Source organism: Periplaneta americana, chromosome 2, assembly GCF_040183065.1.
Source record: "Periplaneta americana isolate PAMFEO1 chromosome 2, P.americana_PAMFEO1_priV1, whole genome shotgun sequence".
Taxonomy (NCBI): domain Eukaryota; kingdom Metazoa; phylum Arthropoda; class Insecta; order Blattodea; family Blattidae; genus Periplaneta; species Periplaneta americana.
The window spans coordinates 90,671,163-90,743,251 of NC_091118.1; the positions used below are offsets into that span (position 1 = coordinate 90,671,163).

The window sequence follows — 72,089 nt, forward strand, 5'->3', positions numbered from 1 at the left end:
CAGTTCTTAGCATAGCTTGTGCTAATACAGTTTCTCCAAATCTTGAGAAATTGAGTAATATGAATTAATGTGTAACAGACATGTTTTGTTTTGTGTTTAAGGAAGTGAGTGTATCATTACTTTGTGTTCTTATTTAGTTCGGTAGAATAACATTTTATTTTGAAACATACAGTACATACCACAACATGAATAAACCGGTTTTCGTGCACTCTAGAATCACACTTCTCTCGTAGTACACCGAGAAAGCACAAAGTGCATAATTCTGCCCAACCCTGATCTAAAGACTACCCCAAAGAATATTTTATTGTATATCTCTTGGGCAAAAGATCTTGGACAGCCGAAGATGCGATGGATCTACCAGTCTGAGCTATTAATCTCAAAGATTAGAAAATTTCAGATTAAATTTTAGGAATTGCGAATATAGAAAATCATGTTGATATGACCCTTAAGTTCTTGTTTGAAACCTTATCTTACAATGCGGAGGACAGATGTTTGTCTTTTCAGAACTTGCCATATTCACTATAAGTTATTTTTAAGGAAAAGCGAAAAACACATAATTCATATAATATTGTGACGTTATATAAACGAAATAGTCTTTAATATTTTCAATAATAATATCGTGTGGAAGAGGTATAATTGTAGGTTAAAACCTAAAACCGCCTCACTTATAACTTAATGTTTTATATAATTTCTCTGTTATTGTTCCTATTACCGTACTCTCCCAATTGTTACTCCATTATCTAACTGATTGAAGATTAAGCATGAAGCACAAAAGGAAATATTAAATCCGCAGAAAGATCATATTTAATTAAACCATCCTAAAACCTCAATGAGTTTCAGAAGCTTTCTCATAATCCCTCTCGATTATATTTTTATGTCCAGTTTGTTACGGCATACGAGCTAAAAACCTGGTTGACAATGTTATCTACATATTAGAAATAACACTACGTCAATAACCCATGTTCATGGGAATGTACTCCGATTTCCCTTGAAAAGTAGACGAAGACATTGTCAGGGGAGCACATTCTGTACATTTTTATTACAAAAGGGTATAATAATGACATTGATTTTAGCTAAGTAATACTGATCTTTAGAGAAATAAACAACCTTCGTCTGTGAATATTATATGAAGACTCTAATTCAAAAGTATTTAATAGCTCTTCGCACATTTGATAGACACCAGACCAGGGCGTAAATAACTCGATTGAATCACTGCAGACCACCCCCTTAACTTCCTACTTCACTTTTCCGGCTGAGATAGTAATGTTCTGGTGCGGTACGAGCAGGCAGGAAGGTCACTGACGAATTGTATCAGAGAAGCATCATAGCTTTCATGAACCTTCGGCTCTTGCTGGTCGCATAAATTTCACCACTGCACTGGTGCACAGAGCCTCACTCTGCGTTTGTTTATAAGGCGGGGTAAGCGAAAAGGACACGGCCGGGACTTTTTCTGCGTCCCTTTCACTTCTTCTGTTATGCCCAGGGCTGATATACACAAATATAAATTTTATCTAATTAATAGTTACAATATAGTGTTTTGAAGTTCAAATTAATGCCTTTCTTATCTATAGGAATATTACTATTGCTGTTTCTGTTTACTTTCAATCGAGTTTTGTCCGTCTGTTCGAAGGGACAAATATATAATAAAGGGATGTAATGTATGTTATTTTGTAATATCACTCTCTTTATTTTAGCTTTTTTTTAGTTGGTTATTTAAGATGCTGTATCAACTACTGTGTTATTTAGCGTCGATGGGATTGGTGATAGCGAGATGGTATTTGGCAAGATGAGGCCGAGGTTTCGCCATAGATTGTTTGGCATACACCTTACGGTTGGGGAAAACCAAACCAGGTAATCAGCCCAAGCGGGGATCGAACCCACGCCCGAGCGCAACTTGAAACCTGCAGGCAAGCACCTTAACCGACTGAGCCACGCCGTTGGCGTTTTTATTTTAGTTGATCATGACTTAAAATTAAATACTTTCCGAATATTGGTGTCCTAATGTAATTTATCATCATCACCATCCACAACAAATTGGACCAGAGGTCCGTTTCGGTCACACAAGAATATACCTGCATCTTCTTCTAGGACGCCCCACATCACTCTTCCAGAATAACCTATACGACATAACTTGTTTCGTTAATCGCTCTGGACCCATTCGTAAAATGTAATCTTTTCATTTTTTTCTTTCTGTCACTAATAATTTCTTCTAAATTAAAAATGTTAATTTCTTCCCTTATTGTGAGGTTGCTAATTTCATCTCGTCGTGTGAATCTCATTTCTGTCGACTCTTTCTTTTTCCTGAGCCATTTAATGTCCAATTCTGTGACCCGTAAATCGGCATTGTTACTTCCATAGTTATGGAATTTGTAAAAGGTAAATAAGAATAGTAGATTGTTATCATTCTCTTAACGGTTGCCCTGACCTAATCTAATATCTCTGTTTATCAATTTAATCCTTACATTCAAAAGTTTTCTTATACATAAAGGGCACAAATGAAGGGTTCAGAGCCATAGTGGGCCAAGTTCCATTTATTAAAAACGGAGAAAGCAAGGTTTAAAGTCAAGTGAATACCATAGTTTAATGAAGATTGATGTCATATAGTTTTAATATGCATAGGCTACTTTATATTACTTGCTATATGTTTCGTTAAATTATAATAATCACTTAATTTTAACCCTTGTTTTCTTCGCTTTTTATTTATGGCGCTTGGCCCACTATGGCTCTGAACCCTTCAAATGTTTTCGTGCAAGAAAGATTATGAATCTAAAATAAAACCAGATTCGTTATTTGTTTCCGTAATTCATGTCCTATGTTGTGGATATCAATATGAAATTGAGATCATTATTATTTGAGAAATTCCTCACTGTACTACAGGTAGCTGTAATAAAAAATGAGAAATAAATTTTTCTTAAAGTACTTTAATAATATTTCGTAATAATTAATTATCCATGTCATATTCACATTTAATAATTATTTACTAATCTTTATTCTTCGGACCTGTTGTAATTAAAATTATAAATATGTACCCTATATCTAGTCATACTCACCGTATAGAAAGAGATTATGTCTCCTTTCAATTAGAGATTATAAGTATGTAATAACTACTCGTGGTATTTTTTTACAAGATTATGGTTTATTATCAATAATTATTGTACAAGTATTATGTGTGACAAAATATCCCCTTTTGTCTAGGATTTTTTTTAGACTTTCGTCTCAGTTGTACTGTTAAGTCGCTCAAATAAAAAAGAACCTAAAAGTACATTTCTGTTGCAGTCTTCTGGCACAAATTTCCCATTTTTGGGTTTCCACATTAATCTCAATATTGCTCGTCATACTGTAGATCTATTATACAAGGAATTCTACACATTCAGTTTACTCGTATTTCACACACACAAGAAAGAACAACAAGTGACAATCATTGAGAATATTTCAATAATGATATCTTCTTATATGCAACAATTGAATAATTTATGCGTTTATTTATCCATTTAATAATATTTTTGTGAGACGACTGTTTATAGATTTTTTTTGCAAGGAAACAGACATCTGTAAGAAATAATATTTTTTATGTATTTCATGCAAATGTTTTTATGTTAACAACTCTGAAAGTGTTGAACAAGTAATTTTATTATCATATTAGGAACTTTACTCGACTGTAATGATTGCACGCACTTGTTGGTCTTAACAATACTCTTATCATTAAATTCACTGGAATGATAATATCGGTCACAGATTTTTCATGTCTTCGTATAAATATGTCCCATTTGTTAATAATTAAAAATACTAAATATCTCACTGCCTAAATCTGTTGGGGTAATTTTCTTCTCCTGCGAAGTTAGATTCTTCTGGTTTCTGAAACTTTGGATCTCTTGCTTCTTGTTCCTGTAAAGAATTAAAATTGTCATTATCGAATTTGAGAAAATTATAACGGAGTTGATTAATAACTTAATATCGTTGCAAATGTGGGACCAATTGTAATGATATTACTAGTCTTAAAATCTAACCTTTATAATATTCGTGTTGAGTTCAAAGTAATTTGAGAAATCAACTATTAAGTTTACTATGTACTAGTCTCCCATATGTTTTGTGAACTTCCTTTCGGATTCTTCTAGTGATTAAATTTGTAAAGTTATTGACAATCATTAGTTATCCCTGCAGGTTATATGGAGGAGAAATATTTAAGAAGCTGATACATTTTGCTGGTAACTTCATTCATTTTTCAAAAAGTTAAATTGAACTGTTTGGCGCTAGATTATTATAAAGAAAATAAATAGAATAAATCTAACGATGAAAATGATATCAAAAGCTTAAGAAATAAAGTAAAAGTAAGACAAAGAATGAGACTATGTGAATAAGAATAAAAGTATAAAACTGATAACAAGAACTATAATATAGAATGAGAAAAGTGTTATTAACTAATACTGAGTTCTTGACAATAAATTCATTAACTTTCTTGCTCTCCAAAATTTCTCACACCCAGTGGGTTTCAAAGAAAGAACTGACATCGCTGAAGATGATTCTGATCCATTTATTTCTGAAGACTGCATAATGGACAAAGTATTAAAGAAATAATTCTAATTTTGTTCGAGGGTTTTGACAATCATGCCCTGTAAGTACTCGAAAAGTTGCAATTGCACTTCTTCTCAGGAATTAAATTTTATTGTATATTGAGTCATTTGATTTTGCAAAAGAAAGCCTTTAGAATTTTATGTAAATAAAACTATCTTGAACATGGTCAACCACTTTTCATACAATTAAAGATATTAACAGCTATAAATTTATACATATACGATGTAGTCCTTTACACTCGACATAATATTGATAATTACTCATTAGTGGCCAATATTCATAGCCACGAAATTAGAAATAGAGAACAAATTAATATTCCATACTGTAGATTACAAAAGACTAACACAATTTTTCTGTCATGTGGATGAAATTATATAATAGGCTTACCAGTCAGTATTACAATATATCAATCAAAAGCTTTAAAATTAGATTTTAGAATTGATTATGAAAAAAATACTTTTTACTCTGTTGGTGAGTTTTAAAGACAAATTCTAATGAAATTGTTTTTTTTTTAATAAATAAATTTAGACACATTTTGCTAGTATTAATATTCATTAATTCATAGTGTTCTCCCCAAGGTCTTGTCTTTCACTGCAAATCCAGCCTTCTCCAATCTTTTCTATTTCCTGCCTTCCTCAGTATTAATATATCATGTGTGAATTGTTTTAATTAATTTTATTTATATTTTGCATTTTTAAAGCCTATTACTTGTAAGTTTAATGGCCTAATGGATTGAATTATCTCCCTTCTTAGGAAGAAGGCAAGCAGCTTCAATACCAGATAATCTACAGTGTGCCGGTACCTATGGAAAAAGTTATCATTTTGTTACGCTTCACCAGATGGTGAATTTTCCAACAATCAGTTATTATTTTTTTCAATTTAGTGAATAAAACAGCTTGTTTAAAATAAGAGATCCGGTACAACACATTAGAAGTGTCGAATACATGGCTTCAACTTTTCCATCAAAATGTATAGCTCCATAATCCAAGGATTTATAAAACGAGAAAAGTAGAGGACATAATATAGCACCAGCAGTTGCTGCATTTTGGTTGGACTGTAAAAATATGAAGCTATTCTTTGTTAAGGAATCTACTATGAATAGTTTTCAATGCTAGCAATTTAGGACATATTTTTGAGTATCACTTTTCTTGGTATCTTGAACCAGGTTCAGATTTAAAGTTAACAGCGAAGTTTCTTAGCTTCAAATTTCTAAATGGAAGTCTGAACAATTTTTTGTATTAAATAATAGCGAATGAGAAAATATAAATACCGATAATATTAACAATAGGGAACAATAAGAAGAATAGAAAGAACGGCTATCAAAATAAACTGAAAAATAAAACATGATGAAACTAAAAAGTAGATAAAGATAAGATGGAAAATAAGCATAATAATGTAGAGAATGAGAATATCAAGAATGGGGTTACGAATAAATGTAATCGCAATGAGGTCACCAGGAATGAAATAATCGGTTAGTTACAACAACAATACTAATAATAATAATAATAATAATAATAATAATAATAATAATAATAATAATAATAAAGAATGCAAGCATACAAATAAAATCGAAAGAAAACAAAATCATGAACCATCATTTTTAAAGAATACAACCGTGAAGAATGAGATATATAAGAACATTTCTAATCAAAATTGTATAAGATAAATTAATAAGCTTAATAATAATAATAATAATAATAATAATAATAATAATAATAACAATAATAATATAGTATAATAATATAAAAATAAGTGCATAAAATGTGAGATTATTTCATTGAAATTAATCAGGATAGAACTAGTAGAAGTGTGTATAAAACGAAGAGGAATAGAATAAAAATATAGTATACAAAGGAAGGTAAAGTTAAGTAAAGTCAATCCCATGACAGATCAAATCGGCCCGGAGGGTGGCGAGAGGTTAAGGCACCAACCTTTACACACAATCGGCAATTTAATGGTTGTAGGAATATCAGTCCTATGTGCCCGCCGCCTTTACCCCCAAGGGAATGTCCCTGGTACTCATTTCTGTTAGAGGCTGATTAGACTTGATGGTCATAGTGGGGCTGGAGTAGATCAATGGAAAAATCCATGACTCCATCGGAAATCTAACCCTGGACCTTCTGGCTTGCAGCGTTAGCTTTAACCGCGACGCGCGTTCTATACAAAGGAATAAGATCGAAATAATAACAATAATAACATAACATGAGTATACAAAGAAAGATATTAATAAAATAATTTAATAAAGTAACCGGAGAACCGTTACCATCAGCCCAAAAGTAAGTAACGAGTGGCTGAGTATTGGGAGGAAAAAAAAAATCACGTTAATGGAAAAGGAATTACATTGCCCCAGACAGTAAAAGAAACAATGTAATGCTATAAGAATAGAGAAAGAATGAACAGGAAAGATAGGCCCAAAAATATCAGTAAAATAGTATAACCATTAGAAGTGTTAAATTCAGATTTATTTATTTATTTATTTATCTATTTATTTATCTATTTTATTTAGTTATGTATTGAGTTATTTATTTACTAATTTAAATCAGTATGTGTATATAGTGAAGATATTATGACCAATGTGTAACACCACAAATTTTTACGAATAAAAATGCATTTGTTACTAAATATAATAAGAGGTTTATGGCAAATAAAACAATCGTGGGAGAGTACTTTTCCCAATACAGTGATTTTATCTGCTAATCTCATTTCATCATTACTGAATTATCTACATATCATATAATTTGTGCATTCAAGCGTTGGTATGCGAGATGAGACATAAGTAATACCTGCCTCCTAATTATTTACACGTTAGTTTAGTGAAAGCTAAACAAATAGTTATTTGCACTCCACTTCACTGTTACATAAGGATTTCATATTGTTGAAGCCTACATATTATGCAGACAGTCTTAGAGAACTGATGTTTCCTTGAACTTACGTGATAGCCATCCATCTCTTTCAGATATTTTTCATTTTATGATTCCCACCAGAATTTGTTTTAATAATTTCTCGTGAAGTTATGAAAATATCATCGCTTCTAATTAGAAGTATTACTTAAATGAGTCATGACTGACAAGTGAGTATCGTGAGAACCGTGACTAGCGCTAATTCACTCGATAGAGATATTGGATGTTGGGTGCTACACGTTGAAGTCACGACTAGTTACCGGAGGCCTTTGTTTGGGAACTACAGAAAAAGGAACCTGTTGCAGGAAATACATACATTCGGATAATTCACATAAAGTCCGTTATATTCGATTTATATTTACTTTCATACATTATCTAACGGACATACTTGTTCAACTAACTTATTATTTAGGCCTATAACATCTTCCATAATCCACATATCTTTATTTCGGACATAAAAGTGGGATACAGTTCCTTCTAGTTATTTTAACAATAACTTAATTTTAAATTACACATACGAGTTAATAATGGTATTACACTTTGGAATGCCCTTCATAGTGTACCATAATATTCGGACAACATGCGATTGCGCAACTAACTAACAAGGCCGGATATCAAGTTAACGTACTTTTGCCTCCCACTTTCATTCGTTATTTCCTTTCAATGTTTTGTTATCTATTTCTTCAGTCTTTGATGTTAGTCCAGGATGAATTCATAAAATGTATGACTGGTTTTAACTTATGCTTTGCTGACTAGGCTTAGTGATTAAATTTATGCTGTAGGGGGTTTGAATGATATCTCACTATATCAATAATAAAATACTGCGACTGTAGTACCCCAATGATCGTTAATGCCTGTCCTCTACGGTACTATTGCACATTATGTGGTGCATATTGTATAGATTGTGTTTTCCAAATTTCATTACGAGCTATAATGTTCATTAAATATATAACATTTAATTCAATGTGAAACTGGAAATTTTCTACATTTTTAAGATACAGCTTCCATGTTTAGTACGCATATGTGACTTAGCAACCTAATACAATTACCAAATAGCACCTTTATCATGCACATATTTGTTCAGTTAGCCTATTCATTTTTTTAAGAAAGGGGAAAATTTTCAAAATTCTACTTCTCATACAAATTTAATTCCATGAATCTGAAGATTTTTATATAACACCAAAGCTGTGTTAAGAAATGAATTGTGCATTCATTTTTAATAAAGCCAGATTACAGGAAAAAATGTTAAATAACCATATCACTTTTTTATTTTTTTGTTTATGCCACATATTTCTTTCTTTTGAAAGCTGGAGAGCTGGAAAAATGTATGTACTGTACATAATAATTGTCAAGCATGATATCTATAATAATCATATAAGGAAAATATCAGCTTCTTAGCTAAAAAATTCTAGAAGACTTAGGATATCGACAAGAACGTGAGCCTTTAATTATGACGTCATTAGGAGGGTTTCCAATTGACTTACGCTCTTTGCAAACATGTAAAATAGGTTATTAGGAACAATTTACAAGAATCGTAGATTTTTTGTTAAAAATGTCATAGTTTCTATATAAGCCTCCCTCAAACCCAATCCCTAAATGAAGAAATCATTTAACACATATTTAATTAGAGAAATCCTTTGTCCTGTCTCTTATATGACTTAATTCCCGTATATTTATTTTCATTACTAACTATGAACTGAAATATTTTCCTATTCGGATTATATATCAGCTGGTTTTTGAGAGCACACTGCCTTCACTTACTACAAAAGAAAAGAAATCATCTAGAGATGACATTTTTCCAACGCTGTGTCGTAATAATTTTGCAGAAGAACTTCAAATAACATTATTGTTAAAATATTTTTACTTTCTCAATATATTATGAGATAGCTATGAAGGGAAGGTATTGTGCTATGACGAAAATCCAATTTATAAATGTCTACGGAAATTCGGTACTCAGTAGTCTTGATAGCAGGAAGATAATTTTTGACATGCTGTCTGTCCATTTGTCCGACCGTTCGTGAAATCGATTTGTCCTAAACTACTAATGGGATTACGTTCATATTCAGCATTTACATGCCAGTTTTTTTCAAGAGTTCTGTACGGGAAATATAACTACTTTAATTGAAATAATGGACTTTCTTTAACAAAAATAAAACTAAATAGCGTTTATCCTGAAATCGTATGTAACGATATTGTTTTGAGTACTTATTTTTCTTAAAATTAACAAAAAAATTAAGCAATTTAGAGCTTATGGCTGTATAAATGTTCGTTTCAGAGATACGTAGTAAAACATATTCTACAACTATTACCTTTGATTATAATTTGATAATGTAACAAATACAGGATGTAAACGATACAAACTGTCAAAATTATACAGACTGTAGTTCTACATCTCGGTCTATTAAACATGATGTAGAGTAAAATTTTGTTTTTTCTTATATTTTTGTTTTTGATTTCTGAAATATAATGTTTTTAGAATTGATAGTAGTCTAATATAGAGATGTCAAAACGCCTGCACTGCGTGCTCTCAAGAACCCGCACAACATTTCTTTAAGAGCCGTGATTGTACATTATCTTGCTGATGAGTGAATCATGTTAGATTTGTATTGCTTGTAGTATGAGCACGTAATTCAGGCGTTTTGGCATTCCTGAATATTTACACGTCGAGTCATTGCCAATGGCCTTCCGTCCGACACACGCTTACATCATCACAATATAGAGACAACAGAGTACCCTGATTTGTAAACAAGGATATCACCTAAGTGGCGGACCGAAGTAAATAATGACGGTCTATTATCATTATATTATCACAGATAACATTTTTTCTGGGAAAACCAAAAGAGATACAGAAAAATGTTATTAGACTTTTTTTGTTCAGAAATTGATGCTCTACCATCAGTATTTTTGGCAGTTTATATAGTTTACACCCTTTATATTGATTAATTTAGTTTTATTATTATGTACTGTATATGATGATATGCTATGGTGGATGTATTTAATGATAGCAACTTTCCTATGAAATTAACTCATTAAAATCAGTTTAAATGAAACGGTTCTGTGAGACTGAGGTTTGAAAGACAAAACAATCGCAATTCAGGACTGCTTATGTGGATTACGTGTTGCATACTTATAGTATTTGTTTCCTCTTCTCGAAATGAAAGAGTTAAACAGCAAAGTAAAATTCTGGCCTGCTAACGCAAAATGGAGTAAATTGTGTTAATTCGTGTACTTTCAAATTGCAGCACTTATAATTGACCTGAATTACCGTGAAAAATGTTTGCATTCTTCCCGTAAATGTTTGCTTACTTTGTTTAAATATTTATTCCAACCATCATTCGACCGTGAAGACGGAATACGTTGAAGAACGTACCTGCTGGATCTTAATCTGTTCGTAGATGATGTCCAGGGATTTCTGAATCTCCGCTGGCACTGGGGGTGGCGTGGGCAGATGGTCACCCGTTGCCCTGAAGCCCTGTTCGTCAGCTGTGTAGGTAACAGTGATTATGCTGCCATCTGGAGCCGTGTATGTGTAGCTACCGTGCTGCACTAGAGCTTCCTCGTTTTCTACTCCTGGGTTCTTAAGGAATCCTGTTTCCTCGGCAATAATATTGTTACCGGTCTCGTAGCTGCAACATAAGAAATATAAATTGCGTTGATGAAGTATTGTTAATAATATTTGAATCAATAGCTAGAATAATTGTGAACAACTTCATATTTAAATATGAAAGTTACTTTATTTGGGTTATTAAACATTTTGCTAATCTGGCTTTCAGGTAAAACTCCCTGTGAAGCAGATTTGAATAATTTCAAGGGAAATATTGTTCCTAGGTCGGGTATCGATCCTGGGATCTTTCGCTTAGTGCACGAATGCTATACCGACTGAGCTACCCAGAAACTGTACCCGACACCGTCCCAATTTTTCCCTTTATATCCACACAACTCGAGTGGGCTGGTAAGACGCCAGAAACCCAACTCTGAGTGCACACAAACTCTGTGTGACTTGAATTGTGGTTTTCTGTTAACGTACCTACAGTGACGTATATATTATGCAAATCTGGCTTTCAAGTAAAGCTCCCTGTGAAGCAGACTTAAATAATATCAAGGGAAAAATTATTCCGGGGCCGGATATCTTGATTATATATATATATATATATATATATATATATATATATTACTGAGACAGAAATGTAATCTATTTTTTTCTTACAGCTTCTAATGAATTTAATTATGAGAATACCTTATAATGGTGATGGTGATGATCACTGTTTTTTCTGCGAAAAAAGGTGCCGATACTGACCAAAAGTTGAAAATTATACAGGTTTAATAATAGTATCTGAGTTTGAGAAGTATTGATACAAGCACTTTTTTCTTCATTGAATCATACCATTACAGACTGTACGATTCATTTTGCCATTCCATTACAGAAATGTTAATTTTGAAGGGAATTGAGAGAGGAAAGCTGCCGGTACTGTGTTCCGTTGCATACCGCTAGGAAAAGAACATTGGATCATTGATTATTATCTCCATCGTCATCATAATCATCATCATCATAATCATCATCATCATCATCATCACCGTTATGAACAATTATGAATGAGGTTATTTGGGCTGTTTCGATTCAGCTCGAGATTATCTGATTGTCGATTTTCTTTATAACAGTACCAAATGCGTCCGTTCTTGAGGCTTCTATGAAACTGACAACTGAGGGATAATGGTCTCATCATCATCATCATCATCATCTTCATCATTTATCATTACTAATTTAATTACGGAGTTCTATAGGCCTATTATGACCATTACTTAATATCGAAATAAAATTATTTAAAATTGGAAGCATGGGTGCAAGTCAGCGAGATGAGCCCAGCGTCGAATGTTATCCAGTATTTGCTCTTAATGGGCTCAGGGAAAATCCCGTAAAATCTCAACCAGGTGACTTGTCCCAACCAGGATTTGAACCCTGGCTCGCTCGTTTCATGGACAGACGTGTTAACTGTTACTCCACAACGATCAACGATGAACTCTTATTGTAATAATTTGGAGGAAAATGAAATAAGTAATCACTTAACTAATTACAAAAGAAAGTGAAACAATAAAATATATTGTATTAGATTTGAGCGTTAAGTTATGACAGGATAGAAGATAATGCCTTTGTATTTTAATATATTCGCATTTCTTATTGATGTTAACCTATTTAATTTGTACTTCCTTAAATAATTTTAATGCAACTATTAATTTATTGTGAGGTAAAACTTTCCGTGTATAATAATAATAATAATAATAATAATAATAATAATAATAATAATAATAAATTCTTAACTGTATTTATGTCTGTATAATTTCTCTCATTTTTGTATCCAATTTATTGAACAACATAATATATCCATAATTTATTATCAGACTAGAATTGCGTTTGCGTAATCAATCCAGGCATGTTCTTCTTCGTCTGTCCACCTAGTTATAGCTAGTAATGACTAGACCGCAGAACATCATGGAATTGCATGTTTCTATTGATTTGGCATATTGAAAAAGTGAAAGTGGATTTTTGCCGATCATGGTTTTTAAGTTCGAATGAAGCTAATTTTATTTTTCATAATGCATATTTCGAGGGTTTCCCCTTATTTTACATATTTAAATGCATATGTTAACATTTTTACTTGTTTTCCCGATTTATTATCTAATTTCAAAATTTTTCTGTGCTGAAAATAAGAATAATTTCCAAGAAATATAAAAATGATTTGAGAAATAAAATCAATAATTAGTTAATTACTGTTGAGGACATGAAATTGCCGCGACGACAGTAGATGCTTGTTTCTAGTGTATAAGTTGGGTCGTTTTCCACTTTTATTCAAGGCTAGCTCTGTAACCGTGTAATGTTTCAGGAGCCAGAGCTAAAATACGCGTCGTCATTCAGACTTTTACTCTGATTTCGTCGAACCAAAAATGAATGTACTGCATTTAGACACTTGTGACGTATTGTTGATGTCATGAAACTGCTGCGAAAAGTAAAAGACTCTTTGGAAGCAGTTCCAGGATCAGAAAGTAAACAGTGTCTACAAAATTTAAATATGCATTAGAATAATCCTGACTATAAAGAAATGCTCCAAATCGCTGTCATTCTCAGTGAAAAATGTAAAACAGTCACTGAAATTCGGAACATTTATTTTTACAAGTATACACCAGTCACATCATGTGATGTCGAGAGAGCGTTCTCGACATTTTAACTTTTTCTGACACATAAGAGGAGAAGTTACATAGTAGAGAGTCTGGAGAAATCGTTGGTTGTTTACTGCCATAATAATGACGTGAAAAGCAAAGAAAGTTAAAGAAAAGTTGGAAAGTTAGAAATTTACCCATTCAAATGTATTTATGTAAAATGAGTAATTAAATTGTAGAAAAATATATTTAATGAAAACGATGATGGCTTGATGACAATTATTGCTGCCACTTATTTTCATTTAAACCACATTTTTTACTGCATAGCCTATAATATTTCAATTTTCAGCGTATAATTAAACAGTTTTTACTGAATAGTTGCATGCATATTTTCGGGCCTTTTGGTGCATAAATTTCCGTAATTAGTAATGACTTACTAATAAATATACTTTGCCTAGTCCGGAGTTACAGATATATAACTCTAAAGACAGAGCTAATCTTTTACAAAGGAATAGATGCACTGTATGAGGTAAGAGACAAAGATGTGAATAAGAAATGAGAAAAAATATCACATGCCTAGAAAGCTACTCGAAACATAAACGGTAAACAATGATTATTAAAGAAGAAAAATTCGCTCCGTCGCGGCGCCGGGGATTGAACCCGGGTCCTTGATTCTACGTACCAAGTGCTCTAACCACTGAACTACGCCGAAGTTCAACCCACAGCACCGGATCGAATCCCTCTCCTCTAGTGTTTTTCCCTTTGTGGCCTGACTCTAAGTTCGACACGTATGTTGACATTTATATTAAGTCAATTGCCATTATACAAGGAGCGCACTAAATTGAGTGACTTGGTGGCCGGGATTCCACAGTAATGTACATTGTTGGGCGAAGATTCTACGTAAAGTTTAATTTTTGGTCCTACAGAATATATCTGTTATGGTAACAATTATTATTAGAGGAGAAAAATTCGCTCCGACGCCGGGTATCGAACTCGGGTCCTTGGTTCTACGTACGAAGTGCTCTAACACACTGAGCTACGCCGAAGTTCAATCCACAGCACCAATCATTGTTACCATAACAGATGTATTCTGTAGAACCAAAAATTAATCTTTACTTAAATCTGTATGTAGCCTATAAGCAGTAAAGTTAAGCCTCAACGTTTGAGTTTCCACGTTGTAGTAACATGTCACAGGCTTACAAAGACGCATAAGTAGATGTGTTAAAGGTTCAGTTTTAAATTGTTTACTTTTAGTTTCTATTATATATATTTTTTGTTTCTTACTAGTTAATTTTTTAAGAAAATGCAAATTATAGGAGTTCTTATTAATAATTGAGTTAATTTAACAAAATGGGAGAAAAATTGGGATGAGAATGGGGCTTGTTTTATCTTGTACAAATTTTACAATATTTTGTGGAGAATTTACTACGATATCTATCTTCTGTGAGAAACCATCATTTGTGAGTGAGATGTACCTCGACTTCGCGCTCCGATCCTACAAAGGTCGACCCATGCCAATTCTCATCAATTTACGCCCACTATGCAGGATATCTTTGCATACAGCAGATGCAAAAAGTCGTGTCGGATGCCACTCGCCTCTCAGTGAAGGGAGTAACCTTTAAGACAATGAGCAGACGGCTTGTCACGTATGTGATATTACCATGTAACTGGTGGCATTTAGCGCATCCATTGCAAAACACTTGAACAAGGAAATAAAACACACAGGTTACGTAACAATAATTCGTACATAACAACAAGTTCCTTGGAAGAATGTGGAACCTACTTTTTCTTTTAAAAGCTTTGACATCTCGTATTTTAAACAAAGGAACAACGAAGTACATTATACTTTCACACTTCACAAAAAGGTGTTCCAGATTATGATCTCAAGTCACGGTTCATGACACTACAATTTCGTTTCTTGTTAAATGCCATGAATGAAATGTTTTAACGCAATTATAACATATAAAAGTATTACGTTTGAAATAGCATCACGAATATAATTATGTCATAATTTTAAATGTCCACTGAACATGAGTAGTTCTGGGAAAAGAAATTAAATATTCTTGTCAACAGAGTAAATCATTTCAATTTGCTTTCATAGTCAGGCCCATCTACACTTACCGTCCTATCTGACGTTTTACTCAATCAGGCAAGACTCATCAGTCAAAACGTTATGTGAGAAGAGTAAAACAGATTTCTTTTTGCCTGAATGAAATAAAGACGAACGATCGCTCGGTCTGGAGCTTTGATTCTAGTAAAAACGTCAGACAACTATTGAACATGGCATCTAGAAGACAAGATATGCATATGAAATTTCCCCACGCTTAAAGGAGAAAAAGTTGATACCCAAATTAATTTAAAGGAAGAAGAAGCAGTTCTTGGTACATGATATCTATGTAACTGAGGAAAAATCATGAGTTAAAACGAATAGTGTGGACATGAGTTTTCGTTCCATTTTACCTAGGCAGAGTAAAAAATGAAACTGTACTGGAAGAAAGAATAATGATGAAACCAATCAGGAAGAGGAAAAGGAATTAGATGGGTTACTGGCTGAGAAAAAACTGTCTGCTGAAGGATGCACTGCAAGAAATGGTGAACGGGAGAAAAGTTAGGGGCAGAAGAAAATATCAGATGATAGATGGCTTCGATATATATGGATCCTATTATGTGGTGATTAAGAGGAAGGTAGAAAATAGGAAAGACTGGAGAATGCTGGACAGAGAATGGATCACCTGTTCGTCTTGCCTGATCAAGTGAAACGTCAAGTAAGGCGTTGAATGTAGACCGGGCCTTAGATCTTATTAATTCGTTTATTTTACGATCTTTTATGAACTGCAATGATTATCTAGCGTCTGAGTCAGATGAAGGTGATAATACCAGTGAAATGAGTCCAGGGTCCAGTGCTGAAAGTTGCTCAGAATTAAAAACCTCAATCAGGTAACTTGTCTCAAACAGGATTTGAACCCGAGACTGCTCGTTTCACGACCAGACATGCTAACCGTTACTCCACAGCGGTGTTCCCCTTAGATTTATATCATGCTGACTACATCAACAAAGTGAACTCGTGTTAGTAATTTTCTAGTCATCGCTTAAATTTCCTGTCAATCCAAGTGGATTTTGGGAAAAGACGATGCAGGGATATTTTGGAAATATATACCATTCTTTCTTTACGCGTTCACAATGGGGAAAAATCGCACATTTCTTCTGATGCCCCAGTGAGAGATCGAGAGAGGTGCGTATAGGGTGTAATGTGGAGCATCACTAACAACTTCAGCCCAAAAGAGTTTTCTGTGCACTCGTGATGGAATGAGTTACGTTCCGACTGTATTGACAGGCTAAACCGCCCCACCACTCGCCACACTACACATTACTCTCCAGCCTTAAAATCCGTAGACCATACCGTTGATGGTGATCTGTCGTTCCTCATATGTGTGTATACCTAGGAATATTTACATAGAATTACCCTTGTAGCTTCGTTATAAACATAGGTGAAACCAGTTACCATGGAAAAGAAATTTATGCCATCATAAAAATTGGATTGCGGAATTTAAGAGACAAAGAAAGGAGATCAAAAAATATAAACACCGTGTTGAAATAACTGTTTCTGTGGCCACTTCAAATTTGATTTCCGTACTTCCCCTTTTAAACACCGCAACGCAATATTTTACAGAGGTGTACGAAGAGCAACGATGTCGCTATGTGTAAATCATGTCTACAGAAATTTCTTAGCCAGTTAGCCTTTCAAAATAGTTATTTACGATACAAGTGTTAAACAAATTACATTTTATTTCGTGAGTAGGGATGTTTGCGAAACGAGGCCGTAGGCCAAATGTAGCAAGTTTACGAACAAAATAGCATCATTTTAAACATATAATATGTTGTACAATATTTTTGGATATCTGTTCAGTATTTATAAACTCAGTAGATAATTTAATATATCGTCGGTTTACAAGCAAAACAAATTAAATATACTTCTGAGATAAAGGCGTATATCATGTAAATAATATATGTGTATAAACTTAGAATTGGAAATGAAATACACATAAAAAGAAACAACTTACTAAACATAATATTTTCAGCATTCAGCTTTGTCCAGAACTTTCAAACGCCCTTTTCTCAGAAGTAATATTTTTGGGTTAATGTGTTTTGCTTGTAAACCGACGATATTTTTTTTTTTGTATAATTATATTACTGCCGTTAGAATATTGATCGATATGGTAAGTATGGCCTTATGGTTGGAGTTCGAAAATGAATACAGTAATTCTGAATGTGAATAGAAAAAAAAATAAAAGAAACTGCTGGTGTAGTAACATTGAAATTATTACCTGCAAAATCAAGAAAGCAATATGATATATCAGAAAACAAGTTTATGAAATGGTGCAAGACAAAAAATGTTCAGGTAAATATAGCAAAAAGATTCTTCCTACTCGTTCAGAGGAGGTTTCAAACCCTGATAATATTCGTACTTCCCGTAAATTCTGGCAAGTATGTTACCAGTAGTGCTTCCACACGAAAGATATCTATAAGCAACTACAGCATTAATTCAGCGATTTCTTAGAATATGATGTGTCAAAGAGTTATGGTTATCCAATAAATATTTCCTGAAGCAGTTTATTTAATTTCTGCACTTTTCTCAATCAAACACTGTCACTTTTAAAAGCAGGTCTGGCGTTGTTCGAACCGCTTTACTCATCAGTTACGATTTCTACCGTGTAACATCTGATGGGATACAATTGACAATTGTCCAAACAGTCAAAAGTCAGTATTAAAAATATTTTTAGCACAAATATTAAAACACTCTTCGCACGCTAACGCTTAACAGTCAGTTTTTAACTCTCTTCCCTAGTGTTAAAAGAGCTATTTTTAGGATTGGCTGTCTAAAAGTAGATAATTTTATCACCGATCGACATTCAAATTTATCTTAATTTAATTTTATCTGACATCATTCTTTAAAAATCCACAATATAGAATAAGCACAATTTGTAACGCGAAACATGGTATAACTATTCATCAAACAACTTATTATTTTCATGGTATCTGCTTTCTGTTTCGTTTATAACGAAGCTCGAAGGTAGCTAGCTTATATAAGCTTAACAGTATTCTTAATGTATTGCATTATTTTCTCTACTGTTAATACCAATACTACGATTGTTAAGAATGCTAATGCTATTACTGCCCCATTAATTTTATATTGCTAATAATGATAATGACATTGCTACTACTGCTCATACCATTGCTAACGTTACTATTACTCTGTCTTACCATTAATATAGCTGTTACTAATAGGTTACTACTACACTTAATGATGTTAAAAGGTTTACCACTTCCGCCATCAATACTGTTACTATCTCCACAACCCTACTCCTACCCCTTTTTCGATTTTGAAGATTAGTAGTCTAAGCCAGTTTCTGGACTTCTTTCCCGACGTTCTGTTAGACGCACATATGGTACAACTCCTGTATTATGGGATCGGCACGACACTGGCCCATCACCTCGGATGATACGGAACATTATATTCGCAATGAAAACACATCATTGCTCTTGGCGGAATTCGATATGACTGGCTTTAAAAGAGATATAGGAGCAATGGATGAACTTGGAGATTAAGTAACGGAAACATGAGAATGAAATTAAAAAATATAACAATTTTTTAAAATTAAGTGTTCGGATGTGAATGGGCAAACCACCTAAGTCTAATACACTAGTATAATTATTGCACCTCGTCTTGTAACTGCCGTCGGCGCTCTGCTCCTTGTCGAAGCGGATGATGGGCACGGGCGTCGTGTAACGGTCCTGCCCCAGGGGCCTCTGGTCATCCACAGGCTGCGGCCTCCTCTGGGGCGCCTGGTCGTTTTCTGTGTATTGAGGAGGCGCCTGCTGCCTCTGTGCTAGCACCGACATCACCAGGCAAGACGCTATCACGGCCTGCGGACACAAATGTAATAGGGAATTATTTACTGGAAGGAGAATTTTTGTGGTTATGATAGATTTTTTCCTCTGCGTTTTAAATCGTGTCCCCATTGCCTATGCAGGATCAAATGGGAAAATACTGCACCTGTCATATCGACAAACAATAGGAGCACGAGTTTTGCATGATAAATTACGTGATATATAAGCATTAAACAATTAAAATTAATGTAGAGGTACCAACGACTGAAATTAAGATAAAATTGTGGAAGGAGGAGGAGGAGGAGGAGGAGGAGGAGGAGGTGACAATTATGATATTGTAATTGTAGAAAAAGAAGAGTTGAGAAAGAGGAATAAGAGAACGATAAATAGCAATGTTATAGTTATTATTATGATTATCGTGTGATTCTCGTACAGCCAAAAGTACAATTTGTTTAAAGTGATTATTTAAGGGAGTTGGATAGTGATTTGGGGTAAAAATAACTATTCTTTTTTGTGTGTTTTCAAAAAGTACAAAGTTGTTTTTTTAACTATGTTTATACTTAGGGGGTATCTCTGCAGATTAAACCCTTTCAATGGTGTCTTTAAGTATGTCGGCGCATGTAATTCATACTGTACATCCTTTTATTTTTAAATGCAGTTTTCCGTATGTTAATAGTTTTCAAACTTTTAAGATTCTAAATTTGTTATTTGTTTTATATGGCCGAGAAAAATATGATCAAGGAAAACTCCTATAATCTAAAATAACGATCATGATGATTATGGACATTTTTTTAAATTTTCCAGTGCCAACCCAGAATCACGATTAATTTGGGAAATCCTATTGTGCGAGCCAGCTGTAACGGCGGGGGGGATCATCGTGCTAACTACACGATACCTCCGTTCTGGTTGGATGGTCGTTCACCTATGCTGTTGAGATATGTGGACGTAAGGCTAGCAGCCGTCTGGTAAGCCGGGCCCTCCATGGGCTTACGCGTCTCGGATTTATTAATTTTTTATAAATCTGGTATTAATCATTATCCTGGTTGAACGCAGATATACTTCACGTGGTGCACGGCCGTTAGCATTAAGGAAGAAAAATAGTTTACAGTGTCTGCACTTGGGTGAATTTATTGATCAAGTACCGGGCATTAGATAAAACTATGATGAGAATCTAATTGTGTATTTATTACTATGAGGAGGACTACGAGGCGAAGTCTGCGCTTTCATCGTTATGTTGTTGCTTCTAAATGACTACTTTTGGCTCATATTCTTCAATATGAAACGAAGTGAGCTAAGAAATTCAAAACATCCGGGAACTTTGTGATTGATAAAATATTGTCTTTGAAGGGAGAAAAAAATTTGATATCTCAATATAAACTGAACTTCATCCAAGTGAGCTACTACGTGTTCAGGAATGCTTCATTTCGTGAAAGTCCTGTTTTGAAATCTTCTGATTTCCATAGCTACAGTCATCATCGTCATGTTTTCTTGTTGGAAGAATACATTAGTCGTACTTTTTCAACATAAAGGAACGGCAGTAATTGCTTGAAATTTGTCTCCCACGTGCTTCTATGAACTCACTTTAAAAGCAAGTAGTGTGTTCTGCTTTTAACCTGAATTCCCGTCCTTTCTGTAAGCATGCCATTACATCACACTCTCTCTGGCCTTCGCTTCCCTTGAACTTCACACTTGAGCGCATTCAAACTTACCTTTTCAATTACGTAGCTTTCACTGCAATAAGTGAAAACCCATTACAGGGACAAGCGTGTAATCTTCGGTTATTTATAATGACGTGTTTTTTAATTATTTCATAGTCATAATCGTATAATTTATTACTTTTGAAATAGACACTTATTTATTAATTGTTTTATTAATTTTGTTATAATCACTGTGTCAATAACTTGATGTCGTTGTTTGGATGCTGAATAATCACTCCAATTTTATGAATCGTACAACACTCAATAGTCTTCCAAAAGGAAGGAAGGGAGAGTTACTGTATTGTGTAACAACAGGCATCATAAAGTCCGTGGAGCTGTCGCCGTCTTCTTCGGACCAGGGGTTGGAAAGTTCATGAAGAGGTCTACTGCATTTCTGAAGATGACTTTCATAGAAGAGTGGATATAATATTATTATCATAGATCCAACTATACGCATGGAGAGAAATCTCAACCAAGCTCATCAGGTAGATCATGAAAAGAGGACCATTTATGAGTCTTGTATTCTTTACCTTAGTGCCATTTTAACATCCCTCTCTTCAATTGGTCAATAACAAGTTTACTTTTTTGATGCTCAGGTTCTTTACCAAAATTTACATATATATATATATATATATATTTTAACAATTATCAATACCATCTTTTGAAATTAAAAAAAAATATCACCCAAATTCTTAAAGATTTTCTGCCTGTTATACAATTTCACTTATACCGGGCTTATGTGAGGGCGGCAATGAACCTCCGGATTCCTTAAAAGCCAGTAAGTAAGTAAGTTTAATTTTAAGGTTATCTTTAAGATGTTATTTTATAATTGATGTCAGCGGTGCTTAAATACTACAATTTCATTATATTTGCTATTAATTTCCGAATCTTCGTGGTCATCCATAATTCATTCATTCAGTGTTATACCTAAGGGCAGGTCTTTCACTGCAAACCCAGCTTTTTCCAATCTTTCCTATTTTCTGCCTTCCACTTCGTGTATATATATATCATATAAACTTTATATAATATGCGTGTGTGTGCGCGGGCGACAGCCCCCATACTTGTCCACATAGTCACCGCCATTGTTCAAAGAATTAACTTTTGCATCCCTCAGTCATAAAAGTCTGCCGCCAGCTCTGGAAGTACGTCATGATCTCTTCTTTCGCCTCATCAACGCTGTCACACTTGTTGTCTATCAAATGTTACTTTAGATGAAGAAACAAGTGAATATTGCTGAGTGTAAGATTCGGACTATGAGGTAGATGACCCGTAACTACATTTGAAACTTTAAACAGAGCAGCGGTGTTCACAAGATCGTCAGAAATCACAAATGGCCTACCAATCCTCAGTTGGTCGTGAACATATTAAGTCCTGCCTTCCGAAAGTTGACGGTAGTAGCTACTTCATCAGATTTTGTCAATTTATAATGTCTCCATAATGAGCCGTAATCTGTTAATTTCTGCCGGGCGCTCACCTTTTCAAGAAGAAATATCACAGTGCGAACCTCGCATACGGCGGGATATTCAATCAGCTCTGTAATTGTAATACTGCGTCACACACAAACGGTTTGAAAAATGCCGCTCGTACTAGCAAGCCTAAGTGTAATGGTCAAATTTAAAAGCAGTATATCCAACAAAAGCATAAAATATTTGTCTATTGGCCTTGACGTGGTGTATCTTTACCTTTTTGGATATGCTTCGTGAGTGTATAAATATATCCCTGCCTTATTCCTTGTGATTTGTATTTAAATCTTCATAGATTTTCTTCTAATTTTTATGAAATGTATTATGATTTAGATGTAGGCTCTGTATTGTCCCAACCAAATGCTTTAGGACACTTAAAACTTTCCAAACAGTTCCTCGATCAGGTGTTTCGAAGGCATTTTCAAAATCCACAAAAGCCAGAGTCGTTGGAATATTGTATTCTCTGTGCTTTTCTATGAGTTTTTCCATTGTGAATGCACAGTCTATACATGATCTATATTCAAAAGTAATTCTGCTTTTATTAAAGTTCAAGTAATTACATTACATAATTCATTAATGATATTTATATAGATATTTTATGCTAAGTTGAGTAGGCTTATTTCCCGGTGATATTAATAAAGTTTCTAATATATATTTTACGAATTCACTATTTATGCCATCAAATATCATAGACTTTTCGTTATTTCTTTTCTTTAAAATGTATTTAGTCCTTCTATCAAAATTAGGTCCATCTTACATCTGAAAGTGAATATCTTTCAGGTTCTTCAGCTTCTACTATTGTAAATCATGAACGTTTTATAATAATTTAACCATTTATTTCTAAAGTGGGCTTTATTTACAATGAATCTTTTCCTATTTCATTGAACCCTTTCAGTACCTCATAAGTTTTTGTTTGGCGTCAATGAATATCATGCCCTATTTTACCAAGTACGTTTCCCAACTTCGCCGTTTAATTTTTTCGCCTCCCTTTTTCTGTTTCAGATGGTCCTGTTACACTAAATAGTGCCACTTGACGAGTCTATGTTTAGATCTTTTATGTAAGCACTTTTCGTCTCTCCCGTTAATATTTCCAGTCCTGGTTCTAAGTATGTAGTTCTTTCTTTGGATGACTTCTCCTGAAACAGCCTATAACAGAATATTTTTATAATAACATCCAATCCTGATCTATATTTTTATATTCAGTGGTATAGATGTAAGAACTTGGTTCATTCCATTCCGATAAAGGGCCCTGACACATGATTATCTTAAAACATTTTCTTTAAGTATTTGTTCAGATTTTTTCCCCATCTTGAAGGTATCGCAGCTTTGGAAATTAATAGGAAATGATATGTGCTAGCGTAATATCCTCGGTAAAGTCTGAGCTGACTATAAAATATTATACTACGAGTAACTTCTTGAGTAATATGAATATTTAAAATCCCTCAAATAGGATGACTAATTAAAAGAATCGAGTACCTTGGCAGAGGAACTGGCTCCTTAGAATTCCCGAGCAAATTCACTTGTGTACTAACTCCGCAAGAAGGGCTGTCACTTCCGCCATTCTGCAGTGTAATTGAAGTTCTTCACTTCCGTTACCCAAAGGCAGGATTTCCTATCAGCCTAGAAAATAATTTCAGGCTCATTGTCATCAATTCGCCAACCAAACTTGCCTAGGGGATTGATTGCTATATCACTGAACTGTGTTGCTCAGCTTAGCAGATTCACCTCAAGCAGTTTGGAAATTTTCGATTTACTTCTGTGAGTTCTACATTATCAAAAGCGAGGAGAAATACTACATACGCCGAAACGGATTATAAGTTTTAACATTCGTGGTTGGTGATCGTGATGATGATTATTATTATTATGGCGAAAATTACTAGTGAAGAATTATTATCATGCAGTAAAAATATAAACGAATCATGTAATGATACAGTGAAACTTATTCTCGTGTTATATCAGCTTTTCCAAATGTCACGAACTCAGTTTCTTCTTCTATAAAATAAATAAGTTTTCGGAGAACGCATGGTAATAACGTAATAAAACAACTACATTTCACTACAGTACCAATTATATCCTTATAAGGTACAGTGTATAAATACGGTCGCACTAGACAAGAACCATTTATGGAAGATGCCCGTGACAAATTGCAAGAAAATAGACCTTAATGACACCAAAGTGGAAAGTGCTTGTGTTTCTCTTAATTCCTGTAAAAGTGTAAGTTTCTATAGACGCATATTGTGTGACAAGTTGACAGGTTTTGCTTTCAGTGTTTCTCTTGATGTGGGTCGGTTTCATTAACTGTCCGATCAGCGACATGTGTCTAGTAGTTTACTTCGTGCTTACTTTCTTCAAAGTTAAATTGCTGTCAAGTTCCACATAGCATGTGACGTTATTCGTAAGTCACATGGATGAACTATAGTCTTTTCTTAACATTTGTTAGGCCTATATTTCAGTTATGCGAAGAGAAATTATTTGTTGATCTTAACCTAAACAGCTCATGTTAGATTGATTTCGAAAGGAAATTCAGTTTTCGATTACTATTTAGTGAACATGAATTTAATTTCTTAATCAGAATTTGTTCTGATCCATTCCAATGCAGCTTTTTATCATATCGTGAGTCAAGGTCCCAACTTATTAAAGAAATTTTATTCTAATATTATTTTAATCACGAATCCTCTCCAAATTAATAAAAAAAATAATAAAAAAATTGTATTGGGTTTATATTTTGGGTTTAAATATATTAAACACTTTTTAATCTGTCTTCACTCTCAATTTTAATTTCATTTTTGTCTGTATTGGAATCCCCTCCTGAGCAAGATTCTTACTCATTCAGAAGTGGGCTAATTTATCTTACATTGTATTAACTTGTATTCATTTCAAACTTACTAACAATAAAATAAATAAATAACAATAAATTACAAGCGACGTGCTAAGTAAAATTTTAGTAGGAACTATTTCCTCCCTTTCAACATTTTTAAGAAACAAGATGATAATCACAAGAAAACAGAAAGAATGCATTCCAACACATCGCTCTTACATCAGCATAACATCAAATGGAAGCACTAGAACGAGTGCCGTATACGATTAAAATTTTGTAACGTCATACCAATAAAACTCTTATACAGCGAGGAAACTTTTATGTGCGGGAAGAAAGTTATAATAACACTATCAATCAAATTGAAGCTTTTGAGGTTATTTAAATACAGAAATAGGCAAGAATACGTAACTAATGAAAGTATCAGTGAGGACTGTACCATAAATATTTCAAGACAAAATTACAAACTACAAAGAAACTTTGTTGGCCCAAGTAAACAAAACATCAGAATTTCATTAACTAAAATATCAGGATTTCATTCAGAGCGCTACAATATAAAAGTAGTTGTGGGAGAAATCTGTGTTGTCTCTCTAAAAGTAGCGAAATCATTAAGTATGAAACAAGCTGCTGGGCCACTCATTAATAATGAATTTATAATGATATTGTTATAGCCTACATGGATTTTATGTCCTTTTCATATTCAGTAAAACATCAAGAGATCTTCTGACAACATAATTCTAAAAAAAAAAAAAAAAAAAAAGTTTCACCGTGTCGTACATGGATTTGCTGTGTCTAAGCCTACACAAAACGTCTTATACTCGCACTTATTTCGGCATAAATTTGAGCCTTTCTTTTTACAGAAACACTTTTTTTACATTCAATCGCATCTACTTATGAATTTTGGTCTTTGATTGAACTATTTTAAGTGGTCACCAGGCGCTGAATACACTAGGGTTAAAAGATTCCTAGGAGATATTAAGAGATCGTACAGATCAGTGACTGGACAGCCACTGTTCCCAAAACACGAAGGCATTTGTATTGACTAGTTTTCTTTTGTACAGCGTTGAATTCCGCAGCTGTCTTTGTAAATATTAAGTTTTCATTAAGTAGCACAGAATAATTTGTTCTAGACATTTAACATGAAACCAGTCGCTGTTATCTTATGTAATATTGTGTAGTAGCTTTTTCAACTCGAAAATACATTGTACTTGCAGAACAACAAATTTTGAAAGCAGGAATGAAAGAGGGGAGGGGTGATATGAGAATGATTGAAATTAATTAATTAATTAATTAGGGAGAAAGGAGGAATTATCAATTACAAGGTACACGATGATAATTTCTTCCTTGCAAGGGCTTTTGGGACTCATCTTAACCTTCATGTGAGCTTCTAGCCTAAAGGAAACTTGTCTTGCTTCGTTCACATTGTACGACTTAAGGGACTAGAGTAAGTATTTCAGGTGGAAAATCTGAAAGGATCATCAACTAGAAGAACGTTAAATGGCTGGACAAGTAAGTCTAGTCGGGTACGAATACCAGGAACACAGCTGCTACTGCTGTATCCCACAGCATCCCCAGCCCAGTCGTCGTGTCGAGGGAGGAAAGCAGCACCGCCAAAGCAAGTTTCCGACGTTTGCCGGTATTTTAAGAAGCTCCGCTAATGTCAAGGCTCCACTGCCAGCCGAAGATAAGTGAAAGGCAGAATTTGGAAAATCCTAAATTTATACTGATGGGTGACAAGTTCTTGGCCCATTTCTTTAAGGGCTTATCCCAACAGGAGGAGAAAGAGAAAGGAGTGGATTAGGACAAAAGTTGTATAAGAAGAAAGGAAGATGAAAAATAACAGAAAGACGAAGTAAAAAGTCAGGAGGAGGCGGAAAGAGAAAGTAGGAAAAGTGAATGAAGACAACAGAAGAAAATAATTACGAAGGAGAAGGGAGAAAAAGGAAGAACACGAGAAAAAGGATTAGAAGGAGAAAGAAATGTAAAGATGAGGCGAAGAATAAAGAATAGAATAAGGAAGCAGAGAGCAAGGTGTAAGAAAAAGAGAAGGGAAGAAAATAAACTTAAGATGTAGTATAACAGAAGGAAACATGCACAGAATTACAGCGAAGAACTCGAGTTTTAACAGCCCAGTGCACAAAAAACTGCCCGTCATCTAACTAAAGTAGGCCTACATGAGTGCTTCAACTGAAGCGCAGGCATAGAGAGGAATGCGACCAGCAGATGCAGCATGTGATGGTATTGCCTGCACCTTGGGGATCCGTTCCCACGGCGAGGTGGACGCAAGTGAATGTAGAGCCGTGAAGACGCGCCCCGAACAGTTGGGCAACGCAGGAGAAGTTCAAAGACATTCACACGACGTCTGTCTGCTGCTTTCCAAATACAATCAAGGACGCAGTGTCTTCTTACCCAGACATCATTACATTCTATGCAGCATCCCATCAAGACGAGACACAGACTAGCAGTCGAGAACTGGTTTGACAAGTTGGTCTTCAAAATTAGATGAACTGGGATGTTAGTGGATACATAAATGAAGTTCCTATTATATCCCAGACAAAGAACTTGTATGTGTGACTACGTATTTTTTTACGCATTATATGGGTCCATACCTAAAAACCGAACTGAACTGAAAAATCATATGCACTGTGGAATGTACTGGGTGTTCATTTCAAAGTGTGTCATGACGTCACTGCTGTTGGGTCACCGATTTGAAGCGAGTTTCAGCTTAAATGTTAGAGAAGTTGCCTATTATTTAAGGCGTTCTTCAATCTGAACTTGAGAACGTGTACGGTATAACTTGAACGTCGTAGCAACAGATGGCGGTCTGTACGGTCTGTGTGCTACCATAACCTCTTTCGAACTGTGTTTTGCGCCGGCAAGTCGTACGCAGGGTATTTGTTATCATCGGTTGCGTACGGTAACATTCCACAACACAAATCAAATGCTCCGTGTCCATGTTGACCGTCGAAGTTAATGTAAACAAATACGTAAGTAATCGTCTTAACCCTCTCCCCATATCCCGACAGTACGTATTTCCAAACAGTTCACATTCCTGCCACTACTGGCGTTACCGTACGTATCGGCACGTACTCTTCAGAATGAACGCCGTACTTGCTAGCCAACTTCTCTGCCTCTTAGATTATACACCTGAGCTGCGGAAGTGTAGGAAGATTGAATTCTCTAGGCTCATCAGCTAGCCACATGAAGGCATACAGCGAGCCAAGACACATTTTGAACTGAACACCCAGTATATTATATTGGACGCTAAACGACAGTTCCTATTCCTTACACTGCATTGGAATGAAAAATAATCAAGTTTGCATTTCGAGCTTAGGCTGACAGAGGAGTAAACTTATGAGCAAGTATCTTTTCGAATTCAAACGTTAGATTCTGCATTATTTCACCGTCTTCACGGCCAGAATATTAAAACCATTTTTTCGAGAATAAACTGCTAGACCTGTTGGATAATATGTTGTAGGATTTAAGATTAAAGATTTGGTTCCAGCAGGATGGTGCACGTGCCAACTTTAGCCATCAATCTAGAAGACATCTCAATGACATGTACAGATACGGAAATAAAATTTGGAGCTTCTTTACTGTATAAGTTTCGCTTATAACACATTGCTCATGTGCAGTGAACAAGAGCCCATGTATATATGCTACTTTTGGACAGTCGTGCGAAATTGTTGTCTACGTACAGGTAGACTGCCAACAAGACTCTCTCCAAATTTTAATTCTGTATTTGTATACCCTAACAGATGGATTGGTCGTGGTGGTCTTGTTTCTTGTCCTGCTAGGTCACCTGATTTAGCGGCCTCCGACTTCTAATTTAATAATAATAATAATAATAATAATAATAATAATAATAATAATAATAATAATACCATCATCGTCTGGTACTGAATGATTCTGTATTTTTGTAAGAGCATTATTAGAAGCGTAACATACAGTATATATATATATATATATATATATATATATATATATATATATATATATATATAAAATAGAGACGAAGTATTTGTCTTTTCCTCTGATTTTTTAATAATTGTCTCACTCCGTGGTAACTCTGGTATGCTATTTTTATTCATGAGTACCTCCACCTATTGTTTTTCTTTACTTAATTCCTTCAAATCTCCAAGCCATATAGATTTAAAGTAGAATTTTATTTTTAGTTTTGAAGAATAATAATTGTGACATCCTAGCACTAAACAAGAGAGTACCGGAACACTCTGAAGAAGAGATGCACGTGTCCCAACAATGAAGATGGTTGTTAGGAAGGCGTTTCAATAACATAGTCATAAGAAAGTGAAAGTGGACAAACAACTTTCCTAAGCTCCGATTTTTATAGTTTACGAAATAGATGAGGTAATATCGATGTTGAAGGAATGCGGCGTAGCGTGGGAGGAAGGTCACTGATCCACAGGTTCTCAGCTTCCTCGTTGCATGTGGGACGGCTTTAATTAAATATCTCAACATAGCAATCAATATTCAATTAATAGTGATTTCTTATTTTCAGTAGGCTACCTTTCATTGAGGTTAATTTCAATAAGAGCGGCATAACGCCAATTGACTTTTACTAAGTAGATCTTGGTGAAGACTTGTTTATATTGCTGTTCCTCTCTTTAATTTTATTCTTTGTCAAAATTGGACCATTCTGTCTTTCCAGACTGTTTAAATTTACAAATGGTGGGATTTCTGTAACTTGAGATTAGAACGACATTCAGCTAAGACGACAACAATAAAAACAAAAAAAAAAGTCGTCATATTGACAAGGAACAACCATCTATACCTGAGGATAGTTTAGAACATACGATCATAAAGTAACAACATAGACCTAGTTGAGTTTAAAATACTGCAATATTCTTATTGGTGAAGTTGTTTTAATTCATGGGTTGCAGCCCTTCGTATTTTATAATCAATTATTTAACGACGCTGTATCGACTACGAGATAATCTAGCGTCAAAGAAATTGGTGAGAGCGAGTTGAAGTTTGAGAGATGAGTCTAAGGATTCCCATATACTTAACTGACATTTACCTTACAGTTACATTTACATAATTACAGCAACTGAGTATATATTAGGCCTACTCACATTGTTCTATAATTTATAAATCTTCCGAAATACAATTTTGAAGACTACTAGTTAATATTTTTTTTTTCTTTGACTTGATTGTTATTGTAAGTCTGATATAGGCCTAGTATGTATGTCCTTATGTTAATTTTATAGTCGTATTGGAGCCGCCCGTATACTTACCCATTTCATATTTGTTCGTCCGTAAAGTAAAGAGTGTAAATGATATTATTGACTATTAAAGGCACTTCGTTATAGATCTCCGATTTTCTTTAATTAAATGATGTTATAACTTAATAAGGTCATTCTTGTAGAGCAACTTTATGATATGTGTTTGAAAGTAGGAAGTATATTGGACATATATCTAAGCTTTTGAAATAAAATTTACAAATAAATTCTTCATGCCTTGAATTACAATTACATTTATGTCTTTATTTTCGAAGTTTCACACAGAACATAAAAAATTACATCGCTATATGCTTTCTGTAATTCAATTACAAATTAAAATCTTTGTCCAGATTCAACTTTTTTCTCAATTAAATGTGTTAAGCCAAATGCTTTGTCTACTGTTTATCTCTCTGCTCTTATGTATTTATTTCTATGTAATTATATTGTTCTCTCAAAAACATTTTATAATCCTTCCGTATACTTCACTAATACTTATTACTTGAGAGTCTACAATTGTGAGAATCAAATTTTTACCCCTTTTTCGTGTAGGACTGGGATGTAACCAAATTTTTAACCCGCGTATATCTTTATAATATTTCAATATTGTCAGTAGTAGCAGTAGCAGCAGCAGCAGTAGCAGTATAATAATAATATATTAATAATAATAATAATAATAATAATAATAATAATAATAATAATAATAATAATAATAATACGCTATTAGTGCAATATTGTATCGCAAGTTTTAAAACAAGAAAGTAGAAGAAAATGTATATACCGGCATATGTATAAGTTATCGTCTTTTTTAAAAATTTAGAGGTAATGCTTTCGGCTACCCAAAAATCATTCAGAAACTCAAGAATTATTTACATTTTAAAAATATTCATCTCATTTTAAATAAATATAATATATGTCTTTCTATATTGTTAAGATATAAGTAATACATAAATATTCTCTGTATATATAAAAAAAATTTTCCCCGAAATTAAAAATATGAGTTTAACAATAAATTTTACAATTTGAACAATTCAGTATATAAAACTAAATACAAATACAAATATTTACATACGGAATACTAAATAAATTTTACAAGAGAAAGAGTTCAACCAAAGGGCTGGACTCGGGAAGAGTATCCAAAACGCTCATTGCATTTTCGCGTTGAATTGCAATACTTAAACGTTGACGCAAATAAGTAGTGCAACGACGATCACCAGTGATGGAGATCAAAATTTGGCCTATTTGAGATACCAAAATTTTAGCGTCATGACTCCAAGGACCGAAGGTCTCCACAGCAAATGGGACAAAGATATAATTGTCTTCCTTGTTTTGGAGTGACCAGAGGTAAGCTTATGGAATACATTGCCCTTTACAGTAATTTCTTGAACTCTTATTTAAATCTTGGTAAAATATGTAGTGAATATTTTTTATCAAGGTCTGCACAATTCTAGTAGGTCTGAAATTCAGTTAATGTTCGGAGTCTTTTTACTTATCCTGACCTAGAAGGAAACATGTTGAGGCTCTTGTAAAATGGGTCATAATGAAAGTTTTATAGAGATACTCGTAAATATATATTAACTTCAGCAGAAATCTTGAAGAGGGTGCTGAGTAGAGATTTAATTTATTATAGGAAGTGTATCCGATGTAACTTATCGTCCAAAATTACTGCATACAGGAATCACATTATAAAGTACAAATTATAACCTGAAAATCTGACAATAAAATGATTTCGGTTACTTGTTTCGTAACTAAATCATACTTTTTACGTGAATCAGCTGAGTGGAAAATCAATAAACTGCATTTTGGTGAGACTGTATGAATCATGCTCGTCGTGTAAACGGCCGTGCTATAACGAAACCGAGTGGAATAATTGAAAAGATAATTCAGTTATAAAAAACTATATTTTACTTTTGTAACTGTGTTGAGGTTTAAATCTCCGAAAATTTGGAACTATTTACAGGTACCATTGTCAAGGTCACATCGTTCTAGATCTGGGATAGCTGCCAACTTTATTGACTATTTCAAACAATGTGTCTGAATCCGACCGACTCTGAGAACGAAACCTGTAGTTAGTTACGAAATTTAAAACAGTACATGAAATAACAGCAAACAATTAAAAAAACTGAAATATTCTACATAATCGAACGCCTGAAATCTTGTAATTATATACTTTATTGCTTAATATCTGTGTTATGTAGAATATTTTATACAGTTCTTGCGTGAAATTAAGGAACTTTTATACGAAGAACCAAATTTGCATGGAATTTAGCACAAGCTTTGAGAATATCATTATTAATAAAAAATAGCAACAATATGCAGTAAGTATGACTGAAGTTACCAGTTTTGGTATGATCAAACCGAGATTCAAAGTAGAACCTTAAAATTTTGTGTGTTGACTGTTAACTGAGAACGTTCTAAGGTAAATAAAATTGACGAAACAAGAAATATTAAAAACTGACCAGTTAAATACCGAATATTTGTACATTAATTGCGAACATGAAACAAATTGAATTGAGGGCATTAAACTATTACTACAATATGCAAAAATTTTTTATCGAATAATGTTAGGAAAGGAGAGTGTATAAACAGCCATTCTTGAGAACTTTCAGGAAAACGTTTAAGTCATTTATTTAAGGCCTAGTTGCATCTAAAGTTAGTTGAGCGTTATTTTGCCAAAAGGTTCGGAGATCGATTCCGGCGAAGAGTATGAAATTTTTTAATGAATGAATTGTTGTCAAGCGAGTCTTCTCCGACTGTTTTGGTTTCAGTTTCTGATAATATTTCAGTGTTGGTCTTAAAGAGATTTCAAATGAAGTAGAAACATTTTATTAAGAACAAGAAAGAGTAATGAAATGGATAAAAAATGTACTCTTTGAACAAGAATAGATAGATTGACGAAGACTCATGTTATAATCCTTAGGGTAGAAGAAATCCAAGGAAACTAGAAAAAAACTGGGATGTTGAAACATACTGCTAGCTTATTAAGTGAATATTGGTTGTGATGGTAGTCATGATGATGATAATGATGATGATGATGCCTTTCTTCCAAATACTCTTTTAAGATGTAAGAAATTACACACTGTAAAATAAAATATGTATAGTTATGACTTTTCTAGAGCTCACATTTTTGAGTACTGTGCTGTACCGTGGAATTCGGCACTGATATCCAGAATTTAAATTTGTTAGGACGTCAACACATGTTAAGTGAAACATATTCGTAATACGACCGATTAAATGCATTTTACTAGTAATTCAATATTTTTACATCAATTTCGAAGCTGAATGCTTCTCTTAAAGTTTCTCTTGTTTTATTCTTAATTTATCTTACAAAATAAAAAAATTAATAACTTCTTACAACTTTGCAAATTAATATAGTCCCTTAAAAATATGCCCTTTGACTTATTGCACAAGATGAACTCTCTGACAATTCTGGTGGATAGAGAGAATGTGGGTCAGATTTATCCCGAGTACTTCTGTTTTCGCTGTAGTCCTATTCCACCATTGCTCCATTATCATTTTATCCTCTTCGTTTCTGAATAACCTTTTATTTAGAAACTTCCGGTGTATTGCCGGACATAAATCCAATGAATGATACAACGCTCCACATTTATGAACAGGACTCGAACCTGCAACCACTGAATATTTACTCGTGTGTAGCAGACAAGATATAAATAAGGGGTCATGTTTTTATAGTTTACATGAGAAGAAATTCTAAATCATCAGTGTATGTTTTCAGGGCCTGAGCTCTTTTACTCATCTTGTTCAAGGTTCAGTGAAAGCTTTCAATTCATACCTAGCACACATTAAGGGACTCTCTTGTCATATGGTTAGCATATCCAGAATCTTAAGAGGCCAACACAAAAAGAACAAAATCTATTTCCACTTTCACGCCTGGGAATCGAACCCGGTATTATTTTAATTTTTAGCTACATATTGCGCAATTGATTACAGCAATACTTCAGTATTCATGCTAAATTTAAAATTCTGAACAAAACAATAATTGCTGACCGACGAGCTGATACTGTAGCGAAAACACACAACCATTGAGTCACATGTCAACATATGACGTAATTAAATTAAAATTACTGCAGTAACTTTTTTTTCTCAGAAAACTGACATCCTAATGTAAGGTGTGCAGTACACATTTTTTAAAAACTAATTTTTGACTTCCAATTGTGACAGAGGCTCGAGTTCTCGACCCCCAGCATCAGCGTCGGCCCCGCCCCCTCAATGCTGCTGGTACTCACTAGGAACTTCATTGTGGAGAGTGCTGCGCGCAGGTCGCTGATCGCTATATAGGAAATATAGCCCTCGAGTCTCACCTGATGGTATTTATACCGGCGGACCGCGGAGCTGACCCTGTTAGACCCCACTCTCTCACTCTCTCTTCTTCCTAACCCACATCTGTCCGTCTCTTCTCTCTCGCCTCCCAGATCTGGATCGACCAACAAATCACATTATACCTCCCCGCGTAGAAAGGTTGGATGACTGGTTGTTTCACCTTCTCTTTCATTGCAGCTTCTTCCTGGGCAATCTTCTCCCGTTATTGGCGTCTGCCTCCTCACTAATAGTACGCCGTTCTACAGTCCCAGCTAGAAATTTAAGCACCTTTTCGAAGAAAATTTTCTTTTGTTACTCGGTTTAATTTACATTTTATCCTCCTGGACATTCAAAGATTTACTACTCATTCTTACAAAAAATTCTATCATTACAGTGAAGGATACAGGGCTGATTCTAAGGAGAAAAAGTGAGTGTTGTAAAATATTATCTACAATTCATAACAAGTGAAGGTCTGTTTATTATGCGATTTGAAAGTTTGAAAAAAATGTTAATACACTTCTATAAATGCTGTACAATCATATTTGGTATACTGGATTCCATTAATGACGTCTCGTTCTTTAGTCGTACTCACAACGAAACTACGTCTTCTTCACCCACCCTTACAGTGTACGTGCGGCTTTACTCGTCTGAATTGTATATTCCGGTTTTCAGTGGTGTTCATGCTAGAGTAGCAACTCCGCCAGCGGCATGTCAGCTATCTTTGTGTCTTGTATACATACTTCCTGGCATAACAGTGGACGGGGGGTGAAATGCTGAAAATGAACACAACTTCAAAACGTGACGGCATTGGAATAGATTGTAATAATAATGATAATGATGATAATAATAGTAATAATAATAACAATAACAATAACAATAACAATAACAATAACAATATTTATACAGTCAGTGCTTACACCTTAAACGGTAAATTAATAGTAATTACTGAATATACTATAAATCTGTTTAACCCTTTGCAGCACAAATTAATTTTTTATGTTTTTCATATCATGGATCATAACAAAGCTTCGATCAATTTCTTTTCAACATTTTAACTCTGCACACAATTTGAAAACACAGATGCACCTCTATGTGCACTCAAGAGATGATTCATTGGTGGAATATCTGTGCCATAAAATTCAGAAAAGAGGAAAACTGTGGTTCTTCTGAACAACTACTATGCTGCAAAGGATTAAAATACTACAGTAATAAGTCTTGTTATTACTATAATATTTATTAAATTACGATAGTTGAATTTTACTAATTGAAATAACAGGTAAGAAACAAATATTTTTTGGAGAGGTTGTATAGAACAATCCAAATAAAATCTGTTGTAACATAAGCGGCACATGTTATTTCTCCTTTTCGAGAAACAACTTCACATTGAAAGGCAGGAAAGCAGAAGGTAACCGAGCAAGGTGGCTCAGATGGCATTGTTTGAGACTCACATTCAGAAAGTCCCGGATTCAAACCCCGTGTCCGGCCAATCTGACTGGTTTCCCTAAGTCATAAAGGCTAATGCCGGATTGGAAATTTAAGTATCATAATTCATCACCGCCTCAAACACCAATATCATAAGCATTACTCAAAATCTAAAATCAAGTACATGAACACATGGCATCTATAACATATGGCAATATACACATGAACTCAACAATAGTAAAGAGACGGCTTATTGATTGTTATAACCAAAGATCCTACACACGCGTGATGACCACAGATGTTAACGCGCAAGTATAAATAAACTTAACAAAAGGAAACAGGAGGTATTTAAACTTAGCAATCCTAATTGAATATGGTTTCTGGAAACTCAAGAACAGTAGCGAAGGTTGTCTATTTATGATGTGGACTTGTTTTACAACCACGTGCTCATCAGACGTTTGAGGTCGAATTTGGCTGGCCCCATTTTAGTCAGAAGTCGAATGCATTATCCCTTCTTCAACCGTAATTGGCATCTACGTTCTCAGTAATATTCCACCATTATAGAGTTGCTAAAATATGTTTCCACAAACTATCTGGGACAATAAATAATTGTACGGTAACATAAATCATTACAAAATGAACACATATTTTAGCCGGTTTCGGTCAGTACTCGATGCAATGTTAACTCGGCTATCTTATACTGAAATTGAAGAAAGCCAGAATCAAAAATAACCAGCGAAGCTCAGGAGTAGAAATAGGAAAACATAAAAATAGTTGTAAATAAATATATGTATGCACGTCATATGAAATGTCTTGGTTTTATGCGAAACGTTTGCTTCAATATTCCATCTCTGAGATGAGATTCTCACTAGTAAGATGAAGCGCATTAATGTGCAATGGAAATTAATTTGAAAACTATCAAAAATATAACACAGAGGAAACGTACTAGAACAAAAATTACAGAACATAAATATGGAGAGAAAGGGAGAGGTAAAGAGAGAGAGTGGGAGAGAAAGAGAGAGTGAGAAGGTGTTTGCGTTTACTTTCGTCTGTGTACTCGCTTGCACGGATGTATGTTGTTCGAGTAGCTTTCCTTGAAAAGCAATTAGCTTAATGTTCCAAGTATAAAATGGACCATCTACTTTTATGTAGCAGTAGGGAGAATCGGCAGTGCAACCATTCTGCAGTTATCTCCATGCATTTTAATTGATATATTTACAGATTTGAAGCTGTTATCTCAGTAGATCAGAAAACTAATACACTAAAACCTGTCTATATTGGAATTTGGCGGAACCTTTCCGCTATAAACGGGTTTCCGTTCGATACTTACTACATAATTAAAAATTAAAATTCTTCTACATGGACTGACAGTGTTGAAACATATGTTGTGAAAATTCGTTGAATACACAACACATACTAATACAGTAACCTACCGTACAAATTTAACAGACAAGAAGCATTATAAAACACTCACGTCAAATAATTATCCAATATTGAAATAAAAATCTCCGCCTCTTATGTTCTTAAACATTATCGTTTCTCTGTCAGTGTGCGAGAAGCTGGCTTTCGTAATCCTCACAGGGATGAGGGCAGAATGAATAAAAGGACCCAGTTGTTTAAGTGTATGATTTAGCTCTTCATCTCTTTCTGAATAGCTTCAGATTTATTCTGCCTATCGGATTATTCTTGTAAATCGAAAAATCGAAAAATCGAAAGAGAATTGGGAGGACAAATTTAAAAGGTACGCAAAACGCGTCCTTGCAAGGGGTTGGGGGCTGTACAAAACTAAGTATGTGAGCTCCAAGCCTGTTGGCCACTAGTCTCACTCCGGGTTACGCTGCTCCACTGAAGGAGCTCTAGAGAAATTTGAAGGGTAAGCCGAAATTGGACGTAACCTCTTAGGTACCACATACGCGAGAGGGACTGAGATTTGTAAATTAGATTGGTGTCCTTTTATCTCTTCTTCTGTTAATTTTCTGATTCAGTTCTTTAGTCTGATATCTCTAGTAAACTTCATACTTGTAAATGAACTGTAACGTACTCTTGGTTACTCTCTTTGTTCTTTTTAAGTTTAATCAACTACATATTTTAGTAAACCTCACACCCGCTGCTTACGCAGCTTTCGCTGCTGTATATTACCGCTAAACAGTAAAAAGTGCAGATTTTGTGGAAAAAGAACGTAGGGATGTGCTAGCTCCGAAATATGGCACAAAACCTGCTAGCTGTTTTGACTATCGGAACACAGGACAGAATTGTTGTCGTTGTTTAGTCAACTGTCCGAAGACAGGTCTGAACCTCACAAGTGATACCAACAAGGCACCACTTATGAGGCAACTAGGCCAGGAGATAATGTGGTAGGGTGCATTGCATACATTGCCAACTAGCTACATAATACACTAGTTAGACTTCAGATGTATAATACAAACAATTGTTCTACCTCTGACACATATCAAATGAGATGTACTGCCTGATAATAATAGATGTATAGTTGTCAAAAGAAAAAGTGGCCGCTCTCCAGAAGCAAAGTTCCCTTCGGGTATCTTCGCTACAATTCGGAGACAGGCGATGTTACATGTTGTTGTACCACGTTGCCTGATATCTACAGTTATAATTGAAGTATTCTTTGTGTTAGTTAATAGCGTAATGGTAGCGTTTCCGCCTCTTATGCGTGAGGTCCTGCGTTCGAATACAGCCTCGTATTTTTATGTCCTTTTTGTTTTGTTTTTAAGACAGAGATACAAAATATACATAATTGCTCCTTTCTCTTTTATGATTATTTTAGTAATTAACATCAGGTTCATGAAAGTATTATGTCAAGACTTTATCATTATTTATTATGACATTATGGCTGCAAATGAAAAGAAAAAAAGATTTTATTCTAAAAAAAATCTGTTTCGTGACATATAAAAAAAACATACTGGCGTCTCCCTTAGCACATTAAAAATATTAATCGCTAAAAAAAAAAAAAAAAAAAAAAACAAAAAGCCACGATTCTATCTTCCCCACATCTTGATCGCATCTTGCAGTCGAGTGGGCACGGAATCGACTAGAGTCTTTTCAAATAGCGATTGTTCTCAGCCACGACATTCCAAGCAACCTGGATATACATAAGTGTTCTACCCATGGACAGGTCTTTCAATGCAAACCCAACATTCTCCAATCTTTCCTATTTTCTGTCTTCCTCTTAGTCTCCGCACATAATCCACATATCTTAATGTCGTCTATTATTTGATATCTTCTTCTGCCCCGAACTCTTCTCCCGTTCATCATTCCTTCCAGTGCAGCCCTCCCTCAGTAGGCAGTTTCTTCTCAACCAGTGACCCAACCAATTCCTTTTTCTCTTTCTAATCATTTTCACCATCATTCTTTCTTCATCCACTTTTTCCAACACAACTGCATTTCTTATTCTGTCTGCTCACTTCACACGTTCCATTTTTCTCCACATCCACATTTCAAATGCTTCTATTCGTTTCTCTTCATGTCATCGTAATGTCCACGTTTTTTTCCCCATACAGTGCCACACTCCACACAAAACACTTCACTAGTCTCTTCCTTAGTTCTTTTTCCAGAGGTCCGCAGAAGTTGCTCCTTGTTCTGTTAAAAGCTTCCTTTGCTCATCTTTGCAGTTTTTCTTGGGAAGGATAAATGCGCTAACTTCCCATTACTTTCCGCACACCACTGTCTCTTTCGAATCTTAATAGATCCCAGGGGCCCAAGTGTGGCGGTGAGAGAGTGGATTTGACTAATTGGGCCCTCCGGACTTCACCGAAATTTACCGCAAGGGTTAAATATTAGTTCTATCAGGATTTCTGACCTGATCAGAACCGGGAAATCCCAATTAGCCTTTGCCCCCCGCATCCTGGACGAACTTCTACAAATCGTCGGAAAATGTTGGAGGGGGATTGGGCCACTATTTCCTCAAATGTTTCTTTACTTGTGCCCTTGTAGTTCAGTCGGAAAAACGTCGGAATTTAGATGTAAACCTCTCAGTTTTAATTCCTCGTCACTGCTTTTCATGTTTTTTTAAGTAGGTTATTTTACGACGCTTTATCAACATCTTTGGCTTTTCATGTTATTGTGTTTGATGATAGTATAATATAATAATATAAAAAGAAAAAACTAACACCAGTATTATGCAAATGTATTGTTCCAAACCTAATATTAAATTTATGTTATTTATGTCGCTAAAGAACGATAATAGAATATAAATGATCACTTGAATATTATTTATATCGCTAACAACGATAACAGAATATAAATAACTTCAATATTATTTATACAGGTCACTAAAGAGCGATAACAATATAAATGATACATATCGTTTTGTTTAATTAATATAAGATATTATATAATATATAATTAATTATTTAAATAAAATAACCTATTTTGCAAAGAAAATGGTTATTTATATTACAATAATTACTTATATGAAATCAGAGTATTTATGTCGCGAAAGAACAATAACAGAATATAAATAACTTGAATATTATTTATATCGATAAAGAACGGTAACAGAATATAAATGATAACTTGAATATCGTTTATATCACTAAACAACGATAACAGATTACAAATGATGACTTGAATATTATTTATATCACTAAAGAACGATAGGAGAATATAAAATATTATAATTTGAATATTATTTATAACGCTAAAAGAACGATAACAAAATATAAATGACTAGAATATTATTTATATCCATAAAGAACGATAACAGAATATAAGTTAACTTGAATATTATTTGTAACGCTAAAGAACGATAACAGAATACAACATATAATTTGAATATTATTTATATCACTAAAGAACGATTAAAAAAATAAAATGAAAACTTGAACAAGGCCCGAACTCACACTCTTCGAATCATTAAGCGAGCACTCTACCGCTGGTCTATGAGACGCAGATATGGAATAATTCTATAGTTCCGGAACTGCTTCTACAAAGACATGCATCGTGTAACATCGCCGTGACCCGAAGTAGACTTCGAAAATTTTCGCTGTTCACGAGTGCGGCCACTTTTTTTTTTTTTTTGACAACTGTACATATCAGCCAGAACCTCAATCAGAGGATAATGACAGAATTATGATTGATAAATTAATAATATCCTTCCCAATAGTGATTTTGAGTATGAGAACAGGAGAGTGAGTTACGTAATATATAGGAAAGGATTGGGGCGCGCGGCAGCGTCGCGGTTAAGGCATAACACTACAAGCCGGAAGGTCGCGGGTTCGATTCCCTATGGGGTCATGGATTTTTCCTTTGATCTAATTCTTCCAGCTGCACTATGGCCCTGGGGTCTACTCAGCCTCTAACAAAAATGAGTACCAGTGCGTTTCCTTCGGGATAAAGACGGCGGACATATAGAACTGACATCTCTATTGTCATTAAATGGTGATTGTCTGTAAAGATGGGAGCCTTAACTTTTCTCCACCCTTTGGGCCGTTGGCCTGTCATGGGGTTGACTTTATCTTTTTTAATTAGAAAAGGATTACTATGTCTATGGAGGATCACCATAAGATTTTAAAAACTTATAAAACATACAGTTTCAGAAAACAATTTCCTCGATGTTACAGACTATGTTTTTTATTTCCAGGTAGTTGGGTAATGTTACAGTATATCCAGGCCCGTATTTACGCATGGGTCACGCAGGCCCGAGCCCAGGGTGGCAAATTCTTAAAGGCAACAAAATATTCAGAAAATAAAATAAAATCGAGTTTAAAATAAATGTTCGATATTTTATTCCTTCTCAGTTGCCTACTTTAGATAACAGCATATCTTAAGTTGTTGTTACATGCCACTTAGTTTTACAATTCGGCCGTTAAATGTAGGGCCTATAAGATTTGCATAAGTCGGAAGAAGTAAAATATTTTTCGGGCCCATGGGTGTAGTAATACCTAAATACGGGGCTGAATATATCGATTACGAAGGAATAAAACGTCTTTCGTGTGTTTACATCTGTAGGTATGGCAGGCAGAACATGTCACTTGACTCTATAATTACAATATATTCGGAAATATATCTTTATTTTGACTAAATACGTTCTTTGATATGTCACATGATTGAGAAATCCAGTCAACTGACTTTCACGATTTCTTGGTCTTTATTACTTAGATTTATGGCTGCGAGAGCATATAAATACTTTAGTGTGTTTAAGACCAGTCAGTGGCTCGGAGACATTACGTCAAAAGTAAGTGGATATAGGGAGTAATGAGTGAATTAATAAATTAATAAATCTATCAATGTGCGAGTAAATTTACCACCACCAAACCAACGAATTTACGAGTGAGTGAGTGAGTGAGTGAGTGAGTGAGTGAGTGAGTGAGTGAGTGAGTGAGTGAGTGATAAATTCGCTAGAGTTGACGGCAGCTCGGAAGGCTGTCGTCTGCTATATGCGCCGTTGCATTTCTAGCATGTGATGTCACAAACTTTTACTGTACAACCAATCGAAATCAGTGAGTAACAAGTGCCTCCCGAGTTCGATTGTTCACGTTTTAGTGTTTCAATACATTCAATAAGTAAAAATGACATATACTGTGTCTAAATAAATGAATGGGAGATGGGACTGTAAAAAGGCAAGTACTGTACAGGCGGGCACGGGAAATAGTGTGTAAGGTGTGTAATTATTTTTAAAATGTTGAAGAGGAGAACGCTGCCGGTCATCATGGCTCTCGTTGCATCGTTGCCAACGCGCAAGAAACGGCTGCAAAAGCATGTGGTGTGGGTTTTCAAACCGTGCAAAGAATATTGTTAGTGAAGGAAAGTCAGTTTATTTGGTATCATGCTTACAGTAATCAGCGCCTAAGGTCATTATTGTATTCTGAGAATTTAAATTCTCTCCTGCGCTATTTGTATTGCACGTGCGTGAAGTGCCCATACGATGTGGAAATGTTATACTCTGCCTTGCTCTCTCTATCTGTCTATCTCGACTTAAACGCTAGCAGACGACCGCCTTCCCAACTGCCGTCGACTCTAGTTATTTAAGAAAAGAACAAAGCAACCAACGAATGAGTGTATGGATTAATAAACATACTTATATACTGTATTTACGAAAAACGGAAGTATTCACTAAGGATCAAAAGAATGGATAGGTAATGAATTAGTTAAGAAATTAATGGACCAATCAAGGACAAATTTACAGACAAATGAACTAATGAACCGAGTAACCAAGAAGTTAGATAAACCACAAACCATTATGGTAAAAACTTCAGATTTAGTAATCATCGCATTCTTTCGCTTCTTCTTGATGTTTCTCGTTATTCTTTACATTGTAATAAATTATCTATAGTCGACACTGTCACGAATATCACCATTCAATTCTCGGTCTCACAATAACGTCTTGAGGATTAATACATTCATGTTTCTAACGTCAGGAAAATATTCTTTCTATAGACAACGTGGCCGTTCTTTCTCTATTGAACTATTTCTATTTAAATTAGACTTCGGGTGAGGCATAAGACCTTATGTATGCAAAGCTTTTGAAATTATACACTATCCGGAATCTTTAAGCAGTTAAGGGACACTAGGACAGATTTTTTGGCCAAAGTGGCAGAAATAAATAGTTTCGTTATTTTTATGTAAATAGTTACCTTACACATTTATTTAAGATTTGTCCTACACTTAGCCTTCGCCCGCCATTTTGAGAGATCTGGCGGCAATTTTTAAAATGGTACATACAGCTTTTTAAATCACACACACACAGATACAGACACAGACACAAAAATTGCGTTTTCTCACAACTACGTTTTTGGTCAATTAAAAGATCCCCAGAGGCTTATATTTCCTCTGATTTAAATGAAACTTCGCAAGAATACTCAACATACTCCAATACACAAAACTGTGCATGGAATTGACTTTTCATTGGAAACTTTTCATGATATGAATTTTTAACTTTTAAAAGTTACAGAAAATTACCAAGAAAAAATTAGAATGTACATATTTTTTTTTTATTTCATTAATCAATGTTCGAATTTAAAACTCAATGCGCAGAGTTCTTAATCATGAGATCTAAGTCCTTCACATAAAATTTTAATACGCTATAACAATTTAGAAGCTGCCAAGGGTGTTATGAATTTAAGTATAATTTAATATCATGAAAATAAGTGAAAATTAATATCTAAGGAACTAATGCATGAAACTTGATAAAATAAGGTACTGTTTTTAAATGTACAGACACAAAAAATCCACCGAATTTGATAGCAATTAATCAAAAACTCAAGAAGTTACAAAACTCAATCCCGTATCCCTTAATTCAATTCCGTATTTTTCGAATACTTTTCACATTCTTAGCAACACTGGAATACTTTTCACAATCTTAGCAACATAAAGGAGTATCAGACACTACTGTAGTCTCACACATCTGCAGCAAGATATGTCAGCACAGTACAGGAACAAAAGGCTAAATATTATTACAAACAGTTTTACTTGGATCTAAAACAATCATTGTTTAAGGACAGGTTAATTTTTTGATTATATCTACAGCTACAAGTTGCAAGTTTTATATCTCCTAAGGAGGTCATCTTACAGAATTTTATCTACGTTAAAAATCTAGCTCTATCTGTCCAATTTGCACAGCAAAACTTAGATCCAATGGCTAGCATAACTACTTGTCCACAGAAGACGAACTTTTGTGTCGTAGCATTATACATTACAAATTCGTACCTCTTTTCTCCTCGTATCTTTCTCTTACTAGAGTTTTGACGTATAACTACGTCTTTTTTATCACTAGGTATAGGAGTGTAATCTGAGAATTGACTGTCACATAAAAATATAATCTCCTCTCACCTTGTATTCCCCTTGTTCTGCTTATCGTTTCCTTGTTATTCTTGTATTCCCCGTGTTTCCCTGTATTCTCCTCTTCCCTGAATTTCCCATGTTCTTCTTGTATTTCCATTGATCACCTTTTCTCTCCTTGTATTCCCCTTGTCCTTCTATTTAACTTGTTCTGCTTGTATTTCCCTTGTTTTCTTTTCATTTTCCTTTGTATTTCCTTCGTTCTCCTTGTATTTCACCATTCTCCTTGTCTTGCCCTTGAATTTCTCTTGTTCTCCTAGTATCCCCTTATGCTCCTTGTATTAACCTTGTTCTCCTTGTACTCCCCTATCTTCGTCGTATTCTCCTCTTTCTTTTTCTATTTCCCCTTGTCCTCCTTGTCTCCTATAAAGGCGTATAAGACACCCAGAGACTCGTGTAACGACATGGTCTTCGTAAGAATTTTGGATGGCTTGCAATGTAACCACGACATAGCATACTTATATCATTGCCATATTTTTGCCGTGTATGACTCCAATGAATCTGTAGAGTACCGTGATTTGTTGCCTAATAAATTTAATGTTGATCGCATAATTGTATATTATACACTGTTTAATTTCTAGCACCAACCACATATATTTCCACGTAAACATATGCAGCAAAGTAAAGTTATGCTCCTGCCAACATGTGATACCCTCCAAACGGAGTTTTATGTAAAGATATGTGCAGGGTAGTCAAGCTATACACTTGCCGTTTTTTAAATTAATTTTGCAAGTAATTGCACCGGATAACTTCTACTACTTTTATTAGTGATTTTAGTACTTAAGAATGGCATATCTATTTTTTGCATATAATTACAATTATTTAAAAAAAAATATACAGAGTGAACTGTAAGTAATATCATTAATTTCAAGGAGTTATTCCTTGAAATATTTGAAACAAAAATGTTTAATAGAATTTTCATCGTTTTTGCAGGGCTTTCTTTTAGACAAAAAAATTATATAAAATCTTTCATAGCCAATTGTGAAAAAAACTATTCAATTAATACCCGATATGCTTAGTTAATTAACAGAGCAGTTTATTACAATAATAAATCATTGAAAGAATTGTAGTTTCGTCCTTAAAATGTGCAGAAATTTGATCTGAACAAATGTAACTATTGGTCCTGAAAACGAATTTTAAAATTTTGCATTTGTTCGAATCAAGTTTCTGCACATTTTAAGGACAAAAATAAAATTCTTTCATTCATTTATTATCGTAATACCTTGCTCTCTTAAATTAACTGAGCATATTGGTAATTAAATCAAGGCTTTCCCAAAACACGCTGCGAAATGTTTCTATGTAAAATAATTTTTATCTCGAAAAGGAAGCAAATACGAACAAATTTGTATTAAATTTTCTTGTTTGAAATATCTCAAAGAATAACTCTCTAAAATTAATGACATTACATACGGTTCATTCTGTACACCATGAAGTTTGAATTTGTTTGAAACTTATAGTTTAATGATCATATTTTGAACAGAGTGTATGTGATGGGAATATCAGAAGTGACGTAGAAAAATAGTGATAAGTTAGTGAGTGATGAATATTTTAGGTTTCAGGTCAGTGCAAAGAAAGTCATGGTGTTGGTGTATTACTGGGACCACTTGTGAAAGATAACTCAGATAATGTACAGCTGATAGGCGAAGTAGATTTTCGTCTGAAGAAGATAAGTAGAAGGCAGGTGACTAAGAATTGAACATGGAAAAACTGAAGAATGAAGAGGAAAGAAGAAAATCTCAAGAAAATTTTTAAGAGAAAGCTGCTACATTAGAATTCACACCTGAGAATAATAATGGGCACTGAACTCATCTAAAAATTATATACAGACAACAGCAGAAGAAACAATAGGATACAGAAAAAGTGTGAGAATTAAGAAACGTTGAATCACAGGGAAAATGTTGGAGAAGATGGAGGAAAGGAGAAAATGAAAAACATCAAAACAGAAGAAGATAGAAGAAACTACAGGAAACTTAACAACGAACTAAGAAGAGAAACTGATAAGGCGAAGGAAGACTGGATGAAAGAGAAATGTAAAGAAATAAAGGATCTAGAGCAGCGGTCGTCAACTTAGTGCACTCTCGGGCTAGAGTCTCTTACCCGCAAGTCTCTTACAGCACCAGGGTGCATTCGTGTCTGCTGACAGGTATGCTCTCTATCTCTTCCTTCTGCACGAAGAGGCAAATCATGTTGCTCAGCTTACCCTTTACCTATTTCAGCAAGTGCTAACGACCACTGATCTAGAATGAAAAGAAAATATGATTTAATGTACGGCTAAGTAAAACGTTTGGACTTCAGTAATAAGGAACTGAAATCCATGCGGTTGGTAGAAGACGAAATCGGCAATGAAATAACAGACAAACAAGAAATATTGTATAGATGGACGAAATATGTAGAAGAGTTACATGAGACAGGGTTTCGTCCAGATGATTTAGCTATAGAAGACGAAGCAGATATATCTATCAGAAGATGAAAATGGATTTTCTATTTTAAGGGAAGAAGTTGAACTGGCTCTTAGGGAAATGAAGAATGGGAAAGCAACAGTAATTTATGGAATCCCCACTGAATTACTTAAATTCTTGGGTGAAATCAAGAAGGAAATTCTATCAATATGCAACGAAATACTTACATGAGAAATGCGATTGGCCTGAAGATTTTACGGAGACAGTGTTGCTGCCAATACCGAAGAAAAATAATACCATAAATGTATTGAGTTCAGGACTATCAGCCTGATATTGCACTCGGCGAAATTTGTCCTACGAATATTGAATCGATGTCTATATTCTAAGGTGGAGGGATAGTTGGAAGAAGAGCAGTTTGGCTTCAGGAAGGGAAAAGGTACAAGAGATGCAATAGGAGTGTTACGAACTATCGACGAAATATACCTAGAGAAGAATAAAGAAGTATACGTAGTATTTGTAGACTTAGAAAAGGCATTCGATAGAGTGAATTGGAATAAACTAATAGGGAGCCTGAAGAAAATTGGTGTGGATTGGAAAGAAAGGCGTCTGTTCAGTAACCTTTATATGAAACAACGAGTTAAAGTCAGGATAGAAGAAGAAATATCAGAAGGAAGAGAAATAGGAAGAGGATTGTGACAAGGATGCCATTTGTCATCTACCCTATTTGACATGTACTTGGAGATTTAGTGAAGAACTGTTTTAAGAACATGACAGCGTGACAGTAGGAGGAAGAAGAATAAAATGCATAAGATTTGCTGATATGGTGTTGTTAGAAGAAGAGGAGACTATATTAAGAGATATGGTACTGGAGCTAAATGATAGCTGTGAGCAGTATTAGATAAAGATAAATGCATACAAAACGAATACCATGATTATTAGAAGAAAAATAAAGAAGGCAAACTTACGAATTCTAAATGAGGCAGTAGAGCAAGTGGACAGATTCAAATATTCGGAGTGTACTATAAGCAGTAACATGAGCTGCTATCAGGAAGTCAGAAGGAGAATAGCATTGGAAAAAGCTTTTATTAGAAAAAGGAAACCTTTTGCGGACCTCTGGAAAAATGACTAAGGAAGAGACTAGTAAAGTGCTTTGTGTGGAGTGTGACATTGTATGGGGCAGAAACATGAATATTACGAAGTGAAGAGAAGCAAATAGAAGCATATGAAATGTGGATATGGAGAAGAATGGAGCGTGTGAAATGGACATACAGAATAAGAAACGAAAGTGTGCTGGAAAGACTGGGTGAAGAAAGAATGATGCTGAAGGCTGATCAGGAAGGGAGAAAGGAATTGATTGAGTCACTGGCTGAAAAGAAATGTCTACTGAAGGAAGCACTGGAAGAAATGGTGAACTGGAGAAAAGTTCGTGGAAGAAGAGGATATTAGATGACCTTCTTCTTCTTTTATCCTGTTGTTCCTAGGTGGAACATAGGGTAGCAGTAAAGTTCCTCCAGCGTAATATTAGATGATGGATGGCATTAAAATATATGGATAATATGTGGAGACTAAGAGGAAGGCAGAAAATAATGAAGGTTGGGAAATGCTGGGTCTTCAGTGAAAGACTTGCCCTTGACAGAAAACTATGAATGAATGGTTGAATTTTATATGAAAACTTTGTACCAACACAATTTTTTATCCGAAAGATTTCCGTTTAAATTATATTGACTATGCCATTTCGTTCTGACTGCACTGTGTGTACTAAGTGAAGGAGGTGCATAGAAATTCATTGATGTGGTACCAGATGTTATTAGTAATATCATGACTATACGACACGTCGTGATGTTTCCATCAAGATGATATTATATTCATGTAGCACGATATATTTCATAATAATAGCATAAGTTCTCGTGTTACAATGTTATGTTAATTAAATCACCACGACGTAAATTTATGATCGAAAATACTTCCTTAAACATTTTACTGTTCTAATTATTTCCAATTTTTATGGATCTTCATACACCTGTCAGTGTTAATGAAAGTGAATATCAATGATTTTCTCGACCGAAATGACTACCATCATGTGAGGTTGGCACGATGTCTGTTAGATACAATTGAATATAGCTATAAGTATAATTTTTAGCGTTTTATTTTATTATGGTTTTACTCTTTGCCGTTTCATGAAATTTGAACCTTACATAGTAGACTGGCATATGCTCATGTTCTAACTTGCATGTAGCAGATCTACTTCACAAATTTTGTATTGTTACTTGATATGATAGCCTAATTGAAGTAAATGTACTCTACAGATTTTGGGCTCAGAACAAATGAGGTTATTTTTATTAATTCACCCCGATTTATTTAAAAAAATTACACTATTTCGCATTTAATCTTTAATTGTAATATGGCATGGGAGAATGAAGTAGCTATGAACGTATATGTAATAAACACGATGCCTTCTTGGACGTCGTCTGTACTGAGTTTCTGAGAATCGAGCAATAGTTGACAAACACGACAGCATCTTATTCACATTTGCATCTCTGCTACATCACTTAGATATTCTGCGAAACGCACCCATGCTTATCGCATACGACACCACAGTTGCCTTGAAAGAAAGCAACGTGTGAATGGAATAAATCCATATCTAGTTACATCTTCAAGTCCAGTGTCTGGAATTGGAATGAAGACATTAGATTATCTGCAAGCGCTCTAAATTTTCTGGTTATACGTTTGTCTTAAAAACGTCGGAAAGACTTCCAGCTTATTTTGCCTTCATTACCAATGATAACAATTTTAAGACTTTGCATGTAGGCCTATATGAACTAGTTTGTAATTTTTTTCATACCGAGTCTTGATAACTCCCCACAAAAAATTTAAAATGTCCTTCCAGGTTGCTCATTATCAGTCCGAAATTTCTCATGATCCCTGTTTTAATGTGCAGAGGAGGGCAAAATAACTCTTGATGAACCAAATTCCCATCGAAATGGACACATTTTCCACGATTATCCTGTAACAGAGTTTTATGTTATTATTTTGAAGTGGTAAGAAAATGGCGGTTATCTTTTAATTATTCAAGAATCAGTCATTCATTTTTTAATTCATTCAGTTAAGAATGTATAGTACCTTCTAGTACCTTCTATTTTCGTGCATATTTCCATTGTGTAACAATAGCAAGTTTAGAATAACTTTCGCAAGGTCCTAAGAAGAATTGTCATACTTCACGAAGATGCCTGACATTCATGAAAATCTTACAGATTGAATTTCAAGGAAAATAAAACGAACGCTCATATATACGTAACCCAATGATAAAAGTATTGTTGTATGTCACTATTATAGATTTAACCCATAACTGATAAAAAAATTAGAGCTGTAGTGGAGAAAATATTGTGCTGTTTCTCCTGCGCTTCATACCCCATCTTCTCTAGTTTTTTCATACTTCACAGTAATGGACGAAAATAAGAAAGCTACAGAGCAGAACTGTATAACTGGATCACGTATCATTTTTGTTTCAGGGTAAAATGAATTGTCATGGATAGGTGATGTAGAAAAATCCCTGAAATTTGTTCCAACGTACTGTATGTCAAAAAATAAAAAGCTGGCGGTAAAAATGATGATGTGGGTGAAGATGTAAGAAAATAGTTCTTGAGAAAGTACAAGAAGCAAATGAGACATGCAACGGGTTAGTCGTGTTTGTAATGATTGTGATAAGGATGAGAATTAATGTGGCGAAGCTGATGGTGCTAGGTGGAAGAAAATGATGATACAGATTGTAAATGAAAATGTAAATAATAATGGTGAAGATATTAATGAAGGTAAAAGTGATTCTTCGTTCTTGGATACATTCTTTTAACACTTGTAAAATTACTAATAAATGTTATTGAACAAATAATAACTACTTCACTGTGCTAATAATGGCAATTTTCACTGGAATTCCAAAGATGATGCAAAGCACGTCGAAACTAGTCAACCAGGTAATTTACCACCAAAATTAACAATATTGACACAGTGAAGTAGTTATTATTTGTTCAGTAGCGTTCATCAGCAAAAGTGATTAATGATTATTCATACAATAAGGAAGAGGAGGAAAAGAGAGAGGAAGAAAGGGAAAGGAAACTGTAATACGAAGTGAAATGTGTGTGTGTGTGTGTGCGTGTGTGTGTCTAATGCCTACTCACTTCACTTTGCGTAACTCGGCTTCCACATACTGCGGATAATGGCAGGACTGTGACCCGTTTTCAAATTGCACACCACTTCGGCGGGCCACGTTATACACGATGTGTATCTGTGAAGAATTATGTCGTGTACTAGGCTGAGTATGTGTTAAGTGTTCGTGTAAGTGTAATGTAGGGAATGGGTGAGGATGAGGATGGTGAGGAAGGGGGAAGGGAAAATTCGGTGCCGGCACGTAGCCTACTTCTGTCGAATAGCACCAAGAGGGCCGCCAGGCTTAACGTCTCCATCCGACGGTCGAATCGCTATCAACAGTGACATATGCCTTCTCTTCATATGCACTGCGGAGAGATTTGGGATTTAACACAGGCATATTGATGCACAATTTAGGGACGAAGTGAAATATAATGTTAGGAAGAAAGTAGTGACGAAAATTAAGATAAAATAGAATGAAAATTATGCAGCAATTAGTAATAAGATTATAGCCGCCACAGTGGTCTAATATCCGGAGCGCTAGACTTATAATCTTGTGGACCCGGGTTCGATCCCTGGTGTACCCCTTATTTATAACTTGTGTTGGGCAAGTCCGTGGTCCAGATAGCACAGGAGGTTTTTCCGAAAGCTCCGATTCCCCTCTGACATCCCTACAAATCTCCATCATCTCGTCTCATCGCGGGTGTAGCGTAGCCCAGCCTCCCATGACGCACTCTGGGTAATAGCCTAAATCTGTTCGTAAATTGGTCAACATAACTGACTTCATATGGGTGAATGACGAACAGACTGTCATTACAAAAAATATAATATATCGATGAAAATAATAACAGTATTGTTATTTGATTGTGATATTAATTAGAAAATGATGATGAAGAAGTGATACGCTAGTAAATATAGTACTCGATTCTGACAGCATTTTAGAGTTCTATTCACGTGGAGTAATCACTGACGCAACCCACGCACTTGATCCAAATTGCTTGTCTAAGTGAGATGGGAACGAATGTATCGAATGAATCAAACTACTTGAAAGTGATTAGAAACCTGACACTGCTCCAGATCGTGAAAGTTCGTACGTCTTCGTAACAGATCAGTAGGCCTATATGTGTGGGAATATTGAAGCACTGAAGTACAGTAGTAACATCAGGCGGCGTCGAAATAATGTTACGTCATAATTGTTCTTCGAAAGACATGGATTCTCGGTATGGGCTGGTCGGCTGGATCAAGTTGCTTCATTCCTTAGATTCTTGTCTCACAAAACAACTATCTCACGCACGAATCTGAATGCTCGCCTGATGTAATCAGTTTGGTTTATTAACATTCATGTTCTTGAAAACCTTGCATTATTCTTGTCTCATGATAATTGTTTTTAAGTATCTGTAGGCGATGTGTTTATTTCTGATTTTATATTATTTTATCTATATATCATGTCTCCTATGTATTGTGGATTCCTATCACCACGACATGGCGCGTCCTCAGCTTGCGGATAAAGGAGACGGTCTCCAGATATGAAGGGTAGCTGCGAATATATTGAATAACCAGCTTCGGGGTTGTGCGAAGGGTTAACAACCCCCCTCCCAAAATTGTTAGAAATCCCAACATAAGCCTCGGAATGGGACTGATTCTATGGCACGACCGCAGCAAAGGAATATGAGATTTGGTACTTGAAATGTCACGAGTCTTTATAGAACAGGAGATAACATTAGTAGCAAAAGAAGTAGCTAGATATAGACTACATTTTGTGGGAGGACAGGAGGTTAGGTTAGATGGGAATGACGTATCATATATACTATGGGGAAGGAAACAACAATCACCAAATAGGAACAGGATTCTTTTTTCATAAAAGAATAAAATCAGCAGTAAAAAAGGTCGAATTTATCAGTGACAGATTATTGTATTTAGTACTTAAGGGTAGATGGTGCGATATCATAGTTATAAATGCTCACGCTCTTACAGAAGAGAAAGACCACCATTTATTTAAGGATAACTTCTATGAGGAATTGGAACATACATTTGATCAGTTGTCTAGATATCACATGAAAAATTTATTGGGGAATTTCAATGCTAAAGTAAGACGGAAAGGTATTTTTAAATCGACTATTGGGAAAGAGAGCCTACACGTAACTAGTAATAGTAATGGAGTTAGGTTAGTCAACTTTGCCACATGAGAAAATATGATTATCAAAAGTACAACATTTTTCCATAAAGGCACGTCTCCACTATTAAACATTTAACAACAACATGTTAAATATAACATGTTGAATTTAACATGTATATGGACATTTCAAATCTCAATTGACTTAACATGTTAACTAAGTATGTTGAATTTAACACTTTTAACATGTTGGCGTGTTTTCCAGCAGAAATGGAAAACGTGTCAAGTCATTCATTTGCTCGTGCAGCGTCGGTACAGTTCGGCAAAGTTCGTACAGTTTCCATAGCAACAACTATAAGTTCCGATTTTGTGGCGCGTATTTTGATAATTTTTGTACTATCATTGGTCCTTGGTGTTGGCTGTAAGTTGTTCGAAGTAATGGAGTGGACGAAAGAAAATACATTAGAATAAAATTAATGCACTGATGGAAAGGCCTTGTTTGTGGGATGTGTCTGCAAAAGAATACACGGGCAAAACTAAGAAGGCCGACTGTTTTAGAGAACTGGAATTATTATTTAATTGTTCTCGAGAATACAATAGAGAGTTTTCGCATTCTCGTCGTACGCTAAACGTTAATGCTATGTTGACGTCAATAATGGTCGTATTTGGTGATGTATGTTAACGTTCGTAAAACTTCGGAAAGAATAATTATACGATATTACCCACTCCTTTAAAGTCTATCATGTTGTAGGTCCTAAGATAATCAATCGCGCTGCAATTTTTTTAATTGAGATTAAATGGCTGCTCTTAAATTGTGTATTTCTTTGATGTAATAGGAAGTCTTTTTGCAGCACTAGGCCTATATTAAAATCGTGTTCTGACATTCTCAGCAAGTTTTTGAATCCAAATCGATACTGTATTCAACTTTAAGCTCGTTTAGAATGTATCCTGCATAGTGTCTTTTACTAAGATATTGCCGCATCCACATTCTCATTTTCTTCCTTTACAAAGCCTTGCAGCAAGCAGTAGAGGCAATTACAAAAGTCAGATCATCATCTGAGTCCATTGTCCAAGGTTTGAAAATAAAACACTATCTATATTAAAATCTCATAGACTGTTTATGGTGGACTACGTAAAGAAAGTCAAGTTTAACATGTTTAACAGTGTCGACAAAGTGTTAAATGAAATTAGCATTAACATGTTCAATCAACATGTTGGGATGTTAACGGTAAAGAATTTAACATTTAACATGTTGTTGTTAAATGTTTAATAGTGGAGACGCGTCTTAAGGATATACATAAATATACTTGGACTTCTCCAAATGGATTGACATACAACCAAATAGATCATATCTTGATAGATAAACGAAGACATACTAGTATAGTAGACATTCGAACCTTCAGGGGGGCAGACTGTAATTCTGACCATTATTTGGTAATTGAAAAATTAAGAGAAAGACTATCAGTAGCCGAGCGAGTAGAGCAATAAGTTCCACCCATCCTTCATCATATGATGACGCAGAATTTCTGCATGGAAATATCATATGTACTTCGGTACATCGTAATAATATATCATATGCGAAAATAATCAGTGATTTAAGACGGCGCTCATTCTGTCGGAATACCGGCCACTTAGTCACTCATAATGAGTGCACCTCTGCACATAATGTGTTGGACATTGTGCCACGGTCACACATCTGTGACGCAGTGCGAGGGTTGGCCACTAGAGGGAACCTAAGAGGTGGGACTTAAACTGAGAGGATTCAATCAGGCATCGGAATAGGAATCCGGTGTGGCTTAGTGGATAAAGCATCAGCACGTAGAGCTGAAAACCCGGGTTCAAATCCCGGTGCGGGAGAGAATTTTTCTTCGTTCCACCCATCCTTCATCATCCTTCATAATATTAGGAGATTCAATATTCCGAAATTAAAAAACAAGGAAACTAAACAACATTATTAGGTCTAAATTTCACATAGCTTTGCCACTTCAGGGAGTTCCGACGGAGTTGAGACAGAGTTAGATCTTTATAGGGTGTAGGAAAATGTCAGAGAAAGTATCAACTAAGAAAAAGAAACCGTGTTTTGATGAAGATTGTTGCATGGTATTAGAAAGAAGGAAACAGGCAAAATTGAAATTCTTATAGGATCCAGTTTAGGCGAATAGAGGTAATTAATTAAATGAAAGACGGGAAGAAAGTCGTACAGTTAGGAATAAAAAGAGAGATTACTTGAAGGAAAAACTGAATGAGGTAAAAACTAATAATAAGAATAAAAACATTAGATATTTATATGAGGGCATAAAGGAATTTTAGAAAAGATAGCCTATTAAGCAAGAGTAAACGTGATCAAGGATGAGAATGGTGACTTGCTTGCAGACTCTCATTCAATCTTGAACAGAAGGAAAAACTATTTTGGGCAACTAATAAATGTACAGCTGTCAAAAGAAAAAGTGGCCGCTCTCCTGAAACAAAGTTCCCTTCAGGTATCTTCGCTACAATTCGGAGACAGGCGATGTTACATGTTGTTGGACCACGTTGCCTGATATATACAGTTATTAATTGAAGTATACTGTATGTTATAGATAGCATAATGGTAGCGTTCAGGCCTCTTATTCATGAGGTCCTGCGTTCGACTACAACCACGTGCTTTTTATGTTCTTCTTTGTTCTGTTTTTGAGAGAGACAAACTATACATAATGGCTCCTTTCTCTTTTACGATTATTTTAGTAATTAACATCAGGTTCATTAATATATTATGCCATGACTTTATCATTATGATATTGTGGCTGTAAATGAAAAGAAAAAAGATTTTATTCTCAATAAAAATATCTTTCGTGGCATAAACAAAACAAATTTACTGGCGTCGGCCTTAAAACATTCAAACAATTAAGCGTTCAAAAAACAAAACAAAAAGCCACAATTCAATATTTAGTCTATCTTCCTCTTATCTCGATCATCTTGCAGTCGAGTGGGCATGGTATTGACTAGTCTTTGCAAATAGCGACTGTTCTTAGACACGATATTCCAGACATTCTGAACATACACACATAAATGTTCTGTCCATGGGCAGGTCTTTCATTGCAAACACAGCAATCTCCAATCTTTCCTATTTTCTGCCTTCCTCTTAGTCTCCGCATATGATCCACATATCCTAATGTCGTCTATTATTCTTTTCAACCAGAGACCCAACCAATTCCTTTTTCTCTTTCTAATCAGTTTCAGCATCATTCTTTCTTCACTCACTTTTTCAAACACAATTTTATTTCTTATTCTGTCTGTCCACTTCACACGCACCGTTCTTCTCCACATCCACATTTCAAATGCTTCAATTCATTTCTCTTCATTTCGTCGTAATGTCCATGTTCTTTCCCCATACAATGCCACACTCCACACAAAGCACTTCACTAGTCTCTTCCTTCTTCTTCTATTAAAAGCTTCCTTTGTTCATGTTTGCAGTTTTCTTGGGAAGGATAGGCCTAAATGCGGTAACATCGCGTTGCTTTCCGCATACCACTATCTCTTTCGCATCTTATTAAATTCCAGGGGGCCCAAGCGTGGAGATGAGGAGAGTGGATTTGACTAATTGGGCCCTCCGGACTTCGCCGAAAGTCACGACAAGGGTTAAATATTAATTCTATCAGGATGTTTGAGCCGGTCAGAGACCGGGAAATCTCAATTAGCCTTTGCCCCCCGCATCCTGGACTAGCTTCTACGAATCATCAGAAAATCTTAGAGTGTGATTGGGCCAATTTTTCCGAAAATGTTTCCACACTTTTGCTCTCGTAGCTCAGCGGACGAACGTCGGAATTTAGATGTCAACGTCTCAGGTTCAATTCCTCGTTACTCCTTTTCATTTTATTGTGGTTCAAGATAGTATAATGTAATAATACAAAAAGAAAAACTAATACCAGTATTATGCAACTGGATTTTTTCAAACCTAATATTAAATGTATGTTATTTATATCGCTAAAGAACGATTACAATATAAATAGCTTGAATATTATTTATACAGTATCACTAAAGAACGATAACAGAATATAAATGATAAATATCGGTTTGTTTAATTAATATATTGCGAAAGAACAATAGCAATATAAATAACTTGAATATTATTTTATAATGCTAATGAAGGAAAACAGAATATAAATGATAACTTGAATATTATTTAAATCGCTAAAGAACGATAACAATATAAAAAACGTGAATATTATTCATATCGGAATTTCACAGATTTATTACAGATGTATTTAAGAAATTGTAGAAGAATAGTAATTAGTAACAGTGTCCTATTTAATCTTCTTGGAGCCAAATTTGTAACTTTTAAAAGTGCGGTTACTATGTAGAAATGTATGTGTTATAACGGATGCTTGATTTGTTATGTATGTGAGTCAGTTATGGGATGCTTGATGTCGTCGCAATGTCGTAATTATAGTTTGATTGTGTTTGTGTGACTATTGTGTATTAATTTATGATGTATGGTACGGAAAGCTGCGTATTTGTGTTATAGAAGTGTTACGTATGTGTGTTGTTAATGATTTTGTATGTTTCAAATTGATACCTGATATTTGTTTTGCAATCGCAATGCCTAATTTACGGATTGTTTATGTTTTGTTTACATTGCGTAAGCTAATTTAATTTTCTTTTCCATTTCTCTTTATGCTTATCTTTTTTGTTTATAAAACTATAGTCCTAACATACATATGTAAAATAGGGCTAACCCCCATTGGAGATACAATAATAATTATTATTCATATCGTTATAATACGATAACAGAATACAAATGATGACCTGAATTTTATTCATATCTCTAAAGAACGATAACAAAATATAAATAACGTGATATCCATAAAGAACGATAACTGGATATAAATGATAATTTGAATATCATTTACAACGCTAAAGAACGATTAAAAAGTCCACACCTGTGGAGTAACGGTCAGCGCGTCTGGCTGCGAAACCAGGTGGCCCGGGTTCGATTCCCGGTCGGGACAAGTTACCTGGTTGAGGTTTTTCCCGGGGTTTTCCCTCAACCCAATACGAGCAAATGCTGGGTAACTTTAGGTGCTGGACCCCGGACTCATTTCACCGGCATTATCACCTTCACATCATTCAGACGCTAAATAACCTAGATGTTGATACAGCGTCGTAAAATAACCCAATAAAAAACGATTAAAAAATAAAGTGAAAACTTGAAAAGGCCCGAACCCACGACCTTTGAATCATTAAACAAGCACTCTACCGCTGGTCTACGAGGCGCAGATATGGAACAAGTTAATAGTTCCGGAACTCCTTGTACAAGCACATGCTCGTGTAACATCGCCGCGACCCGAAGTGGACTTTGAAAATATTCGCTGTTCACGAGTGCGGCCACTTTTTTTTTTTTTTTTTTTGGCAGCTGTACATACGCCAAATAGAAATGATCGGGACGAAATTCAAATACAAACTGCTGAGCCATTTATACCCGAATGCACGTTTTCTGGAGTCGAAATTGCGTTAGAAAAGCTGAAGTCATATATGTATATGTTTTTTACTCCTTCAGGGAAGAACTAAGATTGTATTTCTGTCAATGTTATTTTATTAACAGTAAACAACAATACACAACAATATATATATATATATATATATATGTTTAATTGATAATTTTTGTGCTTCCATATACTCCACATACAAAGTTAATTTTAATATACGCCACATATTTAATATGGTTCTCTTATCAATTTTATTATATTAACCTTTTCGTTTTTATTCCGAGATAGATCAGACAAGATTAATCATACCTATTAGATTCTTTTGAATTCATTTTAGACGCCTAAAAGTCCTACGTTCATAGAAAAGTTTCTAAAAATAAATATGGACGGAAGCCTATTCAACATCCATTTTCTGGACTACAAATCACAAAATAATTGCATGGAATAGAACCCTGATCCCCTTTGTCAGTTAATGTAGCATGTCTAATCGACAGAGAAACAGACGAACAGTGTAGGTTTACTGACAAGGATGACACGAGAATGAATTTAGCTATGCAAACTACAATGCATGCGTTTTGTTTCGGACTTTGCTGCCGCATGCGGGAGGGAGCCACGGAAGAATATTCCGCATTCTCAGTATCATGGAGCGTGAGATGTATCTGGAGGCAGACACGCTATGTGAGGCAAGACCCCGGCGGGTGGACCTGGGCACGACGACTCAGGAATGCGGGGTCGCGCTTCGAACCCCGTCTGATCTGATCAGCCTCTCATTTCAAGGAAGACGGTAAGCTAGAGATATCATAGTCGATATCACATGTATCAGAAAAGATTTGTAATACTTGTACTGCCATTCTTTTAGAAAATACTACTATTGCTGCTGCTAGTCAGTGGTCCATAGATCAGTCTCTCAATGTTACATTGCACATCAGTATTCATGGGTTTAGTCCACACCTGTGGAGTAACAGTTAGCGCGTCTGGCCGCGAAACCAGGTGGCCCTGGTTCGATTCGCGGTCTGAGCAAGTTACCTGGTGAGGTTTTTTCCGGGGTTTTCCCTCAACCCAATACGAGCAAATGCTGGGTAACTATCGGTGCTGGACCCCGGACTCATTTCACCAACATTATCACCTTCATCTTATTCAGACGCTAAATAACCTAAAATGTTGATAAAGCCTCGTAAAATAGCCTTACTTACTTACTGGATTTTAAGGAACCCGGAGGTTCATTGCCTCCCTCACATAAGCCCGCCATTTGTCCCTATCCTGAGCAAGATTAATCCAGTCTTTATCATCATATCCCACCTCCCTCAAATCCATTTTAATATTATCTTCCCATCTACGTCTCGGCCTCCCCAAAGGTCTTTTTCCCTCCGGCCTCCCAACTAACACTCTATATGCATTTCTGGATTCGCCCATACGTGCTACATACTAAAAAAATAAATTTATGGGTTTAACTTGTTTCTTTCAAGTATATTACATTTTAACTCTTGATGTCCCAATGTCACCTACAGGTGACGCTCCCTAACAAGGAATCCAAAATTACCTATAAATATATTTAAACATAAATCGCCGTCGACAATCCCTTATTAGACATCTGGTAACTGAATTTCAACCATTTTTGGCGACTAGCTCGTAAATCTGCAGCAGTAGAGAAGAAAACATCAGGGTGGATGCAGAAGAATCTCAACTTTGTGCGCACTTCACATAATGGCTTGTGAAAATAGTACTAAAAGTTAAATAGTTTTATTTTTGTTTCCATATATACATTACTAAACTATTGATATTTTATATGCAGTTTTCAAAAGCAAGTAAGAAAGGTACATATATTGTATATAGGGACTACAAAGTGACATGTCATCTCCAGGTGACATTGGTCAGATACATTAAACGTCCGATCTCATTATACAGGGTGTTTCAAAAATACGGGGCATAATTTCAGGTATGTATTTCCCACATGTAGACAATCAAAATAGTTCATTACAACATGTGTCCGGAAATGCTTTATTTCCGAGTTATGGCCTTCACAACATTGAAATTCACCGGAACGTTTTTCTTTCCGCAGGTCGTTGCCGTCAAAGGAGACATTAAGAGGGCACTCTGACAGTTCATTCCGAGGCGAAGGTTACATTCAGTGCTGTGTAGGCGTTAGACTGTGCGACATGTATTCAAATCAAGAGCTGGCAGAGATACACTTCATGTACGGTAAGGCGGACGGCAATGCTGCGCTGGCTCGTCGTTTGTACCAGGACGAGAGGTACTCACAACGACAATGTCCAGATCGGAAGACATTTGTACGTCTCCATTACCGTCTGTGCGGGTATGGAAAATTTAACTCTCCTGGTTTGGGAAGGGGACGACCAAGATCTACAACTCCAGAAGTACAGGAGGAGATTCTGGAGGCTGTGAACATGACTCCTTCTATCAGCACTCGAAGGGTAGCGTTGCAAGTCAATGTTCCTCATACGACTGTCTGGAGACTGTTGAAAGAGTAGGTATCAATTGTATCCTTATCATTTGCAACGTGTACAGGCCCTGTCACCAGCAGATTACCCTGCACGAGTTAGGTTCTGTCAGTGGTTCTTGCAGCAGTGTTGTGTAAATCCGAACTTTCCTGCCTTAGTATTATTTACAGATGAAGCACAGTTCACACGAGATGGCATAACAAATTTCCACAATCAGCATGTATGGGCGTATGAAAACCCACGTGCAACTGTTCCATCTCATCACCAGGTGCGGTTCTCCCTCAACATGTGGGCCGGTATCATTGGTGATCGATTAGTTGGACCCCATGTACTTGTAAACAGACTTACGGGGCAGGCGTACACAAACTTCCTGGAAAACACCATACCTCATGTTTTAGAAGACACTCCACTGATCAATCGTCAACACATTCACTTCTTGCATGATGGCGCTCCTGCACACTTCAGTCGTACGGCTCGGCGGTACTTGGATCAAAGGTTTCCTGATCGATGGATAGGTAGAGGTGGCCCAATTGCTTGGCCTCCACGCTCACCTGATCTGAACCCTCTCGATTTCTACATGTGGGGCCATTTAAAATCATTGGTTTATTCATCTCCGGTTTCTGATTTGGAATCCCTTCGGAATCGAATTGTGGCATGTTCTGAGGACATACGCAATACTCGTGGAGTTTGGGATCGTGTTTGCAGGTCAAAGAGACATCGATGTGAGGTCTGTATTCAAGCAGGAGGTGGATATTTTGAACATGTTCTGTAATGGCAACGACCTGCAGAAAGAAAAACGTTCCCGTGAATTTCAATATTGTAAGGCCACAACTCGGAAATGAAGCATTTCCGGACACATGTTGTAATGAACTATTTTGATTGTCTACATGTGGGAAATACATACCTGAAATTATGCCCCGTATTTTTGAAACACCCTGTATTAGTATAGGTATGTTACTTATTTTTCTTCTATAGTCTGACTGTGTATAAAATACTGGAGATGATATACGAAGATACAGTTGGAGCTTCGTCTGTTATTGATATTACCATATTTCCACCGGCTGATGGACCAGTTATCGATGAGGAAAGTGGTGACGAAACAACCAGTGACATCAACCATCTTCCAGGAAGAATACTTAGACCTACACTTGAAGTCAACGTTACTTCTGCCAATGACGTACTAATCGATAATGATGAAGGAAGTAACCCGAGACTATCAACAATTGACGAGATAATAATGTCCAATTTTTATATTGAGGAAATAAACACTGAAGTTCAACAGACAAAAACAAACTACCGAAATCAGATATGAATATACATGGAAGAAATAATTATGGTCTACGAAAGAACACAGTGTTATTCTAACATTTCTCGCGATGAAAGACAATCTATTTCTAGTATTAGACTTCAGCAGAGAAAAAAAAATCTACTTCTAATATTTCTTTTCGTAATAAAGAGTGGTCTGACAAAGAAGAAATCTTTACTTTTAAATCTGGAAGAGGCGACGTAGATGAAACATTTACAGATTATAATGAATCAAAACTTACTCCTGTCTAATGTTTCGAGCTCCTGTTCAGTGAAGAAATACTCGCCGTCATGTGTAAAATGTCAAAATTGTATGCCATCCAATGGAATCATTCTATTGAATTGGACAAAAATTATATAAAAAGTTTACATTGCCATTCTCTTACTGACGGGCTACATGTCTCCCCAAAGCATAACAATGTTTTGCGAAACAAAATCAGATATACACAATGAACTTATATCCAATACCATGAGGAGAAGTAGGTTTACAGAAATCCATAAGTATTTACATCTTTCGGACAATTTCAATCTTCCTCCTAATGATGAATTTGGTAAAGTCCGAAGATACTTCGAGATTCTAAATGGCAATTTTGGCCAACAGTTTGAAAAGATATGGTGGAGTCACAAATCTATTCATGAAACAATGGTTCCCTATTAAGGGAGACATAGTGACAATAAGCATATTCATATTCATGCGTTTTGGATATAAACTATGGTCAGCAGCTACACGTCTTGGCTACCTCGCTAAGCACATGAAAAAGCGCAATCGTGGTGCAATATCTTTCGCTGTGACACAGGTCGATGCTGTTGTTCGATGGCATGATAATAATATTGTCACTCTTGCTTCAAACTGACACAATGTAACTCCAATTTTGAAAGCAGATCGAGTCAGTTCTATTGCAGGGAAACGAAGCAAAATTCAAGTGGATTGCCCTTCGGTTATTGAATAGTACATCAAATACATGCAAGGAGTAGATAGATTTGACAAAAATGTTTATTCTTTGAAAGTGAGCTTTCATGGAACGAAATGGTGGTACCCAATTTTGCATTTGATCTCGATGCAGCCTGTCATAAAGCGTGGTTAGTATCAAGAAGAGATGCAATACAAACAGGCTTGACATATTGTGAATTCCGGCGAAATATCGTGCAAGTATGTTGTGGTCTCTATGGGAAAGCTCCATACAGACATCCAGCCAGCGATTCAGCCCCATCCAGTAGTACATATATGCTATCTTAAATATTCTCCACTGAATAAAATATGATATTGCAATCATTAAATGTGACAATTAGATTTATTGCCCAATGTCACCTACAGGTGACACTCCTACAGTCCGTTTGTAAATATGATTTTCCATGAATTCTCGATAAACAATACTTATATAGGCTATAATAAACATTATTTAATCATTTATAAACAATTGGTACATCTGTAATGAGTTTGGTCTAAGACGGGTATAAGTTTCTTTACAATTCATTAAGCTTGAGATTTTATTTGTATACTTTTAATTATAGTAGTATGCGTGATAATTTAACAATTCCCTTCAGTTTCATTTGGTATATTTAATTTCAGTGCGTTATATAAAGTTATTTTACATTTTGAAATGTCTCTTATGGATTGAACTACAGCCGAGATTTTAGTGCGTTTTGGTTGTTTATTATGTTCAATATTGAAATTATTTTTAAGATCATTATGGGCTGATATTTTATTGTTTTCTGCAGTTTCGTTATGTCTGATATTTTGTTATCGTTGCGTTGATATTTCATTGTTTTCTTGAAGTTCATTATACCTGATATTATTGTTTCCTACGAGTTCATTACTCCTTATATTTTATTTTTTCCTTCAATTTCATTATGTCCAATGTTTTATTGTTATCTTCAAGTTCATTAAGTCTGGTATTTCATTATAATCTTCAAGTTCATTTTTCCTGATAGTTTATAATTTTCTTGAATCTCATTATGACTGATGTTTTATTGTTTTTTTTTTTCAAGTTCATTAAGTCTGATATTGTATTGATTTCTTCAAGTTCATAATGCTTGATATTTGTTTTCTTCAGGTTCATTATGCCTGATATTTTATTGTTTTCATCAAGTTCATTATGTATACTTACTTACTTACAAATGGCTTTAAGGAACCCGAAGGTTCATTGCCGCCCTCACATAAGCCCGCCATCGGTCTCTATCCTGTGCAAGATTAATCCAGTCTCTATCATCATATCCCACCTCCCTCAAATCCATTTTAATATTATCTTCCCATCTACGTCTCGACCTCCCCAAAGGTCTTTTTCCCTCCGGTCTCCCAACTATCACTCTATATGCATTTCTGGATTCGCCCATACGTGCTACATGCCCTGCCCATCTCAAACGTCTGGATTTAATGTTCCTAATTATGTCAGGTAAAGAATACAATGCGTGCAGTTCTGCGTTGTGTAACTTTCTCCATTCTCCTGTAACTTCATCCCGCTTAGCTCCAAATATTTTCCTAAGCACCTTATTCTCAAACACCCTTAGCCTATGTTCCTCTCTCAAAGTGAGAGTCCAAGTTTCACAACCATACAGAAGAACCGGTAATATAACTATTTTATAAATTCTAACTTTCAGATTTTTGGACAGCAGATTGGATGATAAGAGCTTCTCAACAGAATAATAACACGCATTTCCCATATTTATTCTGCGTCTAATTTCCTCCCGAGTGTCATTTATATTTGTTACTGTTGCTCCAAGATATTTGAATTTTTCCACCTCTTCGAAGGATAAATCTCAAATGTTTATATTTCCATTTCGTACAATATTCTGGTCACGAGATATAATCATATACTTTGTCTTTTCGGGATTTACTTCCAAACCGATCGCTTTACTTGTTTCAAGTAAAATTTCCGTGTTTTCCCTAATCGTTTGCGGATTTTCTCCTAACATATTTACGTCATCCGCATAGACAAGAAGCTGATGTAACCCGTTCAATTCCAAACCCTGCCTGTTATCCTGAACTTTCCTAATGGCATATTCTAAAGCGAAGTTAAAAAGTAAAGGTGATAGTGCATCTCCCTGCTTTAGCCCGCAGTGAATTGGAAAAGCATCAGATAGAAACTGACCTATATGGACTCTGCTGTATGTTTAACTGAGACACATTTTAATTAATCGAACTAGTTTCTTGGGAATACCAAATTCAATAAGAATATCATATAATACTTCCCTCTTAACCGAGTCATATGCCTTTTTGAAGTCTAGTTCATTATGTATTTAGGTTTTAATTTATTTTATCATAATTTACCTTATTGAAAATGGTTAACTAATTTCGCACGTGATTATTAGATCACAAAAAGATTATTCTTCAGTTCTGTTTTAAATAATTTAACTTCGGCAAATTCTCGGATTCCCAATGACCATTAGGGAAGGTGAGGGAGAGTTTGTACTGTGGGAGAGTTGGGACAAGATACATTTTTCACTATTATGTTCATGACAGAAATCAGCTGTGATTATTCGTTAAAGAATTGGAGAAGACACATAATTCGGCATACTATTATTGGAAGTTGTCTCAGTATTGAATTTATTAAGTAATTAAAATTAATTTTCAGTTACAAAGTAGAATTTTGAATTTGGATGTATTCCTTATTAAGTACCAGAAAATAACTTTTATGTATTTATTGAATATACTCATTATAAGGTTAATGCTTTGAGATTAGGACTTGTGTCAAATCAGCAACGTGATTCATAATTTCAAACCTAAAATTCGCCATTTGTCTCTTAATGGCTATCAAGGGAGACTTGGCACTGTTTACCTAGGCAGAGATGAAACATGTTCAACGCTCCCATGGTATTTAATTAAATTATTTATTTAATTATTTATTTATGTAAAATATGTGTCCTTGTCTCTAACCTAATAATTTATAGACGTGCAGGACTTGTGAAAATGTCTTTCAAATATAAAAGGAAAAACGAAGACCCAGCCATTCTTCCTGATCTCATTGAAAGAGCTGTTGCAGAATATAGGCTAAGGAATAAGCAGGTCTTCTGAAGGTAGCAAGAAAGTACGCCATTCCTAAAAGCAGTTTAAGCAAATTATGCAAAAGTAATGCTGAAGAAAGGCAAGGAAGTATACAAAACTATGGGTATTTGTAAAAGAAATCTCTAAGTTTTACGGTAGATGTACAAAAGATGCATTTAGAATAATTATTAACATGTTCTAAAATGAATTATGGATTAACAAAGATTACTGCAAGGGAATTTGCGTTCCAATTTTCAGATGCAAATGGATTAAACCTTCCAGAAAACTGGAAAACACGTAGAACTGCCAGTGAGAACTGGTGGAAAGGATTTGCAAGTCGTAATCCTTATCTATCAGTTAGAAAACCAGAAGCAACAAACTTATCTCGAAGCACAAGCTTCAATAAGAAGAATGTTGGAGAGTGTTTTGAAAATGTGCAATCATTAATTCATTAGGTTGGTAAAATTCTCAGCATTAAACAAGAGTGCTTTGAAATAAAGTTCTGTCACAGAAAACATCTCATATTCAACTTTGTTTTTCCAAATATTGAAGATATTGGTTCAGTTGAAGAAAATTACATTGTGAGAAAGATATCAAAGCCTCACAATTCAATGTTAATGTTATGTTTTATTTAACGACGCTCGTAACTGCAGAGGTTATATCAGCGTCACCGGATGTGCCGGAATTTCGTCCCGCAGGAGTTCTTTTACTTGCCAGTAAATCTACTGACATGAGCCTGTCGCATTTAAACACACTTAAGTGCCATCGACCTGGCCCGGGATCGAACCCGCAACCTTGGGCATAGAAGGTCAGCGCTATACCAACTCGCCAACCGGTCGACCTCACACTTCAAGTGGAACTGAGAGCACAGGACGGATATATTGTTTTCCTGTAAAGTTCTTAAAAAATGTTGAGAATCTCAGATAGTGTTTACACTTGCAGGCTTTGTACTTCGTTTTTATTTAAGTTCATTTGTAAGTTCTTGAATAAACTTATGATTATAATTGTTATATTGTTTGAGAGATTTGATTCTGTTTCATCTCTCCCATACAAGTGTCCCAACTCTCCCCTGGCATCGGAGACTTGGGACAAAATAGATCATATTATTATTATGAAGCATATTGTACAACATTAATGGTACATCTAAAGTTTCTTGGAATATTTTTACAGTACAATGAAAAAAAAACAATATTTCTCTATAACCAACAGTCTATCTGAAATCATTCATATGGAAATTTAAAAAATTGAAATTATGAAAACTGTCCAACTTTCCCTCGCCTTTCTAGCGTAGATTTTTGGAAACAACTTTTCCTAAAAATCATTTCTCGGTCCAACATTTTTTAGGTTCAAACGTACTTAAGATAATATTTATCTTGCAGAGAAAGTCCAGAACCACTTTTATAAATTACCAATGTAGATAATCTCCATTCCCTTTTCCTTGTCATAAGCTAGAGTTATGTTGCTTTCACACACTTAAAGACATATGAATATCTCACCAGTGTGCTTTCGTAGTCTCTCCTAGAGTCTTTAAACAACCATGATTGAATTGAAATTAATTTAATTTCAGTAGGGAGACACCATGACCCAGCACTGCGACCTTTCAAGATCGGTGGCGATGCCTCCATGAAGGATATGAGGATAATCCTACAGATTAATTTCGTACCTCTGAGGATAGAAAACATTTTAATTACAGATTTTATTTTCAATGCGTTCCAATGTAATAATTTTCTTCAAACTTCCACTTTCTGTCGTGAGTTGTCGCCACTGTACATCTCAGACCTTAGGAATACTTTCCGAGGAACGGTCTTTTCTAGCAGTGCGGAGGGTGGGGGTATGGCTTGAATTTAACCGCGTTTGAGGATATGACCTTATATCCTAATAATACGACCCTTTTTTCTGGGTGGTAGTATGGAAACCCTGTCAGAGATTACAATACGAATTTTCAAGTAGCTTACTCTTGTAGTCTCCTTAATTGCAGTTCATTGGTCATTTTAAAAGAATAGAATAAACGAAATAATAAATAATTTAAAATTATATATTATGAAAAATAAAATGAATAAAAACCAAAATTACTTCAAAATAAATAAAATAAGCTATAATAAAACACAAGAATTAACAGGACTTTCAGATGACAGGACTACCGAAAGAATATCTGAAGTTGTATTTGATCATTCAGAAGAATTTAACTGTAGCATGCTCTATTATTATTATTATTATTATTATTATTATTATTATTATTATTGTTATTATTATTATTATTAGTTTCTGTCTTGGTCATCAGTCGTCCATCTCATATCCTACAAACAAAAAATATCCCGAGTCGCCACTGTTCAAGATGTATTGAGTTAACCCTCAAGCTAGATGCTTCCCTAATCCCATACTGACTGATAACACTACTGCGTACCAATTTCAAGCAGGCAATCCCACTCGTCCCTAGCCAGCCCCCTCCATGCGCCGTCAGTCGGCGTTCGGACAATGCTGTGAAATGTTGACGAAATGGAGAAAAATGTTTACTGAATGATGTAGATATTGTAGACCCCTAATATAAAGAAACGGGATAATTCCGAGATAAACCCCGCAATGTCACATACATATCACTATGGATTTTCAAGCCCGACGGGACTCGAACCCTGACCGCCTGCGTGACAGGATGAAGGTCTGACCACTCAGCCACCACAGGGGCAAACCACTATGGGTATGTTCTGTATTTCGTTTCTTTTCAATGTGTTTCTTTCAGATTTTCTGTCTTGCTTTTGTCAGTTTTTCGAAATATCACATAACTCAGGTTTTTTATTAGGTTGGTATTCTCCTTCCGAGCACCTGGAGAAAGCTGATAGCTATTTTATAATTTAGTGATAATCCGAATTTTTTGAAGTCATGAAAAATATGTTTTGGAAAAACATTTATTATTCCATACAAATTTTAGTGCATATGCTACTTGCTCTCAGTAGAAAAATCTCACGACAGATTTCAATAAATTAAGGACAATTGTGTAGAAAGCACTTTTATAATGTCCTATTGTTGTGAAGAACTGTACTTGGTAGAAGAGAGGGAGAATTCAAAGGAGACCAGTTCCACCACGTTACTCTTACATTCAATGGAAGGAGTATCAGGCAACTAAGAACATAATTTAGTGAGGAACAACACAATAGGTTTCAACTTACACTGGGTGATCACATGTCAGTTCGTACTGCGCTGTGTGTGAGCACAGAAAGTAAAGGAAGGCATTGAAACCACACGTACAGAATTTTCATTGGGGAAAGCAATACGAGCGAAACCTTGAAAGAGTCAATGCACATGCAGAAAAGGGTTATATAGTGAGAGTTTGATGTGATAACTCCTGTTTCATCTCTGCCAGTGACAGAAGGATCTTGGCATATTCTTCAAAACCTAACACTGGAAAACCACACATTGGAACCCCCACGATGATGAGCCGATATATCGCTGATTTGTAGGATAACATAGACATCGATTTCACTATGAACTAACATCCATGTACTAATCGAACTTAGAATGCACGATCGTGGTGTCTAAAGCTACGTTAGCCGTTATGCAGGCCTATATTAAAGATAGGTTCCTCTTTCTTTCTTTTCTGGTCCATTATCTCACTTCCGATTAATAGAGTGACGTTGCTTTTCAGCTTTTGTAGTAGTTTCATCATGGTCTTTCTTGTCCCATTGCTGATAGTGCAATGTTTGGGTTTGTTTTTGTTATTTTTTCTTTACATTTTGTAGTTACAGTAGAGCATCGAGTATCCGAATATTGATCAACCGAAACATCGGTTAACCGAAAGCTTTCTAGCTGCAAATTCAAATTTGCGCGGGCACCATGTAGAAGTTTCGTTAGCGCTATTTGCGAGATTTAGCGGCAAAAAAAAAACGAATCTGAACTCTGAAGCAATAATAATAATAATAATAATAATAATAATAATAATAATAATAATAATAATAATAATAATGAACTTCTTCTCCTAAACTGTAGGCCTACTTTAATGACCATATGAACTTGTCAAACTAGGCTAGTCAGTTCTCTGTCTTGTTTGTAAGACGTGTGATACAAAATATATACTGTATGTACAGTTTTGTGTTTAATAGCAGTGTTTCTTTGTTTCATACTGCTTCTATAACACCGGTACAATTTGTTTTCTTAAATGATCGGTTATCCGAAAAATCAGTTATCCAAACACACTCGTCCCCAATTGTTTAGGATAATCGGTGCTCTACTGTACTTACATCTTCATTGGTCTTTCTTATTGGTAAATACGGTCGTCCTCGATAGTCCTGTAGCGTGTTTGAATATTATTCTTAAATATATTATATTTCCGCATTATCCTATAATGTTTATGAATGGTTTGTTAGCTTCAAATTTGTTATATCTAGACTTTTTACAAGTCGCCTTGTTCTTCTTTACATTCTGATTTTGACACATTTGTCTGGACATGTTATGAGTCATTACAATTCTTGACAATTTCTTGGTCTAAACGTGTTAATAATCCGCATAATTTCTTTAATTCGGTCCCACACTGTAATTATGGAGTGAATTCAGAGCAGAGTTATGTGAAGGAACCAGGTATAAGCTTGTCGTCTGACCCCGAAGGTCAAAGCGGAGGGGACCTACCGTGGGAATCTAGACGGCTTTTGAGACAGCCAACCCCAAGGATGTGTCGACCCTAGACTCCGCACACTTAGTGTCGCAAGCAAGCGCACACGCTCCTGAGAACACCATTTAAATATCATTAAAATTGTATAATGATTGCTTATCTGGTCACAAGAGTCAATATAATCAGGCTACTTGATCAACAGTCTCTTCATATTTATACTATCTGAATGACTGGAATAAATACGGTACTTTACTTGATATTTCTATAAGAAGTCCAATATCTTCACGAACTCTCGCATCCTATATCGTTTCGTACGAGGACGCTACAGTCCAATGTTTACCGAATCTGTTCGCGGGATCTAAGGT

At 35.2% G+C, this 72,089-nt stretch overlaps 1 protein-coding gene across 1 annotated transcript; it reads right to left on the reverse strand.

Annotated features, from left to right (window-relative positions):
- Positions 1–3,116: 3,116 nt before the first annotated feature.
- On the reverse strand, positions 3,117–35,181 carry LOC138694414 (endocuticle structural glycoprotein SgAbd-8-like). Its single transcript, XM_069818108.1, has 4 exons — positions 34,974–35,181; positions 19,345–19,550; positions 10,843–11,098; positions 3,117–3,885 (listed from the first exon to the last, which is right to left on the reverse strand). Exons 1-4 carry the CDS (start codon positions 34,983–34,985, stop codon positions 3,796–3,798), a joined length of 564 nt encoding a protein of 187 aa, XP_069674209.1. The 5' UTR covers positions 34,986–35,181; the 3' UTR covers positions 3,117–3,795.
- Positions 35,182–72,089: the final 36,908 nt, after the last annotated feature.

Bases quoted from the DNA above. Each gene is read 5' to 3' on its own strand.
- LOC138694414 (XM_069818108.1), bottom strand. The intron at 11,099-19,344 runs GTGCAATAATTA...CTTATGTTGCAG, and splicing joins GACGGCAGTTACAAGACGAG to CTACGAGACCGGTAACAATA. The intron at 3,886-10,842 runs GTACGTTCTTCA...AATTCTTTACAG, and splicing joins AACAGATTAAGATCCAGCAG to GAACAAGAAGCAAGAGATCC.